Below are 71875 nucleotides of genomic sequence, written 5' to 3'. Positions count from 1 at the left end.
CATGGAGGTCCGGAGGATCTTGGCCCCCCGCCGGTGGGAGGGACTCCGATATCGTTTTTGTTAGGTTTGGCGTCTTAGTTGGGGTTGTGTGGCGGTGGTGATATCTCTCGGTAGTAATCATATCTCCTATGTCCGATCCTCGTTCCGATAATGCGTCCAGCATCGTTGAATTGCGTGTGAAGGTGTGTCTCCATTGAATCTTGGGATTCGGTCGGTGATGGTTTTTGGTGGATCTATTGAGATCCAATTTTTGTTGGTGCGGTTACAGGTTTGACCTTTTCGATCTACGACTCTCTTCATCTGCAATGGTTGCTGCTTTAGTGCGTTGGTGTTTTAAGGACTTTGCACGGTGACTTTCCGGCTGTCTATTATAAATCTCAGTCAAATGACACAATATATAAAAATGAAAAAAATAATTTTAGAAAAAAGTTGCATGAACCTTCACGTATGATCTTACGAATATAGCATCGACTAAAATTTCGTTAAATCTCAGTCAACTAAGATTTAAGAATCTCGTTTGAATAAATATAGGCCAAACCATACACGGTCCCAATTCTCAAGTACTGCCAGAAGCTCCCGATGGTGGTGTTGTCGCTGACGACCTTCAGGTTCTTGCTGAAGCTGTTGGAGTTGTCGTTTCTGCCGGCGGCACTGATGGCATTGACGGCTCGACTTATATCCGCGATATTTCTCAATCCATGGAACACCCTAGCTAACCACAGCTCCGATATACGTATATGGTTGTTCTCATTGGCGATATTTTCTCTTCAGATCCAGCTAGCCGCCTAGTATTGGGACTTTTATATCTGTGCAACGGTTCCAACTAGAACTGATACGTACATGGAATTGGATTCGACTGAACTTGGAATACATACGTGGGGATAGAGAGGCCATGCGGTCGTTCTGATTTGACGTACCATCCCATCACCTTCATTAACAGTCTTCGTCCAAAAATACTTGATGGGAAAATGAATGTATATGGACTTACATCCATTTCTTCGACAAGTATTTTTTGAATGAAGGAAGTAATAAAAAAGATCCGTCCAAGGAGTGATTGAGTGGGAGGCTTGACTTGCAAGTACTACCTCTGTTCTGCTTTATTGGTCCTTTAGTATTTTGCGTCGAATCTTGACTATAGATTTAACTAAAAGAAATGTTAATGCAGCGCGCCCACTGCTGATGTGCAAGTCCGCCTCGCCACCCCTAAGCTGGCCTTGCCGGAGATGAACGCGACAGAAGGCATGGGCCGACACGGTGGGGGACGCCAGTGGAGCCTCGTGTGGTGCCTCTTCTCCTCCTCTCTCAATTCTTCTCTCTCTCTCTCCTCCGTCTCCCTGAGCTCCGGGTCCGCCTCGCGGAGCACCACGCCCGCCGCACCCGGTGCAAGTCCGCCTCACCGAGAACCACAGCCACCGCCCCCTGTGCAGGTTTGCCTCGCCTTCCCCCAGCTCGCCTCGCCGCAGATGGACGTGCCAGAAGATGCCATGCGAGAATGTGTGTGTGTGTGGGGGGGGGGGGGGCTCTGGTGGAGCCTCGCGCAGCGGGTCTTCTCACTAATAGAAAAAGGGCCATTTGTCCCGGTTCGTAAGGCCCATCTGTCCCGGTTTAGGAACCGGGACTAAAGGGTCGTTACTAAAGCCCTTGGCCTTTAGTCCCGGTTCTTATACGAACCGGGACAGATGGGCCTCCACGTGGCCGCTACGGTGAGCCCAGGCAGGAGGGCTGAGGGAGTCCTGGATTAGGGGGTGTCCGGATGGCCGGACTATACCTTCAGCCGGACTCCTGGATTATGAAGATACGAGATTGAAGACTTCGTCCCGTGTCCGGAAGGGACTTTCCTTGGCGTGGAAGGCAAGCTTGGCGATACGGATATATAGATCTCCTACCATTGTAACTGACTTGGTGTAACCCTAACCTTTTCGGTGTCTATATAAACCAGAGGGTTTTAGTCCGTAGGACAACATACAGAACAACAATCATACCATAGGCTAGCTTCTAGGGTTTAGCCTCTCCGATCTCGTGGTAGATCTACTCTTGTACTACCCATATCATCAATATTAATCAAGCAGGACGTAGAGTTTTACCTCCATCAAGAGGGCCCGAACCTGGGTAAAACTTCGTGTCCCTTGTCTCCAGTTACCATCCGGCCTAGACGCACAGTTCGGGACCCCCTACCCGAGATCCGCCGGTTTTGACACCGACATTGGTGCTTTCATTCAGAGTTCCTCTGTGTCGTCACCATCAGGAAGGATGCCTCGCCCCGTCTTTAAAGACGGCACCGTTGCTAAGGGAGCTTTGGCTGTCGGTCAAACCCTCCGACTAGGTGGTTTTCTCATGACCGCCTGTTCGGCTTCTGCGCCGATGATGACCTCTCGATCCATCGAAAACAATCTTCATGTCAGCTCGGAACTCGCCGAGCAGTTAGATCCAATGGAGCTCTCCTTCATAAACGAGCTCTTGGATCGCATTGCTGCCCTGGGAGTCGCTACGGATTACGACCAGATTGGGCCTAAGCCCGATCTGAGAGAGATTAACTCTCCCCAAGTCACCCATCACGTTGCCGTGGTAGAGGGACAGTGCGGCGACCCTTCATCTATCTTAAGGACTAGCTACATCCGGATTCCCGATCCCTCCAAGCCGAATACCCGCGGAGGGGAGGATATCACTCAAGACCTGAACTCAGAGTCAGGCGACGGGTTGGATTCATTGGACAACATCCAGGAATCCAAATTTTCGAGTTCGGAAATTCCTCGGCCTCTGAGCCTCAGATGGGGTGAGGCTTCGGATTTAATTCCACCCACCCACCCAAACATAAGCGATCTATCCCAAATCAGGCAAGAGCCCGAAGAAACAGTACATCATTACTGGGCCAGAATCCTCCTGGTTAGGAACAGGATAAGGGACTGCCGCGAGGAAGACGCAATCTCAATTTTCTGCAATAATTGCACGGACAAGGGAATCCTCAACGCCATAAGTCGCCGTGATATTACACGCTTCGCTGACTTGGCGTCCATTGTACGAAAATATTGTGCAATGGAAAGCGCCTGGAAAACCAAAATAAAATTTTGGGACGATCCGGCCCTGAATACAAACCCAGTCCGAAATAAAAGGGTGCATCATCGCCATACACCCGGGTCAAACACCAAACAGCAAAAACCCTCTACAGGGCATGGAACCGTACTGGAAGGATGGCTTAATGGACCTTGTAAAATTCACAGTACAGAGGACGCCACACCAACTCACAGCCTTAGAGCATGTTGGATACTCCGGCAGGTGGCCAAAATTGGCGAAGATCTCCTAATTCCGGAGGCCACAGAAAGCCACCCCAGAGACACCAATACGGTATTAACAGTCTTCGAGACTTTCGCATCAAATAATATGCGAAAAAGGACACTCCGCAGCCTTGCCGAAGTCTACCGAGTAGCAACAATAAACCCATGGAGTGACACGGCTATTACCTTTAACGCCAGTGATGAACCTAAATTCCGAACAGCCCGAGCACCAGCCGCATTGGTCATCAGTCCAATAGTGGACGGCTTTCATCTTACCAAGGTACTCATGGACGGCGGCAGCGGATTGAACCTCATTTATGAGGAAACCCTTCAAAAAATGGAAATAGACTGGAACCGCATTGAGCGAAGCAGCACAACCTTTAGAGGAATAATCCCCAATCGAGAAGCGCGCTGTACAGGAAAAATCACATTAGATGTGGTGTTCGGCACGCCGGATAATTACAGGTCCGAAGAGGTCACGTTCCATGTGGCTCCGTTCAGCAGCGGTTATCACGCTCTGTTAGGGCGGGAAGCGTTTACAATCTTCCAAGCAAGACCTCATTACGGGTACATGAAGCTCAAGATGCCCGGGCCTAAAGGGATCATCACTCTCGCTAGTGATCCGGACATAGCACTCCGCGCCGAAAACAAGACAGCCGCACTGGCCCTCGAGGCACTATTCGAAGCCCTAGCGGCTGAGGAACTGACTGCGCTGCGCTCCACGGTGAATAGGGACGATGTGGTACTCGACAAAAGATCCAAGTCCACCTCCTTTAAACCGGCGGACGAAATAGTCAAATTCCAGGTCTATCCAATGGACCCCAATAAAACAGCTTCCATCAGGACACAGTTAAACCCTGATGTAGACGCCGCACTGCGAGAGTTCCTATGAGAGAACTGGGACATTTTCGCCTGGCACCCTTCAAACATGCCAGGAATCCCACGCAGGCTGGCCGAGCACAGCCTAAATATCCTAAAAGGATTCAAACCTGTCAAACAAGCTCTTCGGTGTTTTTTCGAACCTAAGAGACAGGCTATGGGAGAGGAGCTAGCAAAGCTATTGGAGGCCGGATTCATCAGAGATATAAAACATCCGGACTGGCTAGCAAACCTGGTGATGGTACCAAAGAAGGACAAATCCTGGCGCATGTGCGTTGATTTTAAAGACCTTAACAAGACTTGCCCAAAGGATCCCTTCCCCCTCCCCCGCATCGATCAAATTATCGACGCTACCGCAGGACACGATTCGTTGTGTTTCCTCGATGCATATTCCGGCTACCATCAAATCAAGATGGCAGAATCAGACCAAGCCGCAACGGCATTTATTACACCATACGGCCCATTCTGCTTCAACACAATGCCCTTCGGGCTCAAAAACGCCGGCGCAACATATCAGCGCATGATTCAGACATGTCTGGCAAACCAGATCGGCAAAACAGTGGAGGCATATGTAGATGATGTGGTCGTCAAAACAAGACATGTTGAATCTCTAGTAGACGACTTTAAGGCTCACATTTGATAACCTTCGAACATACGACATCAAGCTCAACCTGGAAAAATGCGTTTTCGGCGTCCCAGCCAGAAAACTCTTGGGCTTCATTGTATCCGGTAGAGGAATTGAAGCAAATCCAGCCAAGATCCGAGCTCTGTCACAATTGGATATCCCAAAGGACCTCAAACAAATACAAAAGTTAACCGGATGCGTGGCGGCTCTAAGCCGCTTTATCTCCCACTTGGGAGAAAAGGCCCTACCCCTTTACCGCCTCCTTCAGTGCACCGAACACTTCGAATGGACGGATGCAGCCAGGGCCGGACTCGGCGAAATAAAAGCCATATTGGCAACAAACCCAGTCCTAGCCGTGCCAAACATTGGCGAAGCAATGCTATTGTACATTGCAGCAACACATCAGGTTGTAAGCGCAGTGCTCGTCGTCGAACGAGAAACGGACGGACACAAATTCCCTCTTCAAAAACCGGTCTATTATGTGTCCACTGTCCTCACTCCGTGCAAATCACGGTACCCGCACTATCAAAAGATCGCTTACGCGGTATTCATGGCATCCCGGAAGCTACGACACTACTTTCAAGAGTGTTCAATAACAGTAGCCTCGAAAGTACCACTTAACGATATTATAAACAACCGTGACGCAACAGGCCGGATTGCAAAATGGACCATTGAGCTCCTCCTGTTCGACATAACTTATAAGCAACGGCGAGCCATCAAGTCGCAAGTTTTGGCCGACTTCGTCGCAGAATGAACAGAGGCCGAACTCCCTAAAGAGTACGGCACATATTCAAATTGGATCATGCATTTCGACGGCTCCAAGATGTTGGCCGGACTAGGGGCTGGCATCGTTTTGACGTCCCCCACAGGAGACACAGTTCAATACGTACTCCAGATTATGTACACAACTCCAACAATGCAGCCGAATATGAGGCCCTTTTACATGGTCTCCGGATGGCAGTATCCATGGGCATTCAACGCCTAGAGGTGCGCGGGGACTCGAACCTCGCAATATCCCAAATAAATGGAGACTTCGATGCCAAGGATCCAAAAATGGCAGCTTACCGCAACGTCGTCCTAAAAATGTTAGCTCGGTTCGAAGGGCTTGAATTTCACCATATAGCCCGGGAAAATAATCAGGCGGCAGATGTCCTGGCACGCATCGGCGCAAAACGCGATGTAGTCCCCCCCCCCCCCAACATCTTCTTGGAAAGGCTGTTCAAGCCATCCGTAGTATGGGAAGGGGAGCCGAACAATAACAGCCCGGACCCAACCGCACTGCCCGACACCGAACATTCTGACACAATCGGAGGCTCTGCCCATGAAATAACACCTTCAGCCCACGTAATAATGGCCGTCATCGCCCCGTGGACAGAACCATTCCTCGCCTACCTTACTAGGCAGGAACTCCCTGAGGACCAAAATGAGGCACGCTGCATAGTGCGGCGATCCAAAGCCTACAAAGTCCACGAGGGAGAGCTATAAGAAAAGCACTACCGGAGTCCTTCAAAGGTGCATCTCCGAAGAGGGAGGGCGGAACCTCCTGGCTGAAATTCATGCCGAACTCGGCGGTCATCACGCTGCAGCCCGGTCTCTTGTAAGCAAGGCCTTCCGTACAGGCTTTTATTGGCCGACGGCCCGGGCAGACGCCCAGGACTTAGTCTAGCGATGTGTCGGTTGCCAGCTCTTTGCAAACCAAAGCCATATGCCACCCACCGCCCTCCAAACTATCCCCATCACTGGGCCCCTCGCGGTCTGGGGGCTTGACATGGTTGGACCCCTTAAAGGCGGAACCCACAAGCAAAATACTTACTGGTCATGGTGGATAAGTTCACCAAATGGATAGAAGCCAAGCCTGTTAAGACGGCCGAATCCGGACCGGTGATAGACTTTATATCCGGGGTTGTACACCGTTACGGCGTCCCCACAGCATCATCACTGATAACGGCATGAACTTTACGGCCGACGAGGTAAAACTCTGGTGCAAAAATATGGGCATCAAGCTCGATTATGCTTCCATCTATCACCCACAAACTAACGGCCAGGTCGAACGTGCAAATGGTCTTATCATGAGCGGCATCAAACCCAGATTAGTGCGGTCCCTAAAGGAATCTAACATGCACTGGGTAGAGGAGCTTGACTCCGTACTCTGGGGGCTGCGGACCACGCCAAATCGCACCACCAGATACACACCATTCTTTATGGTGTACGGCGCAGAGGCAGTTTTGCCTTGCGACATAATTCATGACTCACCTCAAGTGCGCATGTACGAAGAAAGAGAAGCCGAGCTCGATCGGCAAGACAGTTTGGACACATTGGAGGAGGAGCGTGACGTGGCAAAAGCCCGTTCCGCATTCTATCAACAGCAGGCTCGAAGATACCAAAGCAGAGAAGTACGGGCCAAAAATTACAACGTTGGTGAATTAGTTTTGCGCCTGCCGGACAAGAAAAAGGACAAACTCAAGCCCAAGTGGGAAGGTCCCTTCATAATTGACCAAGTCCTGACTGGTGGAGCGTACCGCCTACGAGATGCATCGGATAACCGACTCGAGCCGAACCCATGGAACGCATCCCGTCTCCGAAGATTCTATGCCTAGCGCCGGACTCTGTGTTCATCTCCTTCCTCTGTCCATTTTTTATATATTGTCTGTCTTACATTTCTCTCCTTCTCCCCTTCCTTTCTCTTATAGCCTTTAAAGGCTCATCAAATGACGTGCTATTCGCACTCATTAAACATGGGGGCTTCTTTTACCAGAAGCTTATTTATACGGGCTTCATGCCCAACACATGTGTGACACTTCCGCATGTACCTTTTATTTCACCATTATATGCATCGATATGACTTAAGTTTTGGCCAAGCTGGGTTGCCTGGCTCCTGTGCTTACCCCTACGTTCCCGATTATTCAGCTAGGCGGTAAAGGGAGCACCTCTGCGATTGTTACTGCCGGATCAGCCGGATGTGTACCTCAGACTGGGTGAAGCCGAAAGCTAGCGTTCTTAAGGGAATATTCGGTCGGTGACCTAAAAGATGATCTTTTTACTTATTTATTTATGCGCCCCCAGATGCTTTTTCCTGCGTCTTTTTCATAGAATGGGCATGCACTTTAGGGCATGCCTCCTAGGGAAAGGAACCCCTAACGGAACTATTCTCCCTGGAAGATGTTTCTTACTAACCATGTAATATAACATAACTAGTCGGGCACTTGTCTGTTCATGCACTAATGACCCCTACGCCTGGTCTCCATGCATTCCCCGGTTCTTATATAACCGCTTGGGAATTCGGACACACTCCGGACCGTCAGGTCCCGAGGCTGAAGCGAAAAGGTCGGCCATGACAAACGATCTACAATCCGGCTAGAAGGCATTATAAATGTCAATTAAATTACATAGTCATTCTGACTGATTATATTCCTCTTCAATACCATCTAACAGGCTGTCTAATTTGCAGTCCTGCTGGGAATACTTTGCGGCCAATTCTACTTGGCCGTATACTAAGCTTACAGGGATCTCCTTCCCATCGGGCCCCACAGGACTGACCTCGGCCATGTGGTTGGGGTCGGCCTTTGTGTACCGCGTCTTCACCATGGCCCAGGCCTCCCTAGCGCCTTGACGGCAGGCCGATATCTTCCACAATCGGAAGCGCCGCCGTGCTCCCTTTAGCTTCTCCGCAAGCTCTCCAAGACCTTCGGGCACGGAGATGGATGGCCATAGGGCCTGGGCGATGCCTTGCATCGCCTTCCGAACTCGCTCGAGCAGTTGCGAGAGCTCGGGAAGAAGGTCACCCGTAGAACCGGGCATCTCCTCTGCAGGACGACCTGTTAGCACACCTACAGACATTACTCTGTTAGTCGACTTCCCTGCCGAACTTTTTTTCTCTCCAAAGGTTCGTTCAAGCACTTACTAAATATGTCGCGCCGAAGCCGCTGATTCTCCTTAACGGAGTCTGACAGCTGGGCATGAACATCTTTCAGCTCGACGCCCAGCTTGGTGTTGGCATCTTGGAGATCGTTCTTCTCCCGCCTCACCTTTGTCAGCACCTTCTCACCAGCCTTCAGCTGGCGTAGGAGGTGTTGCCTTTCCGGATTCAATCCGGTGCCATTTGCAATTTCATTTGTCAGATTCGCACCCATGCCGTGCTTCACAAAATACTTATCTTTCGAAGTATATATTACCAGAGGGGGTCTCCTTGGGCTCCCCTGCCGCGGCTAGTGCGGCCTCAAGTTGGGCTTTGCACTCTTCCAGCTCCTGGGACAGTAGGGAATTCTTTTCTGTCGGGTAGGGGCGCGGCGTGTGACGCCCCCGATTCAATCGTACACTAATCATACACGCAAACGTGTACGATCAAGATCAGGGACTCACGGGAAGATATCACAACACAACTCTACAAATAATAAGTCATACAAGCATCATATTACAAGCCAGGGGCCTCGAGGGCTCGAATACAAGAGCTCGATCATAGACGAGTCAGCGGAAGCAACAATATCTGAGTACGGACATAAGTTAAACAAGTTTGCCTTAAGAAGGCTAGCACAAAACTGGGATACATATCGAAAGAGGCGCAGGCCTCCTGCCTGGAATCCTCCTAAACTACTCCTGGTCGTCATCAGCAGGCTGCACGTAGTAGTAGGCACCTCCCGAGTAGTAGTAGTCGTCGTCGACGGTGGTGTCTGGCTCCTGAGCTCCAACGTCTAGTCGCAGCAATCGAGTATAGAAAGGGGGAAAAGGGGGAGCAAAGCAACCGTGAGTACTCATCCAAAGTACTCGCAAGCAAGGTGCTACACTACATATGTATGCATTGGTATCAAATGGAATAAGGGTATCATATGTGGACTGAACTGCAGAAAGCCGGAATAAGAGGGGGATAGCTAGTCCTTTCGAAGACTACGCTTCTGGTAACCTCCATCTTGCAGCAGGAGAAGAGAGTAGATGGCAAGTTCACCAAGTAGCATCGTGTAGCATAATCCTAACCGATGATCCTCCCCTCATCGCCCTATGAGAGAGCGATCACCGGTTGTATCTGGCACTTGGAAGGGTGTGTTTTATTAAGTATCTGGTTCTAGTTGTCATAAGGTTAAGGTACAACTCCGGGTCGTCCTTTTACCGAGGGACACGGCTATTCGAATAGTTCAACTTCCCTGCAGGGGTGCATCACATTTCCCAACACGCTCGATCCCCTTTGTCCGGACACACTTTTCTGGGTCATGCCTGGCCTCGAAAGATCAACACGTCGCAGCCCTACCTAGGCACAACAAAGAGGTCAGCACGCCGGTCTAAATCCTATGGCGCAGGGGTCTGGGCCCATCGCCCATTGCACACCTGCACGTTGCGTACGCGGCCGGAGAGCAAAGCTAGCAACCTCCATTACAAAGGAAATTGCGTTACGCGGTCCAACCCGGCGCGCGCCGCTCAGTCGCTGACGTCACGAAGGCTTCGGCTGATACCACGACGTCGAGTGGCCATAACTGTCCCCGCGTAGATGGTTAGTGCGTATAGGCCAGTGGCCAGACTCAGATCAAATACCAAGATCTCGTTAAGCGTGTTATTTTGAAATAACCGCGGACGCCGACCAGGGCCAGGCCCACCTCTCTCCTAGGTGGTCTCAACCTGCCCTGTCGCTCCACCACAAAGTAACCGTCGGGGGCCGTCGGGAACTCAGGCCCACCACTACCTGGATGGAGCCACCTGCCCCTTCAGCCCCCATGTCCAAACAGTATCACCGGTAATGTAACAGTGTAAAGTATATAGTATATGCCCGTGATCACCTCCCGAAGTGATCACGGCCCAATAGTATAGCATGGCAGACGGACAAGAGTGTAGGGCCACTGATGATAATCTAGCATCCTATACTAAGCATTTAGGATTGCAGGTAAGGTATCAACAGTTGTAGCAACAATGACAGGCTATGCATCAGAATAGGATTAACGGAAAGCAGTAACATGCTAGACTACTCTAATGCAAGCAGTATAGAGGAGAGTAGGCGATATCTGGTGATCAAGGGGGGGCTTGCCTGGTTGCTCTGGCAAGAGAAGAGTTCGTCGTCGATGTAGTCGATCACAGGGGTACCGGCATCGGTCTCAGGGTCTACCGGAAAGAAGTAACGGAGGGGGAACACAATAAATAACAGAGCAATCAAAGCATCTCAAAGCATAACATGACAAACGCGGTGCTAGATGTGCCCTAACGCGGTAGTAGGTGATATCGGCAAAGGAGGGAAACATCCGAGAAAGTATCCCTGATGTTTCATGTTTCCGGACAGATGAATCAGAGGGGAAATGTTACGTGTTCTCTATGCTAGGGATGTGTGGCGGACGAACGGGCTGCGTATCCGGATTCGTCTCATCGTTCTGAGCAACTTTCATTTACAAAGTATTTTCATCCGAGTTATGGATTAATTTATATTGTTTTTTTGAATTTATTTATATTTAGAAATTACATAGTAAAATAATTTTGTCTCCTAGTGCTATTCTAGCCTAGTGTATGAGAGTGGGGCCAGGGGGTTGGGTTGACCCGGTCAAAGGTTGACTAGTCAATATATGAACAGTGTATGGGGCCACATGTCGTTGACTTAGATAATTATTTTAAATTTTGTTTTTCTCTAAACCATTAGTGAGTCCACATGTCATTTACTATTGGATAAATTAGCTAGTACTACTAATTATAAACTAACTAAAAGGCTGGCCAGGGTGTGGCATAGCCGGCCACACACGGCTGTGGTGCCTGCACACTACGCACTCACGTACACACACTATGCTAGGAACTCTATTCTTTTTAACACAAGATAGCATTTTGTGATTTTTGTAGAATTTAATCCATGCATTATCTGAAGCAGGTCCAATGGAACAAAATAAGGCTTATTACGTCTACTTTCCGTTTATATAATTTTTACCCATTTTAGGACTTGTCTTATCATTGTTTAGTGGTTGTCTAGAGGGCTTGGCATTGTAGAAATACGAAAGCTAGCTACTGCTACAGTAACTGAACATTACTATAGCAGAGTAGCAGCAGAATGCAGCGGCTGCAGGAGACGGGGCAGGCGAGCGGAGCAGGCTCAGCGGCGGGAGCGCAGGCGTAGCAGCAGGTGCGGGGATCTGAAGCAGCAGCGGCAGTGGCGCATCAAGGCAGCCAAGCGCGCGCACACGCGGGCGACACAACGGCGCAGCGGACGGGGTGATGCCAGCCTGCAGGAGCTGCGCCATGCAGCGGCGAGCGGGAGGGGCGACGCGCCGCGGTGCGCGGTAGACTCGGGTGGACTGCAGGGCACACAGGAAGCAGGCTGCGCACGGCAGCACGCCGGAGGATGGCCGACGTACAACACGCACACAGGGAGGCACGGAAGGATGCTCATGAGCAGACTACAGGGGTGTGCGCAGGTGCGACCTCGTCCAATGGAGCCCACAGGCGAGGTAGACGGGTCCTAGGTGAGATCGGCTAGGCCCAGCTCGCAGCCATGGCGGACGGTGGCTACGGTTATCAGCGGGCGCGCTAAGGAGCCGAATCCGACGAGGGAAAAGGGAGGAAAATAAGCGGAGGCTCACAGCGACTCGGAGGCGTGCTCGGGGAGGTCGGGGATAGTCGGAGCAGTACGGATCGACGCCGGGAAGCGGTGGTCGTCGTCGGGGAAGAAGGTCGCGGCCGATGTCTTGGCGGCTCCTCGATCCAAATCAACTGGCGTAGACGACGTGGTCGACGTCGGGGATCCTCTTGCATGTATTCTTGCGGCGCGGGGTGGCTTCGGAGCGTGTTGAGGAAGGTGGCGCGGCGATGCAGCGCTCGGCTATACGCGAGGAAGAAGAAAGAGGCGTGACGAGGGGGGGAGGGGGTGCTAGGGTGAGGGTGAGGGGTGCTGTTGCTAAGTAGGATGAGAGAGGACCGTGGATGCGTGCCACGGTGCCATGGCATCCGTGGATGTGCTCCACGATGCCTCACTGCTACAGGTTGAAGAAAACCAATGTGGGCTGGGCCTTCGTGCATTGTAGCATTTAGGTCCAGTGGCACTGTAGCAGATGGGCTTTTACTTTCTCCGTTTTCATTTCTTTTGCCCATGTTTTGCATTTACTTGAGCTAGTAAATGAATTTACTTGAACCCAAAATTTAGTATATAAATACTAGACTATGTAATGACCTAGCGCAACAAGTTTCAAATATTTTCGAATAGTTTAAATATTTGTTTAACTTTAAATGGTTGATTTAAATGATGTTGGTTCTGTTTTGAATATTTTAGGGTCATTTAAATATCCCAAATGATGTTGTTTTACTCATTAAAATTAGTTAGTGAATATTTGGAAACCAATGAACATTTTTGTTGTTGTTTGAATAAATATTAATTTGACTCTATTTTAAATTGAATTTGAATTCGGTTTGGAACATAGTGAGGTTTAGAAAAATAATTGTGATGACATGGCATCATTAGTGAGTGGTTACTCTAGCTTAATTATGCGGGCGTCACACGGCGGGATGGGGTAGGAGACCGACATCGTTTTTTTTTCTAGGGTTTGGGTGTCCTCGAGAGTTTTGGTCGAGCAAGAGGGCCCGGGGGTGCTCCCGTGGTATAAGTTATCACGGTCGAGAGGGGGTATATATATCGACCGCCCCTCATGTCGAAGTTATCCGGGAGGGGGTTATATCGACAACGACGATATACATACATGGGAAAATAATGTTATCGGGGAGGGGGTATATCGACCCCCCCCCTCGTGTTGAAGTTATCGGGAGGGGATATATCGACACGACATATCCGATAAAAAATAAGAAGACGAAGAAGAAATAAAAAGAGGAGAAGATCGAAGAAAAAAAGAAAAAAAGAGGATAAGAAGAAAGGAATAGAGGAGAATAAAAAAATAGAAAATAGTTTTCTACTTTTTCTTCTTCTCCTCTATTCCTTTCTTCTTCTCCTCTTTTTTTCATTTTTCCCTCTTCTTATTTATTTCTCCTCTTCTTCCTCGCCTCTTCTTCTCCTTTTTCTTTTCCTTCTTCCTAAACTAAACATAAACTAAAATAATCCTAAAACTAAACGAAACTTCTCCTCCTCCCTTTTTTTTCTTATTCTTCTTTTTTCATCATAAAATTTTATGAACAAAATTACAACAGAAAATACAATAAAAATTCTATGAACAAAATTACAACAGAAAAAAATCATTAAAATTCTACAAAAAATGACATATTCTTTGCGTATGAACATACAAACATTTCATATTCTACAATAATATCACCAAAAAAATTCTATGAACAGAAAAAATCCTAACTTTTGCATATGAACATACATACATCATCATCGTCATCATCTACTACTACAATATGAACAAAAAAAACTATATATGTGAACAGGGCCTTCGTCGTCGGCGGCGGCGTCGAGGCGGGCGGCGGCGTTGGGGCGCGGGGGGGAGGAGGATAGGAGGGGGAACAGCGTGGTGAGGCTCACAGTGCAGGCGAGCGGCGGCCAGGTCGGGGCAGGGCGCTCGGCATGCGCGACGGCGAGGTTGGGGTAGCGCGCGGCGAGGTCGGGGCAGGGCTTGGCGATGGCGAGGTCAGGGCAGGGCGCGTCGAGGTCGGGGCAGGTGAGGGAGTCCTGGATTAGGGGGTGTTCGGATAGCCGGACTATACCTTCAGCCGGACTCCTGGACTATGAAGATACAAGATTGAAGACTTCGTCCCGTGTCCGGAAGGGACTTTCCTTGGCGCGGAAGGCAAACTTGGCGATACGGATATGCAGATCTCCTACCATTGTAACTGACTTTGTGTAACCCTAACCCTCTCCGATGTCTATATAAACCGGAGGGTTTAGTCCGTAGGACAACATACACAGCAACAATCATACCATAGGCTAGCTTCTAGGGTTTAGCCTCTCCGATCTCGTGGTAGATCTACTCTTGTACTACCCATATCATCAATATTAATCAAGCAGGACGTAGGGTTTTACCTCCATCAAGAGGGCCCGAACCTGGGTAAAACTTCGTGTCCCCTGCCTCCTGTTACCATCCGGCCTAGACGCACAGTTCGGGACCCCCTACCCGAGATCCGCCGGTTTTGACACCGACATTGGTGCTTTCATTGAGAGTTCCTCTGTGTCGTCGCCGTCAGGCTCGATGGCTCCTACGATCATCAATAGCGATGCAGTCCAGGGTGAGATCTTCCTCCCCTTACAGATCTTCGTCTTCGGCGGCTTCGCACTGCGGGCCAATTCACTTGGCCATCTGGAGCAAATCGAAAGCTACGCCCCTGGCCGTCAGGTCAGATTTGGAAGTTTAAACTACACGGCTGACATCCACGGGGACTTGATCTTCGACGGATTCGAGCCACTGCCGAGCGCGCCGCACTGTCACGACGAGCATGATCTAGCTCTGCCGCCAAACAGTACCCTGGAGGCCGCACCCGCATCGGCTTCGACCTTTAATTCGGAGCCAACTGTGCCGATCGAGGATGGGCGGTTGGACGCCGCCTCGGGGGCTGCGATCCCAATGGCGATCGAGCCGAACACCAGCCCCACACTCCGCGAGACTCGTGACCCCAAGAAGCCGGACTCCTCTCCAGACTCCGAACCCTCCGCGCCCCTGCCGATCGAATCCGATTGGGCGCTGATCATGGAGTTTACTGCCGCGGACATCTTTCAGCACTCGCCTTTCGGCGATATTCTGAAGACACTGAAGTCTCTCTCTTTATCAGGAGAGCCCTGGCCGGACTACGGTCAGCAAGGTTGGGGTACGGACGATGAAGAAATTCAAAGCCCACCCACCACCCACTTTGTAGCCACTGTCGACGATTTAACCGACATGCTCGACTTCGACTCCGAAGACATCGACGGTATGGACGCCGATGAAGGAGACGATGAAGAACCAGCGCCTATTAGGCCCTGGAAAGCCACCTCGTCATATGACATATACATGGTGGACACCCCAAAAGAAGGAGATGGTGATGGAACAGCGGAGGATGACCCCTCCAAGAAACAGGCTAAGCGCCAGCGTCAGCGGCGCCGATCAAAATCCCGCCAAAACAAATATGGTAATTCCAGCATGGGAGATAATAATACTCCGGAGAGTGCCGAAGAAAACCCCCTCCAGCAAGATTTAGCACAGGAGGATGGAGAAACCAGCCCTCATGAGAGAGCGGCAGACAGAGAGGTCGAGGATAATAATTATATGCCTCCCTCCGAAGACGAGGCAAGCCTTGACGACGACGAATTTGTCGTGCCAGAGGATCCCGTTGAGCAAGAGCGTTTTCAACGCAGGCTTATGGCCACAGCAAGAAGCCTCAAGAAAAAACAGCAACAGCTTAGAGCTGATCAAGATTTGCTAGTCGACAGATGGACTGAAGTCCTTGCGGCCGAAGAGCATAAACTCGAACGCCCCTCCAAGAGCTACCCAAAGCGCAGGTTGCTACCCCGACTAGAGGAGGAAGCACTTAAACCTGCATCACCTGCACTCGATACGGCCGATCGGCCACCTCGTGGCCGCGACAGAGAGGCCTCTCGGCCCTCCACTCAAGCCGCACCCCGTACCAAGGCACGGGAAAATGCGCCAGACCTGCGAGATATGTTGGAGGACAAGGCAAGGCAAACAAGATCGATCTACGGATCGCATGGGCGCCCCACGACTCGAGATGGTAACCGTCACGCCGGCCGCAAATTCGGCAGGGCCGAACACAGTAGACAAAGCTCATTAGAGCTACGTCCTGATATAGCCCAGTACAGAGGCGCCACACACCCACTATGCTTCACAGAAGAAATAATGGATCATCAAATCCCTGAGGGTTTCAAACCCGTAAATATCGAATCATATGATGGCACAACAGATCCTGCGGTATGGATCGAGGATTATCTCCTTCATATCCACATGGCCCACGGCGATGATTTCCACGCCATCAAATACCTCCCACTCAAGCTTAAACGACCAGCTCGGCATTGGCTTAACAACTTGCCAACAGGATCAATCAGTTGTTGGGAGGACCTGGAAGCCGCATTCCTCGACAATTTCCAGGCACTTATGTGCGACCCCCAGACACCGATGACCTAAGTCATGTAATTCAGCAGCCAGAGGAATCGGCCAGACAATTCTAGACACGGTTCCTAACAAAGAAAAATCAAATAGTCGACTGTCCGGACGCTGAGGCCCTAGTAGCCTTCAAGCACAATATCCGTGACGAGTGGCCTGCCCGGCACCTTGGACAGGAAAAGCCGAAATCTATGGCAGCACTCACGACACTCATGACCCGCTTTTGCGCGGGAGAAGACAGCTGGCTTGCTCGTAGCAACAACATGACCAAGAACCCTGGTAATTCGGATACCAGGGACAGTAGTGGCAGGTCGCGTCGCAACAAGCAGAAGCGCCGCATTAACGGCGACAACGCTGAGGATACGGCAGTTAATGCCGGATTCAGAGGCTATAAATCTGGTCAGCGGAAAAAGCCATTCAAAAGAAATCCTAGGGGGCGTCCAGTTTGGACCGAATACTCGACCACTTGTGCCAGATACATGGCACCCCCGAAAAGCCAGCCAATCACACCAACAGGGATTGTTGGGTGTTCAAGCAGGCAGGCAAGTTAAAAGCCGAAAATACAGACAAGGGGCTGCATAGAGATGATGACAAAGAGCCCCGGCCGCCGAACAACAGTGGATAGAAGGGTTTTCCCCCACAAGTGCGGACGGTGAACATGATATACACAACCCACATCCCCAAGAGGGAGCGGAAGCGCGCGTTAAGGGACGTATACGCGATAGAGCCAGTCGCCCCAAAGTTCAACCCATGGTCCTCCTGCCCGATCACCTTTGATCGAAGGGACCATCCCACTAGCACCCGTCATGGCGGATTCGCCGCATTGGTTCTAGACCCAATTATTGATGGATTTCATCTCACTAGAGTCCTTATGGACGGCGGCAGTAGCCTGAACCTGCTTTACCAGGATACAGTGCGGAAAATGGGCATAGATCCCTCGAGGATTAGGCCCACCAAAACGACCTTTAAAGGCGTAATACCAGGTGTAGAGGCCAACTGTACAGGCTCAGTCACACTTGAAGTGGTCTTCGGATCTCCGGATAATTTCCGAAGCGAGGAGTTAATCTTCGACATAGTCCCATTCCGCAGTGACTATCACGCACTGCTCGGACGAACCGCATTCGCCAAGTTCAATGCAGTACCGCACTACGCATACCTTAAGCTCAAGATGCCAGGCCCTCGAGGAGTAATTACGGTCAATGGAAACACCGAACGCTCCCTCCGAACGGAGGAGCACACGGCGGCCCTTGCAGCGGAAGTACAAAGCAGCCTCTCCAGGTAGTTCTCCAGTCCGGCCATTAAACGTCCGGACACCATCAAGCGCGCCCAGAGTAACCTACAACAAGGCCGCCTGGCACGTTCCAAGCAGGCGTAGCAATGCGGCCCCAACCCCAGCCCTCGCAAAAATGTGGCACCAGTACTTCGCGTACATAACTACGCTCTAGAAATACCATGGGTACAGGGGGAGGGGCACCATCACGGCACGCCCAAAACACGGCTTAAACCACACCAGGGGCTGCCGATTTTTTAATTTTCTCTTACTTTCAGGACTCCACTCTTCGGAAGGCCTGTTCGGCAGTTCAATTGCCGCACAAACGATGCAAGAACCAGGGAAGCAGACGAGCCATGCCGCATTACGGAACTCCCAGGTGGTCTCTATCACGAGCAGTATCCTGTTTCGCATACCATTCCGCAGCCTGCCCCTGGAACGGACATGTTAAAATAGTCCAACCTTTTGCTTATCACATTATTTGTATCGTTCTGCTTTGATCGCAGCCCTTTTTAATAAACAATGCATAGCTTCTGTCTATTTTTGCATTACTCTTTTTTTACAAATATATGTTCCTTAACGACATGTTGCACCTGTGCACTTCGGTACGGCCAAGATACGCCAGGGGCTTTAGTACCCCTCAACATGGTGTGAGAAGTCCGAACACTTTAACAAGTGCGGCACCCCGAACTTATAGCATTATATGCATCGGCTCCGAATCATGTCTTGGGTCAATAGTTGGGTTTGCCCGGCTCCTATGTTTTGGTGCCTTACGTTCCGCTATATCGGCTAAGGTAGCACTAGGAGAACCACTGCGATTGTGCCCCAGTTGAGCTGGGTCGAGCACCTCAGTGGAGAAAGCTAAAACTGACTGTCATGATGAAGCGAGAGCTGGTCGCTGTTCGAGAGGTTTTTCGAGTCCCTAAAGACTTATGTCGCTTAGAGCGAGGAGTCGGCTCTGTCCGGCCAAGGCGTGGATAGCGCCCCGAACTCGGTCTTCCGAATACCAGGGGCTTCGCCAAAATTTAAAATTATAGAATTCTATGGCTAAGTGAGAGTGTTCACGCATTATAGTATGATTGCCTTGTTTGTTGGGCTGAGCGCCTCCCTCGAAGGACCCAAACATGGGAAAAAGAGCGCTCAGGTTTATCCCCAAACACCCCAGCACTAGCGGCACGGGGGCAGAAGCCGACGACTTGCCATCTCTCAGAATTGATAAACAGCCGCACAGAAGGTAATATTTTAAATTCCAACAGCATTGCTTAGCGCATATGAACAAGTTTTCAGCGCACAGGACAAAACGAGCAAGTTTCACTCAAAAATTACATCCCTAGAACATTCATCCGCCACAAGGCAGGCACCCTTCAGAACATCCTTATAATAATTCTCGGGCTTGTGATGCTTTTTCCCCGGCGGTGGCCCGTCCTTCACAAGCTTCTCAGCATCCAGCTTGCGCCAGTGCACCTTAGCTCGGGCAAGGGCCCTACGGGCACCTTCAATGCAGACAGAGCGCTTGATGACTTCGAGCCTTGGACAGGCCTCCACCAGCCGCCGCACCAGCCCGAAATAGCTCCCAGGCAGAGCCTCTCCATGCCACAGCTGAACTATGAGGCCCTTCATGGCCTGTTCGGGCGCCTTGTGGAGCTCGACCAGTTGCTTCAGCTGGTCGCTCAGGGGCACGGGGTGTCCAGCCTCAGCATACTGAGACCAGAACACCTTCTCTCTCGAGCTGCCCTCCTCGGCTCGATAGAATGCGGCGGCATCGGACACACTCCGGGGAAGATCTGCGAACGCTCCTGGAGAGCTCCGGATTCGGGTAAGTAACAAGTAACTCGCGTTTATGTGTTTGCTTTGCATAAAGAATGCCTTACCCGCCGCTATCTTCTTCACCTCATCCAACTCCTGGAGGGTCTTCTGGGATTCAGCCTTGGCAGATTTGGCATTTTCAATAGCCGCCGCGAGCTCGGACGCTCGCGTCTTTGAGTCAAGCTCCAAACTCTCATGTTTTTTCATGAGAACCTGGAGCTCTTGATGCACCTTGCCAACCTGGGCCTCGTACTTCTCCCGCTCGGTGCGCTCCGTGGCCGCCCTCTTCTCGGCCTCGACCAGGGCTTGCTTAAGGGTCGCCACCTCAGACGTGGCCCCTACAATAGCCACTATAATCCTGTCATTTTTTGCAATTGCACCTTTTTATATATATTTAAACAAGGTATTTCTTACCTTCATTGTCCTCGAGCTGCTTCTTGGCACGCCCGAGCTCTTGCTCAGACCGCTCGAGGTTCTGCTTTAGCGTGTCCACTTTCGCAGTCAGTGCGGCGGACGCAAGCAAAGAAGCCTGCATATGCATATTGACTCCTTTTTGTTAGACTCCTGCGAATTTTATTTGATCCTCTATTCGGCTTTTCTTCCCGAACGCCAAACAGAGCATCAGGGGCTACTGCCTATGCGGTAATATTATTTACACATTCTTTACTTACCTCAAAGCCTGTTAAAAGGCTAGTACAAGCTTCAGTCAGTCCGCTCTTGGCGGACTGAACCTTCTGGACCACCGCACTCATAATGGTGCGGTGCTCCTCGTCGATGGAGGCGCCTTGGAGCGCCTCCAACAGATTATCCGGCGCCTCCGGTTGGACGGGGGTCACCGGCACGGTGGGCTTGCTCCTCTTGGAAGGAGGTCCCCCACCGGACTCTGGAACCTTTGAAGGTTCCGAAGCGGTGTTCGGCCTAGAGCCGGACTTGGAGCCCTGGGGGGTTTATCCCCTTCACTCCTGGAGTCCGGGAGGTCGCCTTGCGGCGCCTCCAGGACCACCTCCTCCCGGCTTGGAACCTGTTGAGACAACACTTCGGCGTCGTCCGTAGGACGGGGGGAGGAAGCCGTCGGAAGCGAATTCACATCCGACGAGTCCAGTGAACCGCTCGACGATGCGTCGAGCCGGTCTTTGGGTGGGCTGCATAATCATATTCGACATAAGGAAAAGCTGTGCAATAAAGAAATACTATGAATTACTCTGGTATCCGGATACTTACGATTTCGCCAGGGGCTTGGCCCTAAGCGGCCACTCTTCTCCGCCGTCGTCGGCGTCGGTGGAGTAGTCCGGGGGAAGGGTTCTCCCCTTCTTGGACCCTCCGGCCTCCCCAGAGAGGGTGGCCTTCCTTTTCTTCTCTCCTCCCGCTAGAGGGGGAGAGGTCTCTTCTTCTTCCTCCTCGTCTTCACGGGAGGAATGCGCCTCGGAGCCGTCAGGTGATGAACCCGACACCTCCTGGCACCGGGCACTCTTTCGAGTCCCCGTGGCCTTCTTCTCCAGCACCACATAGGGTGCCGGAACCAGCAGCTTCGCTAAGCGGGCATCAGCTGGGTCTTCGGGCAAGGGAGCCGGACAGTCGATCTGTCCAGACTTCGCCTTCCAACTCTATCAAAGGTAAGGGAGCTTAGATCCCACATTGAGTTAAACTATGGAAAACTAATACCTTGTAAAAAGGTACAAACAACTTACCGTGCTAGCGTGACGCTGCGCGCTGAATCCGCGATCCTCGGTGGCGGATGCGGGAGCCTCGGCGCCCTTGAAAAGCACCTTCCAGGCATCTTCGTATGTAGTGTCGAAGAGCCTGCTCAGAGTTCGGTGCTGCGCCGGGTTGAACTCCCACAGATTGAAGGCCCGTTGTTGACACGGGGGGATCAGGCGGATGAGCATAACCTGGACTACGTTGACGAGCTTGAGCTGCTTGTCCACCAGGGTTTTGATGCATGTTTGCAGTCCAGTCACCTCTTCTTTGTTGCCCCACGACAGGCCCTTCTCTTTCCAGGACGTGAGCCGCGTTAGGGGTCCGAACCGGAACTCGGGGGCTGCGACCCACTCAGGGTCGCACGGCTCGGTGATGTAAAACCACCCCGATTGCCACCCCTTCAGGGTCTCCACAAAGGAGCCCTCGAGCCATAAGACGTTGGGCATCTTGCCCACCATGGCGCCTCCACACTCCGCCTGGTTGCCGCGCACCACCTTCGGCTTGACATTGAAAGTCTTGAGCCATAGGCCGAAATGGGGGCAGATGCAGAGGAAAGCCTCGCACACGACGATAAACGCGGAGATGTTGAGGATGAAGTTCGGGGCCAGATCATGGAAATCCAGGCCGTAGTAGAACATGAGTCCCCGGACGAATGGGTGGATCGGAAAGCCCAGTCCGCGGAGGAAGTGGGGAAGGAACACTACCCTCGGGCCTTGGGGTGGGGAGGAGCTGCCCCTTTTTGGGAATCTGGTACGCGATGTCGTTAGACAAGTATCCGGCATTCCTTAGTTTTTTGATGTGTCCCTCCGTGACATAGGAGACCATCCACTTGCCTCCCGCTTCGGACATGGCTGGAGAAGGTTGAGGTGGGGAGTGCGGACTTGGGTGCTGGAGATCGAGTGCGCGAGAATGGATAAGCAAGGGAGGAAGAAGGCGTAGGTGAAAAGGTGGATCATTATCCCCTTATATGGGTGGACGCAACTACGTGTCCCCACCAGCCTGGTAAAACTCGCCTATCTCCAAGCGCCGTAATCAATGGCGCGGTTGGGTTACCCACGCCCGTATTGATGAGAATCCCGGAATAAGGGGACACGATCTCTGCTTTAACAAGACGTGCCAAGGAAACCGCCTCGCGTGACGTGCTGAGGTGGGATAATGAAACGACTCGGATAAAGGCTTGGCCGTGGTGTGTCACACTACGGAATACGTCAGCAGATTAGATTTGTGTAAATATTATTCTCTCTATGGCAATATGTGGAAACTTATTTTGCAGAGCCGGACACTGTCTTTGTGTTCAAAATCTTCTATGAAGTACTTGGAGGAGGAACCCGCCTTGCAATGCCGAAGACAATCTGCGTGCCGGACTCATCGTCATTGAAGCCTGGTTCAGGGGCTACTAAGGGAGTCCTGGATTAGGGGCTCTTCGGATAGCCGGACTATACCTTCAGCCGGACTCCTGGACTATGAAGATACAAGATTGAAGACTTTGTCCCGTGTCCGGAAGGGACTTTCCTTGGCGTGGAAGGCAAGCTTGGCGATACGGATATGCAGATCTCCTACCATTGTAACCGACTTTGTGTAACCCTAACCCTCTCCGGTGTCTATATAAACCGGAGGGTTTTAGTCCGTAGGACAACATACACAACAACAATCATACCATAGGCTAGCTTCTAGGGTTTAGCCTCTCCGATCTCGTGGTAGATCTACTCTTGTACTACCCATATCATCAATATTAATCAAGCAAGACGTAGGGTTTTACCTCCATCAAGAGGGCCCGAACCTGGGTAAAACTTCGTGTCCCCTGCCTCCTGTTACCATCCGGCCTAGACGCACAGTTCGGGACCCCCTACCCGAGATCCGCCGGTTTTGACACCGACAGCAGGGTGCGGCGAGGCCGGGGCAGGGGCGACGGCGACGACGGAGATGGCGGTCGGGGCGGCAGCCTGGCGGCGTCGATGTCGTCGGCGTAGTCGGGGCGGCAACTGCGAGATGAGAAGTGGAAATTTTCACAAGTCTTGCTTATATACACGAAGCATTGGTCCCGGTTCGTGCCACCAACCGGGACCAATGCCCCCTTTAGTCCCGGCTGGTGCCACCAACCGGGACCAAAGGCCTCTGTTTCAGGGCTGCTGAAAAGAGACCTTTGGTCCCGGTTGGTGGCACCAACCGGGACTAAACGGGTGGCATTGATTCCGGTTGGTGCCACGAACCGGAACCAAAGGCCCCCTTTCGTCCCAGTTCGAGCCACGAACTGGGACCAATGGTCTTGTGCTGGAACTGTCGCGGTGCGGTGGGATGTTTAGTCCCACCTGGCTAGCTGAGAGGTTTCAACAGTGGTTTATAAGCGCTGCTGCGCTGACCACTTCGAGCTCCTCTAATGCAGGCTTACGGGCCTAAAGTCACTTTATCTGCATGTTGGCCTACTGGGCCTAATGCGGGCCTGAATCCTGGCCCATGGGTGGGTTTCTAGTCATATTCAGGCCGCGGTGGCCCAGTAGGTGGCATTTTTTATTCTTTTTCTAGTTATTTTGTTGTCTTTGTTGCTTTATTTATTTTATTTTGTCTCTACTTACAACAAAATACTTATTGTTTTTCAGTGATTCTTTTTGATTTTAGGTAATAAAAATAATAAACTTTCTGTTAGTGCCATTAGTTTTCCAATTTGAATAGTTTAAATTTGAATTCTTTGAAATTTGTGTGAATCACTAGTTTGTGGTTAACTTTACTATAAAAATAAAATACTTACTGTTTTTCAGTGATTCTCTTTTATTTTAGGTAACACAAATAATAAACTTTCTGTTAGTGCCATTAGTTTTTCAATTTGAATAGTTTAAATTTGAATTCTTTGAAATTTGTGTGAATCACTAGTTTGTGATTAACTGTACTATAAAAATAAAATACTTACTGTTTTTCAGTGATTCTTTTTGATTTTAAGTAATAAAAATAATAAACTTTCTGGTGCCATTAGTTTTCGAATTTGAATATTTTAAGTTTGAATTCTTTGAAATTTGTGTGAATCACTAGTTTGTGATTAACTTTACTATAAAAATAAAATACTTACTGTTTTTTAGTGATTCTTTTTTATTTTAGGTAATAAAAATAATAAACTTTCTGTTAATGCCATTAGTTTTCCAATTTGAATAGTTTAAATTTGAATTCTTTGAAATTTGTGTGAATCACTAGTTTGTGATCAACTTTACTATAAAAATAGATTTTGGAGTGATTCTTTTTCCTGCTATTTAATATTACTGTGTTTTATCATTATATTCAAAAACAGTTTTTGTTATTTTAGTTTCTAAAAAAATTATGATAATTCTTTTTGCTATTAAAGTTTCTAACAAGAAAAGTTATTTATGAAAATTCTTTTTGCTTATAATGTTTTGAACAGAAATAAATTTAATAATTTTAGTTGCATGAATTTTATACAATTTTAGTTTCAATAATACTAGAGGTTTATGAAAGCTTTTTAGATGATTCCTTTCGCTATTAGAGTTTCATTAAAGTTTTCTAGTTCATTGTTTTTTCTATTAGAGTTTCATTAAAGTTTTATAGTTCATTCTTTTAGTTTATTATTTGTTCTATCAGAGTTTCATAAAAGTTTTCTAGTTCATTATTTTTGCTATTAGTTCATTCTTTTTGCACTAAATGACCCTGAAATTGAAAAGCACTACAAATAAACTCTGAAATGGTTGAAAGTTGGCATGGTATCATCATTTCACCCACATAGCCTATGCTAAAAAGTAGAGATGGTTACGGCAAAAACTAGATGCACTTCGTGTACAAAATGGACAATCTCTTTCGAAGTATCAGGGTTTCAGACGAAAACTCATCTGTTACAAATGGATTTCATTTTTTTGAACTTATTTGAACTCCAGACTTTTTGTGTGTTCAAAATGCATCATTCAAAGCCACATCATCAATTTTCAACCCTTTCTGACTTCATTTGTTATTTTTTCATGCAACCATTCTGCTTGTTTGCCTCGGCCACTTTGAGAAACATAATTATGTGTGTCTGTCACCGTACATCCATTGCCGGTTCATCTGCTTGTATTATATATATTTATGTGTGTCAAAAACCATTATAGATTCACATGGATAGGTAAGTGAACAAATTAATAGAAGTTCATCATCACATTAAAACCAAAGTACATACATAGTTCAAATTGAACAACATATAGCTCTCTAGAGCATCTACTTAAACCATACATTGAAACTATGTAAAACCTTTCAATGCAACAACAAATGCAATCATAATCACAACCAAGGTAACAATTAATCCAACGGCATAATGATACCAAACCTCGATATGAACGGCATATTTTTTTAATCTTTCTCATCTTCAACCGCATTACATCCATCTTGATCTTGTGATCATCGACGACATCCGCAACATGCAACTCCAATATCATCTTCTTCTCCTCAATTTTTTTTATTTTTTCCTTCAAGTAATTGTTTTCTTCTTCAACTAAATTTAACCTCTCGACAATAGGGTCGGTTGGAATTTCCGGTTCAACTACCTCCTACATAAATAAAATCTATGTCACATTGGTCGGCATAATTGTCATAAACAATAAATGAACCAAATAGTTATAAAAAGATAATATATACCGCATCCGAATCATAGCCAGGATGAGAGCCGACAGGGGTGGATACCAAAACCATCGTACTATATAATAACAAGCAATAATAAAAGTAAGAAAATTAGACAAGTATCTATCTAAAGTAAGAATATATTTTTTTCAGAAAGAAGATAAGAACAAGAGGCTCGCCACGGTGGTGCCGGCGACGAGATCGGCGCAGGCGATCGACGGCGGTGAAGACGGGGACGGGACGTGACGGACCGCTAAACCTATGCAAATCTCGGGGAAAATGGAGTTTGGAGGTCGAGCTTCGAGAGGAGAAAGCTTAACTAGTGTGGCTCGAACATTTCATCGAACACCTCATGTGCATAGGAGGTGATCTAGAGCACCCAAATGCCCTCCCCTCGCCGGCCAGAAAAAACAGAGCACTGTGAAGTGCTCTCTGCGGCGATGGGATATATATATGCAGCCCATTTGTCTCGGTTTGTGGCTGGAACCGGGACTAAAGCTCCACCTTCTATCCCGATTCGAGCCACGAACCGGGACCAATGTATGTGTGCCAGGAGCGAGGCTCATTGGTCCCGTTTCATGGCTAGAACCGAGACAAATGGGTCCAGACGAACCGGGACCAATGTCCACGAGGCCCCGGCCGGCCCCCCGGGCTCACGAACCGGGATGTATACCCCCATGGGTCCCGGTTCGTGACTGAACCGGGACTAATGGGCTGGCCAGGCCCGAACCAAAGCCTTGTTTTCTACTAGTGTCTCTTCCCTCCATTCTCTCTCTCTCTCCCTCAACTTTGGGTCTCTATTTTCTCTGTACAGCTCCGCCAGAGCTCGCCGGGATGTGGAATTGATCTGCACTGCTCGGTGAGTGGGGACGAGGGGGTAGGGAGAGTCATCTATCTCTCTTTGTTCGCTCATATTGGACCGACGCCCGAACGAGTCCGAAACTAACATGGCAAGCTCCTGCGCCAAGATACGTGTGCACAAATTTGCGCCAAGATACGTGTGCACAAATTTGACGGCATCCATCGCGTTCAGGCTGGGTTCAGCCCTTATCCTTTCCGTAAATCTGTGGTCAAATTTTGGCATAAAATACGAAGAGGACCAATGATCTAGGAGGGAGGGAGTACAGCCACAACTCAATATCAACATGGGCGGCTAAAGAATACAGAACAAATATTATAGTGGGAACAAACAAACTCAAGTTGGTCTTCTATAACTAGTCTTTGGAAATGCCCATTGACTTGCCAAACAACATGTGCTGCCAAAGAGTAGAGAACGAATATTATGTAGCCGTTGTCCCTCAGAACGAGAATTTTTGCCTACCCAAATCGCCGCGTTGGCCATTGGTCAATAGTTATTGCTTTGTGTGATTGTGGGGTGGGCGAGTTTTGTGATACGAAAGGCTGTGCAGGTCGTTCATGTGTCCCTGTATATGAAGAATCTTGAATGGACTTTCATTGTAAGGTAAACTGAACTTACATTTGCGTGAGAAGTTAAAAATGAGGAAAATGTCGTATTGAGGTCTCAAACTCACAGTAAAGTAAACTGAACTTACATTTGCGTGAGAAGTTAAAAATGAGGAAAATGTCGTATTGAGGTCTAAAACTCGCAGGCAGGCGTACACGGTTTGTTGCCTATAAACGTAGGTGATATATCACACAGAGTTTTAAAAAAAGAACATATTTGCCAAGTTTGCTCATATCGCACACGATCAGAGTATCTACAGCCAGGCGTCTCAAACCCACTTCATACGTCCGGGCGGGCTACCTGGTCACCGATCAGTTACAAAATTTCGATCCAGGCAAGCACCTTAAACGAGCCTCAAATGCCGAGCTGATTACTACCCCTCATATTCAACTAAAATATAGGGCGGATGTGCCCGGGCACGCCCGTTAAGTGGGACCCGACAGCCCGATCCTGTCGCAGATTGCATCAAATCCACCAAACCCTTCCTTCTCCTCCCGCCGCCCTCCAAGCTTTCCCGCGTCCGAGCCCTCGTCGTCCTCCACCCTTACTCCCACTAGTAGAAAAAGGGTCAAATGTGAAGCACATTAGTGCCGGTTTGTAACAGAACTGGCACTAATGTGATCAATAGTACCGGTTCGTGGCGGCGATCAATAGTACCGGTTCATGCCGAACCTTTAGTACCGGTTCATGCCACGAACCAGTACTAAAGAGTCTGTGGCAGCCTGCAGTCAGGCTATGGCCCCACCATCACCATTTAGTGCCGGTTCGTACCACGAACCGGTACTAATGAGGTTATGGCAAGCTGTTTTTAGTCCCACCTCGCTCCCCTAACAAGGCTTTTACCACCTTAAATATGTTACTTCTCAAACTATCACAACCACTTGGTCTTCATTGAACTCTATGTGTAGAATTTATGGCCGCAATATGAGTCTTCACCGGTTTACAAATCGTTGAGGACTCATATTGACAATTCAGATTGTACACAAAAAGATCATTGATGATCAAAGTATTTTTGATGTATAAGATCATACTGACAATTCAGACTGTAAAAAAATATAAGATCATGATTTAAATGATCTTCTATTTTTTGCGTTCAGTATGCACCATTCAAAGCGACGCCATCAACTTTCAATCATTTCTGTCTTCATTTGCTATTTTTCATGCATTTAATGATTTGTTTTGAGAGCTAAATGACCTTGAAATTGAAAAGCACTACAAATGAACTCTGAAAAAGTTGAAACTTGGCATGGTATCATCATTTCACCCACATAGCATGTGCAAAAAAGTAGAGAGGGTTACGGCAAAAACTGGATGCACTTCGTTTACAAACTGGACAATCTCTTTCGAAGTATTCGGGTTTCTGACAAAATTAAACTCATCTGTTACAAAGGCATTTCATTTTTTTAAACTTATTACAACTCCAGACTTTTTGTGCATTCAGTATGCACCATTCAAAGCGACGCCATCAACTTTCAACCATTTCTGCCTTCATTTGCTATTTTTCATGCATTTAATGATTTGTTTTGAGCTAAATGACACTGAAATTGAAAATCACTACAAAATGAGATACATTAGTCCCGGTTTGAATTTGAGACGGCACTAATGTGTCCATTAGTGCCGGTTCCAACTGCTAGGCGGGAGGAGCTCTTTAGTACCGGTTCGTGGCGAACCTTTAGCACCGGTTCGTGCCACGAACTGGTACTAATGAGGTTGTGTCAGATCAGGCTGGGGCCCCACGAGCATCGTGGCGAACCTTTAGCACCGGTTCGTGCCACGAATTGGTACTAATGAGGTTGTGTCAGATCAGGCTGGGGCCCTACGAGCACCTTTAGTACCGGTTCATGGCATGAACCAATACTACAGTTTCTTAGTAAGCTGTTTTTTAGTCCCACCTCACGAAGAGGGAGGCACTAGGAGAGGTTTATAAGCCATGAGTGCAGAGACGATGAAGAAGAGGCTCAATGCTCACATTGCTTAGCTTCAAGCCTTGAGGAATATGGTAGACTGCACGGAGCTATGTGCAGTGCCGTTTACACTATTCCAAAAGGCTTGAAGCTAATTAACGAGCATTGCACCTCTTTTTTATTTTTAATAACTTATTACAACTCCGGACTTCTTCTGTTACGGCAAAAACTGGATGCATTTTGTGTACAAACTGGACAATCTCATTCAAAGTATCAGGACCGGTTTCTGACGAAAACTCATTTGTTACACCGGCACTTCATTTTTTAAAACTTATTATAACTCCATACTTTGAACCATCAAGTTTCAACCATCAACTTGGCATGGTCTATAAAAATAAATGAATAGAAGAAAAGAAAAAAAAGCAGAAAAGAAAAAATAGCAGAAAAGAAAAAAACTATAGCAAAAAAGAAAAAAAACTATATAAAAACTACTCAGAAATAAATAGAAGAAAATAAATATAGCAGAAAAGAAAAAAACTACTCAGAAATAAATACAAAAAAATAAAGCAGAAAAGAAAAAAACTATATAAAAAAATTGGGGCGCTGCCCTGTGGGCCTGCTAGACCACGGGCGTGCAATTTCAGGCCCACAAGGCCCAGCAGACTCACAGGGTAGCGCGCCGTAGTTAGGCTCAGAAGCCTGCTTTATAGAGGAGTTCGAAAGGGCAGCCGCGGCTGGGTTTATAAACCAGTGTGGCTGCCCTTCGCCCGGCGAGGTGGGACTAAACTTTGTGGTGGCAGCGCACCACCTTTAGTACCGGTTGGTGGCTCCAACCGGTACTAAAGGCCTCTCCTATATATACAACACTTACGAAAAAATTCAGTTAGCTCCTTTGTTCGTCTTCATCGCCTCCCCGTCGCCGTCGCCGTCGTCGCGCCCCTTCCCAGTCGCCGTCGTCGCGCCCCGGCCGTCCCCGGTGTCGCGCGCGCCCCGGCCATCCCTGGCGTCGCGCGCGCCACGGCCGTCCCTGGCGTCGCGCGCGCCCCGACCGTCCCCGCCCCTGTCGTCGCGCGCGCCCGACCGTCCCCGTCCCCGTCGTCGCGCGCGGCGCCCCGGCCGTCCCTACCCCCGTTGCACCGTCCCTGTCGTCGCCCCCGTCGCGTCGTCGCCGTCTCGCGTCGCCGCCCGTACGCCGCTGCCCCCACTCATACGTACACACACACACATACACACACACACAATTTTTTTACTTATTTTCTGTTCTCTGTTTTTTAGATTAATGCATGTCAAATTGTTAATTAGATGAATTACCTAGATAAGAATGTTAGATTAATGTGAAATGTTAGATATGAATTAGGTAGAAAAGTTAAATATTAATGTCAATTGTTAGATGAATTAGCTATAGATATTAATTAGGTATATAAGATTTGAACTAGTTGAATTAATATAACTAGTTTATTTTTAGTAAATGCTTAGTTGAATTAATAGAACTTGTTGAATTAATAGAACTAGTTGAATTAGTTGAAATAATAGAACTAGTAATGTTTCACCTATATATAGAACTTAACTAGCTAGATGTTAATGTTAATGATTTTTTCTGTTATTTGTTAATGATTTTTCTGTTTTTTTTATTTTTTATACATATTTTTAGTTTATATAAATGTTAGATTAATGTCAAATGTTAGATGAATTAGATAGAAATATATGTTAGATATTAATGTCAAATGTTAGATGAATATTAGAATTAGCTAGATATTAATTAATGTTAGATAGTAAGTGTTTAATGTTTCACCTATATGAACATAGGAAATGTCGTCTGACGATGAAAAAGATTTCATTATGTGCGAACACTGTGAAGACCAACGCGGCCTGTGCGACAGAAATTTCCTTGTTGATAATAGGCGCTTCAGCATCAAGCTGGATGAGACATTCGAAGTGTATACAGTAAGTCACAACGGCAAGTATTTTTTCGTAATAAAGCATGACTTATGCTTCATTTGCTTGAACTTATAATTTTAATTTTTCACTATTCTACTAGAGCATCCTCTGACATGCTCGAATTTTTGTCTTGGATAAGATAGGTTTCAGTGCAATGAATGATATGGAGGTAAAGAGAATTTACTTGAAGACCGAGCATGGGTATACTTTCAACGTCAAATTATACAATGCAGACACATACACCATTTTAAATGCAAAACTTGGCAAGCACTATGCAAGGCTTATGCATTTGAGCCTAATATGGTTATCACCTTTGATATTCGTCTGGAAGATGATATTGAAGGTAATAGAGACATCTGGGTCGATGTGCAGACGCCTCCAGTTCTACCATTATGTGAGTTTTTTCTCAACCATGTTTATGTCTTTGATATTGTTTATTCAAAAATAGTTGACAACTAATTTCTATTGTCAGCTTATTTCGATTCAAGCAAACATGTCCGGCGCTTGGTAGACAGGGCCTATTACTGTCCCGGGGCTGAACTAAACTGCGAGGAGATAAGTCATTATGTTTCATGGCTTGAGGATCTTCATACTGTCAAGACAAATTTCTTCCTGCACTTAGAAATGTTAGTACTCAAAACGTGCGACCAATAGTGATCGTATTGAACTACGGTCACATCTATAATGGAAAGATGGTAAGATTTTTACTATTTGTCCTTGGTGCATCTTTTGCATACATTATTTTTGAAGCTAAACTTTCATTGCTAAGTATATTAATTATTATATGATGTTCTTCAACAGGGACTCCCTATGACAGTTGTGCCTCAGTGGATCGAGACAAAAGGTCGCATGTCAATGGTTAGCTTACGACCAAGATATCCTACATTGCACATGAGTGCATTCAGGATTTCTGAAAGCGATGAATGCTTAATAGTGAAATATTGGAGCAAAATTGTTAACGATCCCAGAGAAGTACTAGGGGGCAGCAAGGAGAAGCGCATCCCACGATTAGGAGACAGATTCATCTGCATGCTCCAGTATGATGAATCAGGAGATCTATACATGTTCTATGCTATTTTACCTGAGAGGGAGCAGCAGGAGTGATTTAGCTAGTTCATACTCTTAGTACTTGTCCTCTCATGTCCGTATTCTCGTCCTGAACTTAATTAATATCAAAGAGAGATTTGCTTGTGAACGCTTATAATATCATGACCATGTTGAACTCGATGATATCTTTGCTTCTGTTATAAGTGAATGTTTCTTCTTTAAGGTAGTGTTGGTGGTGATTAGATAGCGGTAATGACTATGATGATTAAATAGTGGTAATGACGACTATGATGATTTTTAGCTAGCTAGTATATACTGTTGTTGGTGATGATATGATGCAAGATTTTATATATTAATATGTGATGATGGTGATGATGATGATGATGAGTTATTATATATATCATTTATGAAAGAAACCGCAAATTAGTTTGAACTGGATGGATCCTAGCTAAGTGATCAAGTATATATATATGCCATATCCATATTACTTGATCACTTATGTGATCAAGTAATATATATGGATATATGGCATATACTTGATCACTCAGCTAGCTAATCCACATATGCATCCAGTCGAAACTAATCTGCGGTACTTTCACCTAATGATTTAACAACTCATTATAACGTAAAACAATTCTAAATTAAATTGATAACGCAAATTTAAAGGAAAAATAAAAAATAAAACCAAAACCCACAAACATTTAGTATTGGTTGGTGTTACCAACCGGTACTAATGATCTACCGCACCCGTGGCCTGGCTCGTGCCACGTGGTGGCACTTTAGCGCCGGTTCGTGCCGAACCGGTACTAAAGGGGGGGGGGGGCCTTTAGTGCCCACCCTTTAGTGCCAGTTATGGAACCGGCACTAAAGGTCTTTATGAACCGGGACTAAAGCCCGGTTCTGCACTAGTGTCCCCATCCTCACCATGGTCCCGATCCACCGTCGGAGATGTCATCCAGCCCATCCCCGACCGCCGCGATGGAGGTGCAGTCTACCTCGCCCATCGGCGTCCCTGCGTCGGCTCCGTCTTGCAAGGCGGAGAACGCCGCCCAGAAGTTGTGGCGACGCCTGCAGCGAGAGAGGGAGGCGGTGGCGCAGGAAGGTACGAGGCGGCGAGGGCGCTAAGGTAAATTGTTTCTTCTTTTAAAAAATCCAGTGCAACCTTTCATATCATACATTGCCTTTAAAAATTCATTTTTTGTTTTAAAAAAGCTACTTCCTATCTCACAATGAGGGTCGATCTAATTTAATTGTCCTTTTCATTTATGTATTTTGTTGAGGTTTCATCTCTTTGAGCGGAGCCCATATCTGACATCTTTTGACTGCTAATATATCTGACAACAGTTTTTAACTTCATCTGAATCTGCAACTCAAAAGTTAAAATGCAAACTGATATATTATAATCCCATATTTGGTGTGCCGCCAAAGTAACCATGTCCAACATATAGCCTCCCCTGATTAATTCCTACATCAGAGCATTGGCTGATTTGATTCCCTGTTTTTATGCCCTTTCAGACATATTCATTTAAGCTTCCATGTTTGCAGGCTTGATTGTTTCCTTCCCTTCGTTTCATTTATTCAATGCATGGTTAAGAAAAACTTGATTTTTGATTTTCCAAACCATCGATGCATGATTTAGGAAGATACTGAAACTCTGCCAAAAAAGAGTGATGGTTCCCCTCCCATGTTTCTAAGAGGTAAATCAAGCTGCATGGATTAATTTGTTAGTAATATCAGCATAATTTAGCGATGAGGTGATTCTTAGCTTGAAAATATTACTTTCTGAATCCACTTATGGTTCAAACCGTATAATGAAAATAAGATATTTTTTCCTTCGGAAGTGCTCTATGGACTTAAAGCATTTTCTCATAATATTATATGGAATAAATTTTGGTTTCACTCCATAATTAGAGGGTGATTTTTCAGAGATCATATTTTATTTCGTAACATAAAATAAATTTGAGTGCATGAGGAATCCCATTTTTAACCGTGTATTTGTTAGAAATGCATCTTTTTTTGCGGGTAGAAATACATCTATTTGGAATAGATAAATGTGTGGATGGATTGTGAACCGCTAGAAATTATGGTAGAACCACAATTCATTCACTCTAAGAAAGTGAATTGTTCTGGTGCTCTTGTTGGATTTGTTTGGAAGTGTGGATGGATTGGTGATGTAGAAACCTGTCTTGGCACAATATCATGAAACTTACTAATCCCTCTGTCCCATAATATAAAATGCTATTACAACCGATATAATCGCATATTGGATGTAATAACATTCGAACGGAGGAAGTACTTATGATGTTCTTCTTATAATCTTATCTGTTTGTTAATGTTTTCTTTTGCAGATTTACATCTCCCATTTTTCTAGGATGTGCCATGCTTCCACATGTGGAGATCTTTTCATTTTGGTCCACTTATATTATTTTCTCCTAGCTTAAGGATCTAGGCTATCCATGAGTTATTGGACATGATACAGTCTCACTATGAGAAGCTTCTTGATCCATGATGCTTGTTACTGTGAGATTGATTGTTTGCTCCATTTATTAATTCCTTGTGATTTATAATCTCAGTAAAGTTGTACAGGGTCGTTAAATGCCGTATTTCCTAATGACACTATAAAAAGATATTGATTCTTTTCATTTGTATCTATCATTAAGTGGCTTGTAATGTGTCTATATTTATATTAGTTAACACACCCATTGCATGCATAATTTTATAATCTTGATAATTAATTGATGACAATATAGACGTGCGTTTGCACGATGCAACATTACTAGTAGTATTAAAAAACAAATCGGACACGACCATACCTGGCCAACTTTTTTTTTGACGGGTAACTAGGGACTTTATTAAGGAGTTAAAGTAAACAGAATACAAATAATGTCTGGCACTGTCCCTAGCCAAATATGACGACCTACTGGAAGCGAACATGCAGCTTTCGCAAGAGCGTGTGCTTCGAAATTATTTTCTCTGTGTTCAAACTTGAACTTGACGAAGTTGAACTCCTTTCTTCTAGCCGATATTTCTTGCAAAATTGGTGCATAATGGGTCGCTGCATCCGTGTCAATCTTGCTCACCACTTCCATGCAGTCGGAGGCTATAATCATACGTGAAAGATTTAGGTCCTGAGCCAGCGCCAAAGCCTCATTGCATGCCTGTGCTTCTAGACCGGTGGATTCAACCAGTCCATCAAAAATAACCGCAGATGCACCCAAGAATTGGCCTTCCTTGTTCCGGCATATTGCAGCTGCTGCACCAAATTTGCCCTGCCGTGAGATCCCGCCATCCACATTAATTTTTGCTTCATCTCCGTCTGGTGCCATCCACTTTGACGCTCGGGGTCGCACACTACCCACGTTTTTGGCCTGCATACTCTTGCTGTCCAGGGCAATTTCCAGGTCTTGGAGAAACCTGTTTATGAAACAGAAGGTTGACAAAGGGCTCTGAAACTCATTATCGTGAATCGCTCTCCTGCGTGCCCACCAAATTGCCCACATGGTTACTAGGACTATCGCAAGGTCTGCTTCGTTCAGAGTTTCAAAAAGCCAAAAGAGCCAAAGCCGTGCATCATTTGATCTGTTGGACAGAATGTGTTCCAGTACTTCCTCATCTCCTAGTGCCCAGACGCACCGTGCCATATGACAGTCAAAGAGTGAGTGGCGCCAAGTATCTGATTCCGCATTGCACAAACTGCAGGCCTCAGATGTGGTCATCTTCCGACGGTGACGAGTTTGTCCCGTAGATAACGAGGTGTGGGCAAGCCGCCACACAAAACCACGCACTTTTGACGGGACTCTCGACTTCCACAATCTGATCCAATCTCTTTTACTTGCATCTTTATCAGATCTGTTTGCTCTTTGCTCTATCCAATCTTCCCTTTGAGACTTGATGCTACTAATCATTCTATACACCGATCTGACGGAGAAAAGACCTCTCTTGTCATAGTGCCAAGCATAAAAATCCTGGTGTAAACGAGTGCTCAAAGGGATATTTAGAATAGCATCTACATCTGGCCCGATGAATTGCTCGCTTAAAACGTCCTTATTCCACGTTCTGGTGGTTCCATCAATAAGCTCAGATACTTGTTGCGGCGGGTTAGCAGTTATGGGACAGATCGGCTTGAGTTTATAGTCACGCGGAATCCAGTTATCCCGCCAAATCTCAATGTCCTCACCTGTACCCACCCTCTTGATGACCCCCAATGCAAGAATGTCCCTTCCTTCGATGATTGATCGCCATACCTGAGAGGGGTGGCTCCCCAAGGTTGCATCCAGAATGTTACATTGTGGATAATATCGAGCCTTCAGAACTCGCGCACTGAGAGAATCAGGGTCCATTAGAAGTCTCCAAGCTTGCCGAGCAAGCAAAGCGAGGTTAAAAAGTTCTATGTCCCTGAACCCCATCCCTCCCATAAACTTCGGCTTGCACATGGTGCTCCAAGACACCCAGGCAGTCTTCCGTTTGCCTTGTTTGCTGCCCCACCAAAACTTCTGGAGTAGCCCATTTAAATGTTCACAGAGGCCTCTTGGTAGTTTAAAGCATGCCATTGAGTAAGTCGGAATAGATTGAGCAACTGATTTGATGAGCACTTACTTCCCTCCCGAAGATAAGCACTTCTCCATCCATCCTTGTACATGTTTCCAAATTCTGTCCTTTAAATAGCGGAAGCAGCCTTCCTTTGAGCTCCCGACATCCGCAGGCAAGCCAAGGTATTTTTCAGACAAAGATTCATTGTGTACCTCCAGCACGTTCTTGATTTCATTCCTTGTTGACTCCGGCACTCCCTTGCTGAAGTAAATAGACGACTTGTCTATATTTATTCGTTGTCCAGATGCATCACAATATTTCCTCAATAGTTCACGAACCTTGGTTGCACTGTCGCTGCTAGCTTCAAAGAAAAGCAAACTATCATCCGCAAAAAGGAGATGATTAACTGACGGTGCTGAGGCCGCGACAGAAACCCCTCGAGTGCCACCGTCTTGTGATTTCAACAAACAAGAAAGGCCTTCTGCAGCCAGAAGGAATAAGTATGGGGAGATTGGCCCGTTAGCACGCATGCCCGGCCCAATGCATGGTTAATCAAGCTGTGACTGGCCCATAGCCCACCTAGGGCCGTGCAGGCTTGGCACGGCCCTTTTTATTTTTTATTTTATTTTGACATGCCAATGGGCCAGCCCAATAGGCTGAATAATAGGTGGGCCGACGTGCCGGCCCGTGAGGCAGGTTGTGTCGTGCCTGAGCCTGGGATGCCAGCACGCGTACAGCCCCCGCACGTCCTGTATACTAGCCATGCCTGGTAGGGTTGTGACATGCTTAGCCCGTTTAACTCTAGGCTGGTCGTGCCAGGCCAGGCCGGCCCATTTGGCCAGGTTTGGACCAGACCGCCGGTCTGACCGGAAAAACCGAGAACGGCACCTTGCATGTTTTTTAAGGTGTACTGGTCTTTTAGTAAAAAACAAGAAAAATATTTTTAAAAAGGTGCATAAACAAGGAATCGAACATCTAACCTTGATGTAAGGCACACTAAAGGTGCATTTGAATTTTGTGATTTTATTAATGGTTTACATTCAATATTATGAGTATTAATTTGATTTGAGGTCAAAATTTTGAAAAAAAAACCCTTAAATATTATGGTTTTTTGTCGCAAATGAACCGATTAACCGTTGGTCTGACCAGTAAAAATTTGAACCAGCAGTCTCACTGATTCGATAGCCGGTTCCTTTTTTAAACTATCGGTGTGTGTGTGATAGAGAGGAGGGGCCGGCTTGTAGACCGCCTCTGATGGGCCTTTTGGACCAAGCCCAAATGGGCCAGGTGAGCCAAGACAGTCCACAGTTTGTTTGGTTTTATTAAAACATAAATTAAATAAATGGATAAAGTTCAAATACTTAAAAGATTTCAAAAATCATATAAAAATGATTATCATTTTTAAAACAATTATATGGATTTATAAAAATAGTACCATTAATTTTGGTCAACTTAAATTTAAAGTTCAATTAATTAAAAATTAGATAGTAAGTAATAGAATCACTTAACAATTCAATAAAAATGGTTCCATAATTTTTGAATAACGTAGTTTTGATGAATTAGGAAACAAAAGTTGATAATAATCAGTATTAAATAAAATTCATTAATCAAATTCACTTATAAACCATTAGAAGGATTTTGGGGGGAGAAATGCCATGTCATCATATGCATATAGTAACATATTACTGATTTCTTGGAACATTAGCCCTTATCGGACTATATATTGTTTCCAGAACCAGAGGCACCAGCTTATCTGAAAGTCTCGAGTTGCACTACTTATGTGTCACCACCTTAACAAAAATTTGCCAACATGTGTGTGCCTTGATTGCCTCTTCTTCGAGGGGTTAATCCGAAGGGGAGGACAAGGTAGTGTTATGAATGTGTAGGAAGGTGAATATACGATTAGCTTGCGATCCCTTTCATATATGCTTTCTCATCTTAAACCCAAAGTACTCACCCTTGCCACAACAACAACATGTGCAGGTCACAACTATACCTGAGATGTTGAGACATGACATTCCTACTTGGAGTACCCCGACAACAATGAGTAATGAGTAGACTAGCGAGACCCGTCCGGCAGCCTGAAACCAATCGGATGGGACCGTTGCTTTATGTTTCCACCTCTTAGGCATCATTGAGTTTTGTCTGTACTCAGACTATTTGAGACTTCTGATGTGATGATGTTTGATCAAGTGGTCTCTCAGTGTAATAATTTGGATCTTGGCACTTGTATGCCCTATTCATATATATCTATGTTGCCTCTTTGGTAGTGGAAATGTTGTGATATTCTTCTATAGTCCACAACATATGACGGTGTGTGTATTATATGAAGTCATATGTTTCGGCGGTACTATATGCTCTTCTATTGTAGAAATGGATCGGATGGTCTATATTTAGAATAGTACTGCATATGGAGCCTTATAACTCGGAGAATTCTCTCCTAACTAGTGGATGTTTGGTAATGGCAATGCAGTGATTGTATGGACATAAGGAGGGGTTTTGTGTCTCTTTGTGTGGTGGAGTGAAGAATTATCGGTGTTGGCAAGTTTCTCTTTGACCTTAAGGCGCCAAGCGCACCATCGCACCATGTCGGAAAAAATGAGTAAAAGAAACCACAAGCACCCCTTTTTCTTTTCTTTTTGAAGCTAGACATTATTCTGCAGATTTTCGGAGCATATGCATGCATGGGTTGAAACCTTATCACTTCACTTATTGTACATGTTGGCAAGTTGGAAAATATTCGAGACATATATGTTGTGGTCATGGCACTAGCTGCTCTTACATCTAACATGCAAATTGCAGCAGTGAGCCTGGCTTGATTGATTGTTCAAATTTTAGATTTTTATCAGAAGATGCAGATCCTACTGTATTTTTCTCCGGTATTTTCAGACTTTCGGAATAACAAATGAGAAATCTCGATTCCTACTCACGTGTTACACTGAATATACAACGGTAGAAATTGGTGTAAATCTTCTGCAGAATAGTGGCTAGTTACCAAAAATAAAAGAAAAAACTAAACCCCGCTGTTGGCTTTGTTCTTTGCAGCAAGAGAACCTGGAAGGACCAGACAAACTCTACAGAATTCATTTCCGGCCATGATATCCAGAAATGACAATTGTTGCAAAAGAAAAGAAAAGAAAAGAAAAAGGGTATTGGTGATAATTAACATCCATTCTATCATTGGAAATATTAAAGGTTACATGGGAAATAGAAAGGCATTAATTGATTAAAATCAATTCCTTCTGTGGGAAGAAAGCATTGAAGAATAATAATGGCTGGAGCTAGGTATTTCAAATACTAGTGCATGTGCATCAATTCATTGCTATCGTATCACAATGGGATTTACAATTATGTCAAACTAAACAAACCTTGCCGTAGTGAGACAGGGACAGAATTTAAATACAAAATTGCAGGTAGGCGGGGGTGCCAGAATAGACATTGATACAAAATTGGGGAGGGCAAGCGCCCTACAGAAAAAAAAATTGCTAAGAATAAATCTTCACACAATAGAAGATGCTGCAAGGAGCTTGCGACAAGCTAGCGTGATCACTTGGCATACATGCAAAGGTACCTTCGCGCATCGGTCAATTGCGTGACAGGTAAAAACGAGGTCGGTTGCAGAACTTCCTACCGTTCTTTTTGACATATAGTGCAATGCCAACACACAGACCGGCCCACACAAGTGCTACCACCAAGTGGCGAAGATCATTCCGGGCTGCAAATTATGGTTCCACAAAGGCAACAGAATCAAGTTACATGTCAATAAAGCACAACTTCTGGCTGAATACACTAAGGATGACAAAGACTGAATTAAACTTCTCCATATAGGTCTGCTTTGGTTTGTGGGATTTTCGTAATCATTGTCAATTCCAGAAAATATATCAAATTCAGAAGCCAGAAAACTTTACCTTGTCGTAGAGACATAAGCATGAACATAGCAGCGCAAAAAATCAATGCAAAAGCAACACGGAAGGACTGCAAAGGAGAAAACGTGCAAGTAAGATAACATTCGGTGCAAATGTTAGAACCAAGTACTGCAAACTTGCAATGTCATACACAAAGAAGTATTGGCCAGTGAAACAGCTAATACCCACCTGCATAACTCCGGGTTTGCTTGGAAGCGCAGCGTCCCGACTAACTGATGATACGTAATGTCCTTGAAGAAGGTCCATGGCATCCTAGAAACAACACAACCGAAACAAACCTCTATCTGAGAAGGGCTGGAAGATGCAGGTCACAGATCAATCCACCTGCCTGATTTGTAATACATATTTTTCAATGCTTTTGTATAATATAAATTATTTTTTACAAGTATAAAAATATGATTATTTCTCACATTTTAACTCAACTATGGATATAGTTACTTGATTTACCATTAGCTAGCCTCTATATATACACCTTTATTATATATGTAATAATGGTACAATACTTTGTAATTTTAGCTGATGACAGACTTATACATTATTCTTTGTCAGATCTAAAACCTGCCCTCACTTGCCCAACCATCGATGGTGAACTCCAACCCAACCCCGCCACACGTTGTGAACTTATTTTTCTATTCACTTAAGTTGCATGCATGCTAAGACAGCAAAAATACCTGCTTAGTACCATCTGCAAAGTTGTTGAAGTAGTATCTAGCAAGTGCATTCCACAGATCATTAAAAATTCCCTGAGTAGTCCGTTTCCCATACCTAATAGACAAAACCAAATCTATAAATATGGACAACTTAAGAACAAGAAATAATGAAAACAGACAACATTCTTTTCCTTGGAAGATCAAACATGAAAAAGAGAGATATATGAACGTAAAGCTGAAAGGCCACAAAAGAGTGAAAAAAAAAGATAATACAATGTCTAGATGCATCAGTATTACTTTCCAAATTAAGTGATCTTTTCAGTTTTACAGATCATTTTTCTCCAGATTGAACTGATGTCGGTTATGTTTAACAGTAGACATTCTGGAGGTGAAACAGGAGAAGAGATTTACTGCACCAAATGTTACAGCATCTTAAAACCTTGAATCGAATAAAAATAGCAGCTCGGTTGTGACTCAAGGTGGCCAGAATTACTAGTGTGCTTAAAATAGTAAACCCATTTGGGGAAATGAAAAGGGAGGAAATAAAGATGCTGACAGTTGTTACAAACACTTCAAAAAACAAGTGAATGCTGCATTCGCTTTATAGAGATTACCGGACAAAGTCTCCCTTCAGAGCAGGAGTGCCAGAGTACTGAGTGCTTATTGCATCTCCATGATTTGCCCACACTGCAAATGGTTACAGCAACATTGGTCAAAGACAAATACAGGGGAAATATAAGTAGGAACCATGGTTAGAGAATATCAAACATAATACTCACAAACTTTGTAATCTGCATCGAAAGCTGGGTAATTGCTGATTGTATCGTTACCACCAAAAACTCCTAGTTGTTGGAGCTGGCTTTCAAGAGTTTTTCTTCCAACCATGCTCTGTTTAAGCATTGTCGATGTTTTCAATGTTCATTATGCAGATCAAGATATAAGATCAGAGAAAATGCAATCTTTAATGATATGTTTAAGCAATGCTGGTGTGATGTAATTTGTTTATTTAATGAAAGAAGTTGGATCGCTTTCTCAAAAAAAATCAGGTCAAGATGGAAGGTAAGAGAAAATGCAATATCTAAAAATGTCAATCCAATAATGGTTTGTCAGAGAAAGATGGGCTAACACACAAATACTTTGAGACTGATGTGGCCCATAAGATTTGCAATTGGATGCAAGTAAGGCACGTAATCTGGCTGCAACAGTACGATATTTTGTTCTAGCACAGACCATCATCAAACGAAACATATGGCTCAACCTAAACAAGCTAATCGATGTAGCTCATGCTAGTTTAAAATTTGCATATATGAAAAAACACATATGTGTTTGTGGTTAGCTTAGATGAGCCCATTGATACATAATTAGACACCCTCTATAAAAAATACCTAGAACAAGTTCAGTGTTAACTTCTGTATCTTCTAAAAATGCATCTAGGAGGTAACACTGAAAAAAAAAGGAGAATGAATAGGCCTTCCGCATCTAAATAGAATATCACACTATATAGATTCCAAATGAAGCAGAAACAACAAATGATAGCACAACAAGAGATTTTGTTAAAGAAGAAAAAAAACATGACCGCCTTGTACTAGAGTTTGTACCTGAGTTACATTAGTACGATCTAAGCAATCGACACAATTTGTTCTGACAGTGCCAGTCTGCCCCACCATTTTCTTGCCTTGATCATCCAAAAGGAAGTACCTATACCACAACATTAGTAATACCATGGAGATGGAAGCAATTATAAGAAAAATAAAGAACATAGTACGCTCATCATCATTAGTATTGCTTTCGTGTCAAATACATTGATCAAATATAACACTTTAGTAGCAAGGCAAAGAAATCCAGGTTAAACAACTGTAAAAACTAGAAACAGATAACAGGAGCAGGTGTAGTCGAAGAAAATTAACATCAAGCAGTAAAACATGTAAAACTTCATTTCTTATCTCTGAGGGACATACTTATGCTTCTTAAGATAATCCTCAATTTGATCATACAACTGTGAAAGGCGCTCAAAATGAATATGACCACATATTTTATGGAAGTCAAAATGTATGAATCTGCAGTAAGTAGACAATGTAGCACAATTAGGAACAGACAACCACAATAGGAGAAATCTAAATTGTGGAAAATGTGACCTTATATCTTCACTGAGAATAGGCTCAATCGACTTTGCATATCTTTCATACAGGCGGCCTTCACCACCAGTCTGAATATAGGAATAAGAAAAGAGAGTAAATGCACATGGAAAACAGAGTAAGCTACTATCAGGCCAACAAACACCCATACACTGAAATATAAATATGAAAGGCAAATCTGTCAACAAAGTTTTCGCCAAAAAATAGCTAGATCATTCATAGGGCACAAGCTGAACGGAGTTACTAGTTCCATTGGAAGGAGTGAAATATGCACAACCAAAGATACAATGGTGGCGTGCCAAACAAATATGCGAGATTATTCCTAAATGAGGAATTCTGAATCTGCTATTGTAAAAGAGACACCCTTATGCTGGACCACCACCCAAAAAATTCTAGCACTTCGTGAGTCCAAGAGTTCATTACTTACTGTATTGACAAGATCAATACCCACGACAGCTCCATATTTCTTTTGTAAATCATGAAAGTGTCGCTCAAGCACACGAGCCTGCAGAACAGAGACGCAACACAAATTAGGATGAAAAAAAGGTTATGCCAAGGCTGCATTATAGTGCAAAAATCAACAATGTTTATTAGAATAGTATCAATGCCCTGAAGGGAAGGAAAATAGAATAAAGATAGAATTGACAGAACTCACCGCCTCCTCCACTCTAACAATGTCAAAACTAGGTTTATATGTCAAATCAACTATCTGCTCCCACAAAAAAGGCATAGAACCTCGAACCTGCAATATATAGTAGTTTCATTGAGTTGTCCAAAAACATAAAAATAACACAGTAGTACCATCTGAACATGGTTGAGATCATTGTACCACTTAAGGACTTTTAGCACACAGACTAAAAGAAAGGAAACCAAAAGACCAAAAGAGAAGAGAAATCAAAAACATTTAATCAACTATTAGTCTAGCCAGTGATTTTCATATTGTTTATTTAGAAACCTACTTGTACATAGGATGCTGTATATCCTTTTGTTTGCATTATCTGCTCTGATTCAACAAAATTTGCTGCATAGCCCTCTGGATCAGCACCCCGTCTCCAACACCGTGTACCTTCAGTTAACAACATCCGCTTAATTTTTTAATTAACCAAAAGGTATTCAATTTCTAAAAACGGAAGGCCAAGTAAATTGGTTAAATACTGAAATTAGTTTAACTCAAAAATAGTGAAGAACTCATTATCAAACTTATTTTGATGCTTCAGAACTCTCACCTATCCTTCTTGTGCACCTGCGTGCAATCATGGTTACTACTACTTTATCTGATCCAACTTCTGCATGTATATTCTGAAAACCTGACATTTAGTTAAGTTACAGCAACTCAAATTGATATAACAAATCCTAATCGAATAGGTAATTTAAGTCTAAACTAGCAATACTCCATCTGTTTTCAAAATAGATGACGTCCTAAAAAGCGTACAGTCTAACCACCAATTAACAAATAAAATGGGAAATTTTGACCAATGCCACTATTCTCAAACCCCATTCAGCTTATGACATCGTTTTTGTTTGCAAATTACACGAATGCCACTATTCTGTTGGAGGCTATTTTATGTTTGCCACAACATCAGTTTTTTTCCCTGATTAACACAGCCAGCCCCCTTTGACTGGCCCTGCCTTTCAATTCTGTTGGACATATGGTAAATAGTAGCATAAGGCACATAAGTATACATGTGGTCAAGGTTTTAAAACTTTGACCACTAATATATATGCGGAAGTACATGGATTGAGCATGCAATCTTGTATTTGTCTTGCGAAATACTTTTATGCCATATGCCATTTTACTAATTTTGTAGGTATTATAAGTACAAAGTCATAGTCAAACTCGTTTGTTGGAGATTGTGAGCATGGTATGATATTTTGGGTAGTGCGAAGGAGTATATCAATGAGCAAAGGATACTTCCTTGAATGACCGGTAATAAGTATTGGTCCAGCTGTCAAGGAAAAAAAGGAAATCAAAATTCTTTACAAATATTGGATCTGATATTCTTAAAACTGGAAATTACAAAAACAAAAAAAAAGTAATCTTACTTTGTTCTCAATGAGAGGCTCCAACAAGTAACCATTCCACATAAATCTACGTTCTGCCTGCAAAGAATGTAGTAAATTGGTCTGTGCAGAAGAGTTTGTATTCACATGTTGAAAGGAACATTTAGCAAAGGAAACCATTCGGAAAAATCGGCTATGTAGTACTACGAGCACACACTTTAGACATATACCATCAAAAGAAACATCATATACCAAAGCCTAAGTGTAAAGCCAGCCATAGTTACATGCCACAATTACAGTTCATGTTGTTTTGTGCAAATTTGTATTACAGCTTACATTTATGGTCATTAGTTTGTTCAGTCATTCAAACTTTTCTGTAGACATTAAAACAATGAATATTCTATACAGCTTAAGTGTAACTTACTGACCAAAGATGCAACAAGGAGAACGTAGAAACTCCTACCTAGCATCACATGTACTACCTCCATCTCAAAATATAAGACGTTTTTGTAGGCTAGTTTAACCTACAAAAATGTCTTACATTTTGAGACTGAGATAGTAGTAGATTACTCTCTACAATGGGAAAAGGATTGGACGTCCCATGTGTAAACAAGCTCCAGCATTACATGAGTAAAAGGCAACAAACCTGTCTCCAAAGTGGAAGTGCTTTGAACGTGTCCCCAAGATCATATACCCTCTGTAAACTGCAACAGAAGGGATAAAGGTAAGTGTCATTCAGACTTGCAATGACAAGAGAACTGAATTAAAATAAGACCATAGGATTAATTCTGGTATAGTTTAACTGGGAGAAAAATTGCCATCCATTTTGCTAGGCCAATTAATGTTTTCTTTGAAACTCCATGTACCATTAAACGACAAAATGCATGTAACAAAAAGGAATCATATACGATACCCACGTAAGTGTCAAGTTGGCCTCATAGGAGAAGTACAGGCCTATACTCCTCTCTGCAGCATCCAAGAGGTCTGAAAATTCGCTCTCCATCTTTTTCTGGTAACATCATTCTACAATCATTACATGCCATACACATATGGAAACAGCATAACTGGGAACAAATTGACAATTATCGGAGTCGGACCTGCTCGGCCGAAGATGCGGTAGTGCAGGGGAGAACTTTTAGTCCTGTAACTTTGAAAACAGCATGTCCCATGTAGGATCCGACGCAATCACGGTCAGTGATGACCAGACAACATGATCCAACTGCAAGCTTGAGCACTCCTACCACACCAAACACTATCCTAACTTTTGGGTTTGCCGAGGGGCCACGCGGTGGCAACTCTTGCACTAGGTTCATACATCCATTGGTCCGGCTTACTGAGAGGAACAGGTCAGCAAGGCCATCGACCGGTTCAAATACATAACGGTCTGCAAACTCCCAAACCCTCAGCCTCGTGTGCAGTTTCGGTGATGGAGATGCATCCTTTGGCGGATCCATTGCAGGGTACCCTGAAGTATTATTAAGCATGGTGAATCTTTTGAACAGTAGAGATGTCACAGACTAATGCAGCACAGCAGCAGATATGTTCAGCTTAAGAAATGCGATGAGGACAATTATGCTAGAACGACAGTGATGCGAAAAGTGCAGAAAAAAGGAACTTCCTTTTCCACTCAAAGCTTGTCCCGTTCCAGGTCCACCATACGATTACTCCTGGTTCAGGTTCAGAGTATGCCACCAAAAAGCTATCCTAGTTTCGCATTTGCTGTTTTGACCAGATTATTAAGCGAACGCTGTGAAGGCCTACAGAGACGTAGCTACTCCCTATGTAACTTAATATAAGACGTTTTTTGACAGTGTCCTGGACTCTAAAAAAGCCTTATGAAAAGTTACAGAGGAAGTACTTATCTACTCCCTCTGTAAAGAAATATAAGAGCGTTTAAAACACTAACGTAGTGATCTAAGTGCTCTTATATTTCTTTACAGAGGAAGTACTGTACAAGATAGCTTCCGCAATAACACTGGATTTTGTGTTTTTCAAGAGCAGAAATTATATCCTCTGCTTCATTACTGCCTCCGTAGTCTGCTAGTAGTAGTACTGTTACATGTTGGAAAGAAGAAGAAAAAAATCACATTGTGCAATAAACGCGGTGGGGACACATTTGTGAGAAGGTAAAAGCCAGCAGCATTTGTGTCAAACTGTCTTCCTCTAGCCATTGGGGGCGAGCCAAACAAAATGCAGCTCCTCCTCCCAGTAGGGCGAACCCAGAAAAGAAAAGGCAGCGGAGCATCCGGGAGGAAGACGACGAGAAGAAACCGTGCTGGATTACACGGTCTTCCAAGCGGCGGACGCGGGTCGGGAATTCCGTCGAACAAGTAAGGGGCATGAAAGACGGCCATGTCCCTGGGGTCACCGATGCCGGCCGGCACAATGTAGGAGTGTATCAATTCAGGAACACCGCAGATGCAGCGAATCGTCGGTCGGAGCGGCCAATCGTCGATGCCGAACGTAGGCGCACGCAGCCTACCGACAAGGAAGGGAACCCGGCTACGTTGCCCGACGCGAGAGAGACCTGGCATTGGGTCGTTACCTGCGAGAGCCGAGCGAGGCGACGGGGACGATCCGATCCGAGGCGCCGGCGCGCGCGGGGTGGCGGGGGCGGTGGTGGGTGTCTCGGGCGAGCGCTGGGGAGGGGAGGGGAGGGAGGAGAGGAGTCCGTGCGTCCTCGTCGCGGGGGAGGGGCGGTGGGGTGGGAGGGGAGTGCTTGGCGGGGTGGTGGTGGGGGAGGAGTGGAGAGCCCGCCCGCCCGCACGTCGCGGCATGCCATGGCCATGGTGATCCGTCCATCCACCATCGACGCGCCGCCTGAATCGGCAGCCGGAGGTCCGCGGGAGTCAAGCACCGGGCCTTCGGTCTTTCCGGTTTGCCTGGTCCGGTTTTTTCCGGTCTTTCAAAAAAATCGGTCTTCCCTAGTTGACGACCGGGATTATTTTTGTTTCCTCGGTTATCTGTTCGTCGGTCTTCGGTCTTTTCGGTTTGCCTAGTCCGGTTTTTTTCAGTCTTTTTTAGAAAAAGATGGTCTTTCGTAGTCGACGACCGAAATTATGTTTTTTCGTCGGCCTTCAGTCTTTGCAGTACGGTGTTTGCCCTGTTTGGTCCTGACTAAATGGACAAGATTTCATGCTACAACCTCATATTCATGCACATTACAATTCGGGAAAAAAACAACCCACACACGAAATGAAAGCCTTCCAGACACTGGCGGAGCTATGTGATAACAAACCAATGCTATGGCCCACCCAAGCCTAATGAAAACTAGCAAGGAGTGACAGTAAAATTGACCTACGAACACAAAAAATGTTGGGACTTCTTTAAAATGGCCCGTCCGGCTCTTAAATTGTAGCTTCGCCGCTGCTCCCAGAGCTTAGGCACTCTCAGACGTCGGATGCGCTTCTTCATACGTTTTGCACCGTCTGATTTTCATTTTTGGATGAGATCATCCGTTAACCAAAACACTGTATCAAGGGCACTTTTATGGCCTTTCAATGTTAGCGATGTGGCCATAAGGGGGCCTGATGCATGCCTTCCGCGGTGAAATTATCATGCCACCGTCTGATATTTCCCTATGCCGCCGAGGTAAAAACTAAGATTTTTATGGATGGCCATGTGCATGTCAGCTGTATGTTTGCTCGGTGGTGGATGATGTGAGGGAGAACCCATGAGGTTTCCCCCAATCAGTTTCTTTCTCTCTTCCTAGCCTGCTCTCTTCCTTGTCTCCCCCGCGCCGCAGCCCAGCGGGATCTAGAGCCAGCTCTCACATCATATCCTCAAGCTTCCCCTTCCGCTAGGCTCCAGTAGCCGGACTCTCTCCTCTCTACACCATCCGGTCTACCGCCCAAACAAAGAGAAGCAAAAACCCTCGCGTCCCGATCCTCGCCTAGCCCGGGGCAAGACGCCCAACGGAACTTGATCAGAGAAGCGGAGGAGGAGAAGAGATGTTCTCGACGTCGCCGGAGGCATCCAGCGAGAGGGAGATAGCCCTAACTCGAGGGAATCCCTGTTTCTCGGGGGTTGAGCTATGTTGTGGAGAAGAATTAGGAAAAAAAATCTTTGCATGTTTTTTAGGGGTATAATATAAAAAAAAATCTTTGCATGTGGTGTGCAACGTATATTCACTGCAGTAGGCCCACGCGACAGAAGGCCCAGGCTCGAGCGCCCAGAACCAATCCGCCATGCCTCATCAGAAAAAATAAACGCACCAATCCCCTCAGCGCAGAGCACGCCGCCGCCTTGATCTACCTCTCCCGGCCATCTCCGGCGACGCCGACGGGATCCTGTCGGCTCACACTACCCATTTCCCCAACTCACCTGGTCCACCGTCGCCGCCGCCAAATCCCCCACACTCTCCCGTCCTCTTCTCCCGGGATGCAAGCAGCTGCGAGAAGGGGCGTGGCGGCGGCGGCCGCCGCGTCGGCGTCGGCGTCCTTCCACTCCACCGCCGCGGCGCTCTCCAAATCCACGGTGCGCCCACCCTGACTAACCCCATCCATCTCTTCCTCCCACTTTCCTTTTGTCTGATGACGAATCAATTCGATCCACGCATCCCGTTCAGTTCTTGCCTCCTGATTCGAAATCCCATTAGGATTGCTAGATAGGATTGCCTCCTGTAAAAGAGGAATATTTACTGCGCAGGATCATCCTCACAGTCAGCTTAGGGTGTATAGTTTGTAGCAATGGAAGCTCTATTGCGCTGTGCATTTTTTTCAGATCCACTTACACATTTCAGGTCTAGCTCAGTTTCTTAATTTCCGTAATCCCCCGGGCACTACATAGTACGTACTTGCCAAGTACAGTAGCATCTGGCGCGTATTCAGTTATTTGTGATGCGAGCTTGACGACGGTCCTGTAATTATTCTTGTGCAGCCTCGTATCCGGTTCAACGTCCGGGAAAAGCGCACCGACGCGAAGAATGCCCTCAAGAACGTTCTACTTAACGGCGGTCCCTCCCAGGTATCTGTAACCATTTTCCTTTGAAAAAAAGAAAATTACTTCCTGAATTATGAGCTCGTATGCGAATGACAGCGCCATACTGATTTATCTACCTGGGGAAAAAAATATAACATCCAATCTTATATACCAAACTATGAGGGTCTCTTTAACTGTGATGACTGGTGACATGTTAGTTCATTGTTTCACCGAGCGAACGGGAAAATCAGACGCGCGACAATGCCTAGAAAACTCAAAGTCACCGCTTCTTTTGTTTAATTTCTTTGAAAGCGTTGCCTTCCTTGTAAAAACAATAGTAATGGATTAGACTTCGAAACTGGTCTGAAAATTGTCAACAGGAAAGAAGTAATAAGCAAACGAGGCAGCAGAAAGCTGGTGGCAAATCGAAAGTCCGCTCCGGTCCTGGAAGTAATCCGTATAGCAAAGGCAGAGGTAGGATTACTCTCGAGCCCTTTACCTTCCAATTGCTTGTTTTTACTCAAGGACAGTTTGTATCTTCTGATTCCCGAGAGCATGTGGAAATGTGCAAGTATGAGCCTGCCACTAAACTTCTTGAAGTGTCCATTGGTTGTGTTTGTTCTGGTTTAAAATTGTGCGGCAGAGTGGACTGTCTTCTCAGAATGTATTTCTGCAATGTGTTTGACTTGCTAAGGCTCATCCTGTTATAAGCTTCAGTTTGTAGTACGTTTGCAGATCCTTCTCCAAATTTACTTTGATGTACATCAACTATTTATTATTCCTAGCATGTTCAGTCTGTTACTATCTTATGTTTTTTGAGGAACCATAGCTTATCTTTAATGACCATTTTCAGTATATTTGGAGGACGATAGCATAAACACCATTTGCTTTAGACCGTTTTCAGTATATTTGGTGGATGATAACAAGTGCACCATGGCGTTTTGTATAGGTGGGATAGACTGGAGGAACTTTGATAATGATGATTCCAGTGATAGCCCTTACGGGAGCTTTGGCGGCAAGACATCTTTTACGTGGTACTGGCCCGGGGAGGAGGATGATGATGACCTTCCTAATGGGTTCCAATGGAGGGAGGAGCCTCGACCGAACAAATCAAGGGAAAAAGTTTGGAACGAGAGTGATGTGGATGAGGAAGAGGCCCCTCGTCGTGACGATCTAAAAAGCCATAGAATATCCCTTGGCTTGCCAGTTTTGGGTCCCTTAAAGCTTGATCATATCAAGTCCGCGTAAGTCTTTGAGCATCTACATAGCATTTGCAAGAATTCTGGTAATCGGGCTCCTGATTGTCTTTTCTTTCTCGGTGTTATGTTTGCAGTTTTCGCGCGTCGGCTCTCAAGTGGCACCCGGACAAGCACCAAGGGTCTTCACAGGTCAGTATTGGTTGTCTTTGCAACCTCTGGCACACTGGGTGTGAATGCTGAGCTAGAACCTGTGTAGGGGTGTTGATTCTCAACAAAAGAGTGAATTTTTCAGGCTGAAGCAGAGGATAAGTTCAGGCGCTGCGTCGAAGCGTACAACGCCTTGTCTGGTGCTTTCAAACGGAGTAGCTAAGTAGCCGCCGGTCTGGTTCTTGACAAGCATGCAGGAATAAAGGGGAATTTTCCTTTCCGGGATCTAGGCAGCGTCGATGAAACTAGGGTTTCAAAACCAACGGAACAAGTATTTGGTGCTCAGATTCATCAGGGGTTTGAAGATGAGCCCCTAGCAGAAGAATAGGAAATGAGATAAACGCACACATAGTGGAAGGTTTGTTGCTTTGAACTAGGGAGCATTCATGTAATATATACAAAATTTGAACCAGAACTCAAATCATTTCAAAGCATCAGCTAATGCATGATGTTCCTAATAAAGGCAATGTTTTTCGTCCATAACATGTAATTCTTTGATGAAGTACATTTGTAATGCACATGTCCTGCTTTTGGCTTACTATTCAAATACTCCATCCATCCCTAAATATAAGTCTTTTTAGAGATTCCAATATGAACTACATACGGAGCAAATGAATGTACACTCTAGAATATGTCTATATACATCTTTATGTAGTCTATATTGAAATCTCTAAAAAAGACTTATATTTAGGTACAGAGGGAGTAATATTTGCTTTTCACTTTGTCTGTAGCATCAGGCAGCTGAACCTGAACATCAAAGTAATTGAAGCACTTTCAGATTAAAGGCCTTATGAACCAGTGATGAACGGTTGATAATCACATGGAAAATGGTCCATGGATGACCACTGTATAACACTTTGAGATCTTTAAAAAAATCCATAATTTACCATGATTCTTCCCTTAAGAGCAATAATAATAAGATAAAAAAATACATAGCAAAAACCATGAGCTATTACAGACAACTCCAACAACAAATCAAGCCAACCCAAGTTTGACAACTGATCTCACAAACACACTGTGACAATACACAAACATAGATATAGTGTACTTGCACTTGCACCATGGAGCCGCCACGTATATAGGTGGCATATCCCAAGAGTACTCACGTCACGTCTGGAAAAAAACATAGCTTGCAAATACGCAATACATTTCTAGAAGAATGAACCAAACATAACCCGAGACTAGATGATAACGGCGGCGGAGCGCTCCCGGAGATCAGAAGCACTTCCTGTGGACGATAGCCGGGCCAGACTCGTCGTACTCATCCTTGGATATCCACATCTGGTACAAACATAGCCAAATAGAACATATTTCAGATGTTGGTTCCGGTTCAGATGGGTTATAGAAGGTAGGGCTGAACAAGAAACGTACCTGTTGGAAAGTGCTGAGTGAGGCTAGGATGGACCCTCCGATCCAGACACTGTACTTCCTCTCAGGTGGGGCGACAACCTTGATCTTCATGCTGCTCGGAGCAAGGGCGGTGATCTCCTTGCTCATACGGTCAGCGATACCTGGGAACATAGTTGTGCCACCACTGAGCACAATGTTGCCGTACAGGTCCTTCCTGATATCCACGTCACACTTCATGATGGAGTTGTAGGTCGTCTCATGGATTCCAGAAGACTCCATGCCGATCATGGATGGCTGGAAGAGGACCTCAGGGCACCTGAACCTCTCTGCGCCAATCGTGATGACCTGACCATCAGGAAGCTCGTAGCTCTTCTCAACTGAGGAGCTGTTCTTGGCAGTCTCCAGCTCCTGTTCATAATCAAGGGCAACATACGCAAGCTTCTCCTTGATGTCCCTTACAATTTCCCGCTCGGCTGAGGTTGTGAAGGAGTAACCTCTCTCGGTGAGGATCTTCATGAGGGAGTCCGTGAGATCCCGACCAGCGAGATCCAAACGAAGAATGGCATGAGGAAGCGCGTATCCTTCGTAAATGGGCACGGTGTGGCTGACACCATCACCAGAGTCGAGAACGATACCTGCAAACAGAGAAAATTTTCAGCCACAACAAAGTAATCCTCTACATTATACTTCTCGATATACTACTTGCAATTGTTTTCCCTAATGCAATAGAGCAGTAAGAAATAAGAAGCAATCAATACTGCAGTATATCAAAATTATGCAAGCCACAGTAAGCATAATCATGGCTGAACAATTGAAGGTTCAAAACAATTCAATTAATCAGAAGGGTGCAGCATAATGTAACAGAATCATAAAGGCAAATTACTGTGCAAAGCATCACTGAACTATAAAAGTTGGAAACAGTCCATACCAGTAGTACGACCACTTGCATAGAGGGAAAGCACGGCCTGAATTGCGACGTACATGGCAGGAACATTGAAAGTCTCAAACATAATCTGGGTCATCTTCTCTCTGTTGGCTTTTGGGTTCAAAGGAGCCTCAGTGAGCAACACAGGGTGCTCCTCAGGTGCCACACGGAGCTCATTGTAGAAAGTGTGATGCCAGATTTTCTCCATGTCATCCCAGTTGCTTACGATACCATGCTCAATCGGGTACTTGAGTGTGAGGATACCTCTCTTGGACTGCGCCTCATCACCAACATAAGCATCCTTCTGCCCCATCCCTACCATGACACCAGTGTGCCGTGGGCGACCAACTATGCTAGGGAAAACAGCCCTTGGTGCATCATCTCCAGCGAAACCAGCCTAGACGATAATAAACCACAAGAAAATGACATGTGTTAACAGATGCAGGAGATGACATATCACATATGTAACAGTTTAGGGGAGAGTTTCTGACCTTGACCATTCCGGTTCCATTGTCGCAAACAAGGGGCTGGATGTCCTCACCATCAGCCATTTCCTACAGAATATCTGCAAGAAGCACAAGAATGCTATATAATTAATGACAAGCAATATTGTCACCCTAATACAGAGAAACACATGGCTTGCTGGAACTTTTATTTTTGATGGAACAGCTACAGGTGTGCTAAGTGTTACGAAAGAAAGACAGAAAGTTTATAAAGCTGACACTGAAAATAAAATAGACAAGAGCTTGGAAAGACACTTTTTTAATGCATTTTACACATTATTACTACTCCAGCACCAAAGAGGGCTAAGCTACAGTTTGCAGGCAATGCTAGTTTTTAATAATAAGAAAACATGTGATGGTTGGTGGTGTGACTTGAACCACGGCGTAAAACTAGGATTTCACACAAAGGCTACCTAACGATCAATCAGCACTGAGACCATGGCGTAAGCACCACATGAGGTCAGGCCAAGTTGACGAATTTGAAATGAAAATACTTGAAAGCATACTTTGGCTGCACTTTCCTCTCTGCTGGTTTTTCTCACAGCCTCACAGGGGATCCTCAATGGACCGACAAGAAATTACTGAGAAAGGTGCTGGATAACCCTCGGATACATGCAGATTTATCAAAAATGGCATGGCCCTGAGGAGTACCCAAATCACAGGATGGTATCCGACGAGCGACCACGGGAGCAACGGGACAAACAGGGGAATGGACGAGCAACCGCGTACGGGAACCGGGAGCAGTCGCGGAGCAGCAACGAACGAACGCACCCGCCGCGGATCTACGCTGGGGCGCGGGAACTGGTCGAGCTCCAGTCAAGAAGCGGCAGCCCGCCAACCCGGAGGCGGATCGCAGCGTCCACCAACGCGCGCACGCACGGAGACAAGAACCGGACGCAAGAAGACAGTGAAGTCCCCGAGTTTCCGCCGGATCTCCGCCCGGGACGCCCAGATCCGGCGCCGCGGGGCCGGATCTCGGGCCGGCCGGAGGCGCGCGCAAAGCAAGATCTAGCAAGGCTGCTACCAAGAGAGAGATACCGGCAGAGAGGGGGAGCGAGAGCGAGAGCGGTTGGTTACCGTGGAGAGCGAGCGAGCGAGGTCGGAGGAGGCCGAGGCGGGCGACGGGAGGAGGGGAGATGCGATCGGAGGAGGAGGGGGGAGGTGGTGGGGGAGGCGGTGGCTATAACTGCTGCCGCTCTGGACTGTCCTCCCTCCCTCCCTCTGCCGGTCTGGAAGTCTGGATCTCGCTCGCGCGCACACACACTGCTGTCGGCCTGCCTGCTGACGCGACGAGACAGCCAGCGGAGCCACAGGAAGAAAGCGTCTCCTCCTTTTCTTTTCCTTTCTTTCCTTCTTCTTTGAAATCTCAACGCGCACTCTCCTCCCGTCTCACCCCAATGCAATGGAACTGGATTGGGCCTGTGTTTGGGACAGAAACAGAATAGCCCACCAGGTACATGCTGCTAGGAAGATTATTGTCTCTGCAAAAACAAAACAAAAAACAATATGAAGAGTACATTTTGCAGAGCCGGACACGATCCTTCTGTTCAAAAATCTTCTGTGCAGTATTCGGAGGAGGAACCCGCCTTGCAACGCCAAAGATAATCTGCGCGCCGGACTCATCGTTATTGAAGCCAGGTTCAGGGGCTACTGAGGGAGTCCTGGATTAGGGGGTCCTCGGACAGCCGGACTGTTGGACTATATGAAAATACAAGAATGAAGACTCCGTCCCGTGTCCGGGTGGGACTCTTCTTTGCGTGGAAGGAAAGCTTGGCAGTTCGGATATGTAGATCTCCTCCCTTGTAACCAACTCTGTGTAACCCTAGCCCCTTCCGGTGTCTATATAAACCGGAGAGTTTAGTCCGTAGGACAACAACAATCATAATCATAGGCTAGCTTCTAGGGTTTAGCCTCTACGATCTCGTGGTAAATCAACTCTTGTAATACTCATATCATCAAGATCAATCAAGCAGGACGTAGGGGATTACCTCCATCGAGAGGGCCCGAACCTGGGTAAACATTGTGTCCCCCGCCTCTTGTTACCATTCGCCTTAAACACACAGTTCGAGACCCCCTACCCGAGATCCACCGGTTTTGACACCGACAATGGCGGCGGTGGTCTGTCGGGGCGACCAGGGGAACTACATGAGGAGCTCGGCTTTGCTTAGCTATGGCATCCATGACCCGGCAACGTTAAAGGCAATCGCTTGCAGAGTTGCAGGAAGGCCTTATCGCTGGTGGAAGACGTACACTTGCAGAATTTTGGGGTGGCTTCAGATTCCAAGCAAGTGGAGCGAGACATTCTTAATGGCAATCAAGTGAAATACGATACTATGAGCGAGCATCTATGTTTAATTGTAATTTTATTTTTGAAGGTCAAGAGTTGAACAAAGGCACTCATATTCTAGCCAATTTTTCGCATTCATTAGGTCAGGGACGCCATATGTGGCCAGGTCAACCCTGTGACCCGAGATGTATCCACACTATGTGGTTTATGATCAATAAAACTTGGCTTTACCCCTGAAAAGAACTAGTTAAGGGGTATCTCTGCAAAGGTCATTCCCACCTTTTCTGACACTCACAAGTGTCACATTGCATGTGCGTCACTTGTCGTAACCTGGAATTTTTTTCCATTTTTGTATATTGGTTTATTTAAAATATTTTATCTCTTGAACTGTGCGTCCAAATGCTGAACCGTTTATCATCGTTGGATTTCTCATGTCGAGATCTTCAAAACTAGATCCATGTTAATATGTTTCGAAGAACTTTTTTCACGGAAAAAATCGGAAGAAAAAACCCTAAGTCGGAAGCACATTTTTTTCCTCTTTCCCAGAGGCATATATGTGCTTCTCGCGAAAGCAAAATTGTGCCTCTATGAGAAGCAAATATGTGCTTCTCCTTGAAGAAAAGAAACATGTTTTTTTTCCTTTTCCGAAAGGCACAACTATACTCCTAGTGAAAGCAAATCTATGCTTCCACGAGACACAAATATGTGCTTTTTCATGGAAGCGGAAAAAAACCCAAGAATTTTTAAACTTTCTGCTTCTCGTGAAAGCAAATCTTTGCCTCCACAAGAAGCAAATATGTGCTTCTTATGAAAAAAAAACATGTTTTTATTTTCCGAGAGGCACAACTGTGCTTTTGTGCATCCATGGGAAGCAAATGTGTGCTTCTCGTGAAAGAAAAAATTACATATTTTCTCTTTCGAGAGACACAACTATGCTTCTCGCGAAAGCAAATCTGCACCTCCACAAAGAGCAAATATGTACTTCCGATGAAAGCAAAGAAAATCGTGCAAAAAAATAACTCTTTTTTCTCCAGAACATAGGGAAAACAGGGCCGAAGCCTAAAAAAACCACCCAAAACCCAAAAACATATAAAAAAACACAAAGAAACAAAATCCCGAGGGAGCATCCGGCACGCAACATGTGACGGTGGCTGGACGCACCACTTGGCGCGCTCTCAGTCCACCAAAGTGACCTTTGCGGGCTCCCGTAGGTTAGTCTTGCCTAAAGGCGAGCGTGACACTTGGCTGGCCCGGCGCGCGAGGTCATAGGCTGTTGCCTTGTTTTTCTGTTTTTCTTGTTTTGCTTTCCATTTTTTTACTTTTATTTTTATTTCCAAATATTTTCAATATATATATTGCAGAAAACACTTTACATAAACATTGGAAAAAAATTAATCAATCATTTGAAAAAATTTATATGTTTATAGAAAAAAAATTCATGTATACAAAGTGTATGAAAAAAGTTGATCATGTATTTTAGAAAATGTTTTTCAAGTATTTGAAAAAGGCCAATCAAGCATTTGAAAAAATGTTAAATCTACATGGAAAAATGTTTCTCGTGTAGATGAAAAATATGTACAAAACATATAATATGTATATGGAAAAAATGTTGATCATGTATTAAAGTTTTTCTAAACCTGTACAAAAAATGTTCCTGATGTATACGAATAATGTACAACATACATCTATACCAATATAAAAAGAACCAAATGGGCAGATCCAATTAATCTTAGCCATCAAACCATGTCAATCCAATAACCTAGATTGCTCCAATGGTAAGCTCTCAACATGTTGAGTGTGCAATTGATAGCATATCAAATATGAATGCCTATATTAATTAACACATAATTGATATCCTACCTAATATCAACGTGTAATTAATTTTCTCCCTAATATCAACGTGCATTGCACATGCTCATTTACTAGTTGAATAAAAGTACACATCAAAAACATATATCTAAATAAAGTTAATTATGTATTTAAAAATGTTAAACATGTATATAAAAATGTTTCTGATTCATAGGAAAAATGTATATTTGTGTGTGAAAAAATGTTTACTTCTGTTAAAAAATGATCACGGTGTATTTGAATTTTTTGACCATGTATTCAAAAAAATGTTCAAAATTAGAAGAAAAAAATGTACATCGTGTATTTGGAAAACAGTGAAAACCAAGAAAGGAACAAGAAAAAATGATGAAAAACAAGAAATAAGCAATGAAAACCAACGATAGGAAAGAAAAGAAGAAAAAACAGTGAAACCCTAGAAAGAAACAAAAAGAAAGGTGAAGAAGCAATGAACCGATAAAGAAGCCAAGAAAACCAACATATATAAAAAAGAAGAAAAAAGATAAACCAAAGAAAGCAATGAAAAAACAACAAAAAATCAAGGCATAATGAAGAAGAAAAAGAAATCTGGTGAAGAAATAGAAACAAAATAAAAAACGTAAGAACATACAAAGGAGAAAAAGAAGAAGAAAGCAAAGAAAAACCAACAAATAAAACTAGTGAGGAAACAAAGAAAAACCAAAAAATAAGAAAAAAAACAGAGAAAGCCTAATGAAGGTAACCCAACAAACTTGAACGAAAACCAACGAACAAAAAAAAAACTACTAGGCCGGTCCAGTAGCTACACCGCAAGGAAACAACTTCAGCCCTACGAAAGAGGCACTCGCTATAAGTGAGATATAGGTTTTGCGATAGAGATAGGTTGCCCCTCAAATTAAAAGGATGGAGATATGCTTTCGATGTGGATCCAGCCCATCCCAACAATGGTCTGCACATGGGATAGACCTCACTCTTTTTTTCTATCAAGTGACAATTTCTCAGGGGAGAAAACAGAAGTGGGAACAAAGAGAAAACCCTAACCCGCATTGAGCGAGGGTCCCGTTCGTCGTCTTAGCCATGTTGTTCCAACTTGGTTTCCTTGCACTATGCAACTTTAGCCAAGTTCTCCGGCTCCGGAGCATGGTCTAAGTTTTACTGATCAACCTCTTGACGGTTGGAGACGACGTCACATGGGATATGAGATTCCACTAACTAATACTACCCCACACAGGCGCGTGCGCGTTACGTTGTGTGGCCGGTGTGGCCAATGCGGTGGGCATAAAAAAGCTTGTGGTGTTCTGCCCCATGAATCGCCGACCCTAGTTTCGGTGGAATGTCATCTAGTGCTTCAGCTTGTCAAGGCGATGGCGATGGTAATCGTGATATCAATGTTGGTTTGCTTGAAGGATATATGCCCTAGAGGCAATAATAAAGTTATTATTTATTTCCTTATTTCATGATAAATGTTTATTGTTCATGCTAGAATTGTATTAACCGAAAACATAATACATGTGTGAATACATAGACAAACAGAGTGTCACTAGTATGCCTCTACTTGACTAGCTCGTTAATCAAAGATGGTTATGTTTCCTAACCATGGACAAAGAGTTGTTATTTGATTAACGGGATCACATCATTAGATGAATGATCTGATTGACATGACCCATTCCATTAGCTTAGCACCCGATCGTTTAGTATGTTGCTATTGCTTTCTTCATGACTTATACATGTTCCTATGACTATGAGATTATGCAACTCCCGTTTGCCGGAGGAACACTTTGTGTGTTACCAAACGTCACAACGTAACTGGGTGATTATAAAGGAGCTCTACAGGTGTCTCCAAAGGTACATGTTGGGTTGGCGTATTTCGAGATTAGGATTTGTCACTCCGATTGTCGGAGAGGTATCTCTGGGCCCTCTCGGTAATGCACATCACTTAAGCCTTGCAAGCATTGCAGCTAATGAGTTAGTTGCGAGATGATGTATTACGGGACGAGTAAAGAGACTTGCCGGTAACGAGATTGAACTAGGTATTGGATACCGACGATCGAATCTCGGGCAAGTAGCATACCGATGACAAAGGGAACAACGTATGTTGTTATGCGGTCTGACCGATAAAGATCTTCGTAGAATATGTAGGAGCCAATATGAGCATCCAGGTTCCTCTATTGGTTATTGACCGGAGACGTGTCTCGGTCATGTCTATATTGTTCTCGAACCCGTAGGGTCCGCACGCTTAAGGTTTCGATGACAGTTATATTATGAGTTTATGAGTTTTGATGTACCGAAGGAGTTCGGAGTCCCAGATGTGATCATGGACATGACGAGGAGTCTCGAAATGGTCGAGACATAAAGATTGATATATTGGACGGCTATATTCGGACACCGGAAGTGTTCCGGATGATTTCGGAGAAAACCGGAGAGCCGGAGGGTTACCAGAACCCCCCCCCCCCGGGAGAAGTAATGGGCCATATGGGCCTTAGTGGTGAGAGAGAGGGGCAGCCAAAGGTGGGCCGCGCGCCTCCTCCCCCCTGGTCCGAATTGGACTAGGAGAGGGGGGCGACGCCCCCCTTTCCTTCTCCCTCCCCACTTCTTTCCCCCTCTTAGTAGGAGTCCTACTCCTACTAGGAGGACTCCTCCTTGGCGCGCCATAGGGGCCGGCCGGCCTCCTCCTCTCTTGAACCTTTATATACGGAGGCAGGGGCACCCCGGAAACAACACAAGTTGATCCACGTGATCATATTCTTAGCCGTGTGCGGCGCCCCCTGCCACCATAGTCCTCGATAATATTGTAGCGGTGCTTAGGCGAAGCCCTGCGACAGTAGTACATCAAGATCGTCACCACGCCGTCGTGCTGACGGAACTCTTCCCCGACACTTTGCTGGATCGGAGTCCGGGGATCGTCACCGAGCTGAACGTGTGCTAAAACTCGGAGGTGCCGTAGTTTCGGTGCTTGATCGGTCGGGCCGTGAAGACGTACGACTACATCAACCGCGTTGTCATAACGCTTCCGCTGTCGATCTACAAGGGTACGTAGATCACACTCTCCCCTCTCGTTGCTATGCATCACCATGATCTTGCGTGTGCGTAGGAATTTTTTTGAAATTACTACATTCCCCAACAGTGGCATCCGAGCCTAGGTTTTATGCGTTGATGTAATATGCACGAGTAGAACACAAGTGAGTTGTGGGCGATATAAGTCATACTGCTTACCAGCATGTCACACTTTGGTTCGGCGGTATTGTTGGATGAAGCGGCCCGGACCGACATTACGCGTACGCTTACGCGAGACCGGTTCTCCCGACGTGCTTTGCACATAGGTGGCTTGCGGGTGACAGTTTCTCCAATTTTAGTTGAACCGAGTGTGACTACGCCCGGTCCTTGCGAAGGTTAAAACAGCACCAACTTGACAAACTATCGTTGTGGTTTTTGATGCGTAGGTAAGAACGGTTTTGCTAAGCCCGTAGCAGCCACGTAAAACTTGCAACAACAAAGTAGAGGACGTCTAACTTGTTTTTGCAGGGCATGTTGTGATGTGATATGGTCAAGACGTGATGAGATATAAGTTGTTGTATGAGATGATCATGTTTTGTTGAAGTTATCAGTAACTGGCAAAATCCTTATGGTTGTCTCTCTATTGCATAAGATGCAAGCGTCCAATAATTGCTTTACTTTATCGCTATGCGATAGCAATAGTTGCAAGAGCAATTGTTGGCGAAACGACCACGTGACGACACATTGATATAGATCAAGATGATGGAGATCATGGTGTCATGCCGGTGACGATATAGATCATGACAGTACTTTGGAGATGGAGATCAAAGAAGCAAGATGATGATGGCCATATCATGTCACATATTTTGATTGCATATGATGTTTATCTTTTATACATCTTATTTTTGCTTAGTTTGATGGTAGCATTTTAAGATGATCTCTCACTAATTATCAAGAAGTGTTCTCCCTGAGTATGCACCGTTGCGAAAGTTCTTCGTGCTGAGACACCACGTGATGATCGGGTGTGATAGGCTATACGTTCAAATACAACAAGTGCAAAACAGTTGCACACGCGGAATACTCAGGTTATACTTGACGAGCCAAGCATATACAGATATGGCCTCGGAACACGGAGACCGAAAGGTCGAGCGTGAATCATATAGTAGATATGATCAACATAGTGATGTTCACCAATGAAACTGCTCCATCTCACGTGATGATCGGACATGGTTTAGTTGATTTGGATCACGTGATCACTTAGAGGATTAGAGGGATGTCTATCTAAGTGGGAGTTCTTAAGTAATATGATTAATTGAACTTAAATTTATCATGAACTTAGTCCTGGTAGTATTTTGCAAATTATGTTGTAGATCAATAGCTCGCGTTGTTGCTTCCCTGTGTTTATTTTGATATGTTCCTAGAGAAAATTGTGTTGAAAGATGTTAGTAGCAATGATGCGGATTGGATCTGTGATCTGAGGTTTATCCTCATTGCTGCACAGAGGAATTATGTCCTTGATGCACCGCTAGGTGATAGACCTATTGCAGGAGCAGATGCTGACGTTATGAACGTTTGGCTAGCTAAATATAATGACTACTTGATAGTTTAGTGCACCATGCTTAACGGCTTAGAATCGGGACTTCAAAGATGTTTTGAACATCATGGACCATATGAGATGTTCCAGGAGTTGAAGTTAATATTTCAAGCAAATACCCGAGTTGAGAGATATGAAGTCTCCAACAAGTTCTATAGCTAAAAGATGGAGGAGAATCGCTCAACTAGTGAGCATGTGCTCAGATTTTCTGGGTACTACAATCGCTTGAATCAAGTGGGAGTTAATCTTCCAGATAAGATAGTGATTGACAGAATTCTCTAGTCACCATCACCAAGTTAGTAGAACTTCGTGATGAACTATAGTATGCAAGGGATGACGAAAACGAATCCCGAGCTTTTCATGATGATGAAATCGATAAAGGTAGAAATCAAGAAAGAGCATCAAGTGTTGATGGTTGACAAGATCACTAGTTTCAAGAAAAGGGCAAAGGGAAAAAGGGGAACTTCAAGAAAAACAGCAAGCAAGTTGTTGCTCATGTGAAGAAGCCCAAGTCTGGTCCTAAGCCTGAGACTAAGTGCTTCTACTGCAAAGGGACTGGTCACTGGAAGCGGAACTACCCCAAGTGATTGGCGGATAAGAAGGATGGCAAAGTGAACATAAGTATATTTGATAGCCATGTTATTGATGTGTACTTTACTAGTGTTTATAGCAACCCCTCAGTATTTGATGCTAGTTCAGTTGCTAAGAGTAGTAACTCGAAAAGGGAGTTGCAGAATGAACAGAGACTAGTTAAGGGTGAAGTGACGATGTGTGTTGGAAGTGGTTCCAAGATTGATATGATCATCATCGCACACTCCCTATACTTTCGGGGTTAGTGTTGAACCTAAATAAGTGTTATTTGGTGTTTGCGTTGAGCATGAATATGATTTGATCATGTTTATTGTAATACGGTTATTCATTTAAGTAAAAGAATAAATTGTTGTTCTGTTTACATGAATAAAACCTTATATGGTTACACACCCAATGAAAATAGTTCATTGGATCTCGATCGTAGTGATACACATATTCATAATATTGAAACCAAAAGATGCAAAGTTAATAATGATAGTGCATCTTATTTGTAGCATTGCCGTTTAGGTCATATTGGTGTAAAGCGCATGAAGAAACTCCATGCTGATGGGATTTTGGAATCACTTGATTATGAATCGCTTGGTGCTTGCGAACCATGCTGTTGAAGCTCGCGGCGGATATCGTTATTTTCTGATCTTCACATATGATTTGAGCAGATATGGGTATATCTGCTTGATGAAACATAAGTCTGAAACATTTGAAAAGTTCAAAGAATTTCAGAGTGAAGTGGAAAATCATCGTAACAAGAAAAATAAGGTTTCTACGATCTGATCGCGGAGACAAATATTTGAGTTACGAGTTTGGTCTTCAATTAAAACTATGTGGAATAGTTTCACAAATTCATGCCACCTGGAACACCACAGCATAATAGTGTGTTCGAACGTCATAACCGTACTTTATTGGATATAGTGCAATCTATGATGTTTCTTACCGATTTACCACTATAGTTTTGGGGTTATGCATTAGAGACAGCTGCATTCACGAAAAAAAGGGCACCATCTAAATCCGTTGAGACGACACTATATGAACTATGGTTTGACAAGAAACCTAAGCTGTCGTTTCTTAAAGTTTGAGGTTGCAATGCTTATGTGAAAAAGTTTCAACCAATAAGCTCAAACCCAAATCGGAGAAGTGCGTCTTCATAGGATACCCAAAAGAAAAATGTTGGGTACACCTTCTATCACAGATCCGAAGGCAATTTCGTTGCTGAGAATGGATCCTTTCCAGAGAAGGAGTTTCTCTCGAAAGAAGTGAGTGGGAGGAAAGTAGAAAACTTGATAAGGTAATTGTACCTTCTCCCTTATTGGAAAGTAGTTCATCACAAAAAAATCTGTTCTTGTGACTACTACACCAATTAGTGAGGAAGTTAATGATGATGATCATGTAACTTCAGATCAAGTTACTATCGAATCTCGTAGGAAAACCAGAGTGAGATCCGCACCAGAGTGGTACGGTAATCCTATTCTGGAAGTCATGTTACTAGACCATGACGAACTTGCGAACTATGAGGAAGCGATGATGAGCCCAGATTCCGCGAAATGGTTTGAGGCCATGAAATCTGAGATATGATCCATGTATGAGAACAAAGTATGGACTTTGATGGATTTGCCCGATGATCGGCAAGCCATAGAAAATAAATGGATCTTCAAGAGGAAGACGGACGCTGATAGTAGTGTTACTATCTACAAAGCTAGACTTGTCGAAAAACGTTTTTGACAAAGTTCAAGGTGTTGACTACGATGAAATTTTCTCACTCGTAGCGATGCTTAAGTCTGTCCAAATCATGTTAGCAATTGCCGCAATTTTATGAAATCTGGCAAATGGATAAACAAAACTACATTCCTTAATGGATTTAAAGAAGAGTTGTATATGATACAACCAGAAGGTTTTGTCAATCCTAAAGGTGCTAACAAAATATGCAAGCTCCAGCAATCCATCTATGGACTGGTGCAAGCATCTCGGAGTTGGAATATACACTTTGATAAGCTGATCAAAGCATATAGTTTTATACAGACTTGCGGTGAAGCCTGTATTTACAAGAAAGTGAGTGGGAGCACTACAGCATTTCTGATAAGTATATGTGTATGACATATTGTTGATCGGAAATAATGTAGAATTATTCTGTAAAGCATAAAGGAGTGTTTGAAAGGAGTTTTTCAAAGAAAGACTTCGGTGAAGCTGCTTACATATTGAGCTTCAAGATCTATAGAGATAGATCAAGACGCTTGATAAGTTTTTTTTCAATGAGTACATACCTTGACAAGATTTTGAAGTAGTTCAAAATGGAGCAGTCAAAGAAAGAGTTCTTGCCTGTATTACAAGGTGTGAAGTTGAGTAAGACTCAAAGCCCGACCACGGCAGAAGATAGAAAGAGAATGAAAGTCATTCCCTATGCCTTGGCCATAGGTTCTATAAAGTATGTCATGCTGTGTACCAGATCTATTGTATACCCTGCACTGATTTGGCAAGGGAGTACAATAGTGATCTAGGAGTAGATCACTGGACAGCGGTCAGAATTATCCTTACTGAAATAAGGATATGTTTCTCGATTACGGACGTGACAAAAAGGTTCGTCGTAAAGGGTTACGTCGATGCAAGTTTTTGACACTGATCCAGATGATTCTAAGTCTCAATCTGGATACATATTGAAAGTGGGAGCAATTAGCTAGAGTAGCTCCGTGCAGAGCATTGTAGACATAGAATTTTGCAAAATACATACGGATCTGAATTTGGCAGGCCCGTTGACTAAATTTCTCTCACAAGCAAAACATGATCACTCTTTGGGTGTTAATCACATAGCGATGTGAACTAGATTATTGAATCTAGTAAACCCTTTGGGTGTTAGTCACATGGAGATGTGAACCAATCACATAAAGATGTGAACTATTGGTGTTAATCACATAGCGATGTGAACTAGATTATTGACTCTAGTGCAAGTGGGAGACTGAAGGAAATATGCCCTAGAGGCAATAATAAAGTTATTATTTATTTCCTCATTTCATGATAAATGTCTATTGTTCATGCTAGAATTGTATTAACCGGAAACATAATACATGTGTGAATACATAGACAAACAGAGTGTCACTAGTATGCCTCTACTTGACTAGCTCGTTAATCAAAGATGGTTATGTTTCCTAACCATGGACAAAGAGTTGTTATTTGATTAACGGGATCACATCATTAGATGAATGATCTGATTGACATGACCCATTCCATTAGCTTAGCACCCGATCGTTTAGTATGTTGCTATTGCTTTCTTCATGACTTATACATGTTCCTATGACTATGAGATTATGCAACTCCCGTTTGTCGGAGGAACACTTTGTGTGCTACCAAACGTCACAACGTAACTGGGTGATTATAAAGGAGCTCTACAGGTGTCTCCAAAGGTACATGTTGGGTTGGCGTATTTCGAGATTAGGATTTGTCACTCCGATTGTCGGAGAGGTATCTTTGGGCCCTCTCGGTAATGCACATCACTTAAGCCTTGCAAGCATTGCAGCTAATGAGTTAGTTGCGAGATGATGTATTACGAAACGAGTAAAGAGACTTGCCGGTAACGAGATTGAACTAGGTATTGGATACCGACGATCGAATCTCGGGCAAGTAACATACCGATGACAAAGGGAACAACGTATGTTGTTATGCGGTCTGACCGATAAAGATCTTCGTAGAATATGTAGGAGCCAATATGAGCATCCAGGTTCCGCTATTGGTTATTGACCGGAGACGTGTCTCGGTCATGTCTACATTGTTCTCGAACCCATAGGGTCCGCATGCTTAAGGTTTCGATGACAGTTATATTATGAGTTTATGAGTTTTGATGTACCGAAGGAGTTCGGAGTCCCAGATGTGATCACGGACATGACGAGGAGTCTCGAAATGGTCGAGACATAAAGATTAATATATTGGACGGCTATATTCGGACACCGGAAGTGTTCCGGATGATTTCGGAGAAAACCGGAGAGCCGGAGGGTTACCGGAACCCCCCCCCCCGAGAGAAGTAATTGGCCATATGGGCCTTAGTGGTGGGAGAGAGGGGCAGCCAAAGATGGGCCGCGCCTCCTCCCCCCTGGTCCGAATTGGACTAGGAGAGGGGGGGCGGCGCCCCCCTTTCCTTCTCCCTCCCCACTTCTTCCCCCCTACTCCTACTAGGAGGAGGACTCCTCCTTGGCGCGCCATAGGGGCCGGCCGGCCTCCTCCTCTCTTGAACCTTTATATACGGAGGCAGGGGCACCCCGGAAACAACACAAGTTGATCCACGTGATCATATTCTTATCGGTGTGCGGCGCCCCCTGCCACCATAGTCCTCGATAATATTGTAGCGGTGCTTAGGCGAAGCCCTGCGACAGTAGTACATCAAGATCGTCACCACGCCGTCGTGCTGATGGAACTCTTCCCCGACACTTTGCTGGATCGGAGTCCGGGGATCGTCATCGAGCTGAACGTGTGCTAAAACTCGGAGGTGCCGTAGTTTCGGTGCTTGATCGGTCGGGCCGTGAAGACGTACGACTACATCAACCGCGTTGTCATAACGCTTCCGCTGTCGATCTACAAGGGTACGTAGATCACACTCTCCCCTCTCGTTGCTATGCATCACCATGATCTTGCGTGTGTGTAGGAATTTTTTTTTGAAATTACTACGTTCCCCAACATTGCTCAACGGCTTCTCTTGTTTCTTTTTGTGTGCTCATTGTCGTCTTCTTTGATAGAATGGTCATGAGGTGGTGATTTGGTAGCTTGCCTTGTATGTGTCCCCAGCCAAGTGCATTCATCGGTCTTAATTATCTATTGAGGTGGGAGTGGACAGCTCATGCGGGTTTTCTTGACCTACGGCGAGCTTACAACTTGTGCAAGTTCGATCTTTTGGAGTTTTTCACTATTGTCTTCAAAACAGACAAGGTGCAAAAGATGGAGACGGAGACAAGCAATTTTGAAGGATTTTGATTGGTTTTGTTGAAGATTTTGTTTGCTTCTCTGTGTTTCAATTTCTTCGCTCAAACTCAATTTGTTTGATTAATGAAAAGTTTTTTTTGCCTCGGAAGCTTCTTAATCTCAAGATAATTAACACAATTTTTATTTCTTACTTTGTTGTTTGTCTACCTGCCTGCTAACGCAACTAGAAGAAGAAAGTGTTTCCTCCCTCCCTGTTTCTTTCCCAAATCATTATTCTTTGAGATATCAACGTGCATTCCCTCCCTCTAGTGGATTGGGCCGGAGAAAGAACAACCCATGTATATGTTCTAGTGTGGATACAAAACGACACGTCGATGGACTGCACCTACATGTTGGTCTTGGATAGATAGTCTTTTGTGCGCATCCAACATGGCCCAATGATGGGTTGCTTACAGGACAGGCTTCTCTCTCTCTCTCTCTGTGTGTGTATCTCTGAAGTGAGAACTACAACAATAACAACAAAATCAAGTGAAATAACGAGAAAAACTCTACCGCTAGCGAGGTAGGTTCTCATTCGTCGAGTTTTCCATGTCGTTCCATGCCGATTTCCTCGCATACGGCGAACCTTAACCCACTTCTTGGCGTGTTGGGTGCGGTTCGAGTGTATAGACCGTCCTCTTGCCTGCGGAGGCGATGTTGTATAATGGAATAAGAGCCTCACCACACCATCCTGCCCTGCCGTGGCCGTCGATAGGAGAGCCCATGGCACTCTCATCCTGTAGATTGTCGGTTTTACATATGACAGATTGATGCTTTAATGTGTTGTGCCGGTGGTGGCAAAACTACTGGTGCAAAGATAGTTATTGTAGCCATGCTTGCCAAACACAATTGTATGACTCTCCACTTAATCTTCCATGAAAAAGATTGTTGTGTTGTGCAATGCCCTCAACCCCCAGAGGAGAGGGCAAAGGGTATGCAGTACAAGATATTCATCCTTATAAACTTCTTGTGGTATGCTTATAAATTGTCAAGGTGTTGGCCAATGTGTGGTGATGGCACTCGCGTCTGATGGTTGTGGATGGTGCATGGTTGCTCTTCAGGACGGTGGGTGGTATGCTTTCGGCTTTGTACTATATGTGTGCTCGTTTATTGAGCCTAAACCTATGCTTTCTTATAAAGCAGGGTCTTCAATGTCCTTTCCGCTAAAAAATGAAACAGAAAACATACTAGTCATCTCAGTTTGCTCGCCCGGTTACTCTTAGTCAGTGAGGGTGCCTCAAGATACATGAAACGAGTAGGAGATAATGACGACAACATGTATATTGATGTAAAATGTATAGATATTCATTGTGACATCACTATCGGTGATAGAAACACATGTGGCACTAGGGGGTCACATGTGACGAATTAGGGGACACACGGCCTTGGTGAGGCCGACTAATATGTCCCATATTTTGGGTATTATTATCATGGTGATTGTGTCATTGTTGAGATGTGTTGCAACCACACAAGACATTTGTGATTATGAAAATAGTGAGAAAAATAACGAAAATCTGCTAATTGCGTACGTGGTAAGTAATTTTCACGACTCACAAACAATTTGAGTTGGAAACTTTATTTTTGGCGACTTTCTTTTTCTACTAGTTGGATGGTATGCGACAACTAAGATTATCTTGATCTTTTCCAACCTAAAAATCAAGCCCCATACCCCAACACCACATGCATGATTGATACTACACAACAAAGGCATGAAGCCACGCACGCACCAAATCTGGCATCACCATCACACCGCCATCCATCTGCATCGCACCTTCGGTTGAGCGACATGTCTACCCCTGTCCTCTTGCTGCTTGGAGGCTTCAAGGACGTACATGATGTGATGATCTGCCTACTTGCCAAGAATGATACATGGCCATCACATGCATGGGAGGCTACACATACATAGGCTCTTGGACCATGACGCAGCATCGAGTTTTTCAGCTCTTCTCTTGGCATTTCATGGCGGTGGAATCACATGCTCGCGTTGCGTGCATGGAAGCATGGGCCTCATGGGATTATTGCCCCCCTTGATTAGCTACACAAAGTAAGAGATAACCTGGCAGCTAATCTCTCTATCTTGTCGTCAATTGTGGATCACATGCGGCCTAACCAAGGAGATGCCAATTGCATGAATTGTCGTCAAGGAACACAAGGTAGTACTGAATGTGATCCACTTGTTCATCCGTCGAATTGATCGATCATAAGTATAGTAGTTAATCCGGGTGAAGAAAACTAGCGAATTTATATGGCCAAGAAAAGACACATTTCCTTCATACTTTTTAAATGGAAACACACAATCTTAGGATGCGCACGGCAGCTAAAATTTGACCGCTAATGTGTCCAAATGCTATTACTAACAAGGCTAGATTTGTCCAGTAAAAAAGTTCTTAGTGAATTAGGTAACATTTTATACTAAAGCACAATTAGAAAGTAATGGTCATTCAGAGAGAATTCCAAAATAAAAAAAATAAAAAAATGATCCTCCCCTGTTTGGGTTTATTGGGCCACTTCCCAAACCACACAAATTCATAATAATGAACAGAAATATACACGTTCCTCTATCTTAATCATGTTGGCTATTTACTACATTTCTCTTGCTTTCCAAATCAACATTAATTCCTTCGTATGCGTGCGGGCCTTTTTTCCCTTGCTTCCAGAATCTTTCTGCATTAAATAAAAAATAATTATTAATCCTCTGCTTTCTCGCTTTTGTCTTGGTACCAGTGTTTCCAAGACAGACCTTGTAAACCCGGATGGAGGGAGGATTTATTTGAGAGTCAATTGGAGGGAGAAGTATCATATCAGACAAATTCAAATTCAAGACGG

General features: G+C 45.0%; 3 protein-coding genes across 3 annotated transcripts; 1 reads left to right on the top strand and 2 right to left on the bottom strand.

Annotated features, from left to right (window-relative positions):
- Positions 1 to 40266: 40266 nt before the first annotated feature.
- Positions 40267 to 48562, bottom strand: LOC125542830 (phosphoinositide phosphatase SAC7). Its single transcript, XM_048706041.2, has 19 exons — positions 48266 to 48562; positions 46818 to 47185; positions 46638 to 46729; positions 46367 to 46424; positions 45763 to 45819; positions 45632 to 45665; positions 44946 to 45026; positions 44679 to 44785; positions 44375 to 44461; positions 44147 to 44224; positions 43720 to 43790; positions 43543 to 43641; positions 43183 to 43282; positions 42364 to 42472; positions 42199 to 42271; positions 41606 to 41699; positions 41103 to 41186; positions 40917 to 40983; positions 40267 to 40723 (listed from the first exon to the last, which is right to left on the bottom strand). The coding sequence occupies exons 1-19, from the start codon at positions 48495 to 48497 to the stop codon at positions 40593 to 40595; spliced, it is 2022 nt and encodes a 673-aa protein (XP_048561998.1). The 5' UTR covers positions 48498 to 48562; the 3' UTR covers positions 40267 to 40592.
- Positions 48563 to 49872: 1310 nt separating this feature from the next.
- LOC125542821 (uncharacterized) lies at positions 49873 to 52529 on the top strand. Its single transcript, XM_048706029.2, has 6 exons — positions 49873 to 50196; positions 50599 to 50685; positions 51021 to 51114; positions 51590 to 51884; positions 51974 to 52028; positions 52132 to 52529. The coding sequence occupies exons 1-6, from the start codon at positions 50101 to 50103 to the stop codon at positions 52207 to 52209; spliced, it is 705 nt and encodes a 234-aa protein (XP_048561986.1). The 5' UTR covers positions 49873 to 50100; the 3' UTR covers positions 52210 to 52529.
- Positions 52530 to 52962: 433 nt separating this feature from the next.
- LOC125542819 (actin-97) lies at positions 52963 to 56121 on the bottom strand. Its single transcript, XM_048706022.2, has 5 exons — positions 55902 to 56121; positions 54813 to 54886; positions 54325 to 54718; positions 53418 to 54031; positions 52963 to 53327 (listed from the first exon to the last, which is right to left on the bottom strand). Exons 2-5 carry the CDS (start codon positions 54870 to 54872, stop codon positions 53262 to 53264), a joined length of 1134 nt encoding a protein of 377 aa, XP_048561979.1. The 5' UTR covers positions 54873 to 54886; positions 55902 to 56121; the 3' UTR covers positions 52963 to 53261.
- Positions 56122 to 71875: the final 15754 nt, after the last annotated feature.

Source organism: Triticum urartu, chromosome 1A (assembly GCF_056163025.1).
Source record: "Triticum urartu cultivar PI428250 chromosome 1A, HENAU_Tu73, whole genome shotgun sequence".
NCBI lineage: Eukaryota > Viridiplantae > Streptophyta > Magnoliopsida > Poales > Poaceae > Triticum > Triticum urartu.
The sequence above is the reverse complement of the archived record's forward strand: the minus strand, read 5'-3'. Positions and strand labels throughout refer to the sequence as shown.

What these genes read in the sequence shown, in the direction of transcription:
- LOC125542830 (XM_048706041.2), bottom strand. Translation starts at nt 48,497, where the DNA reads ATGCCGCGACGTGCGGGCGGGCGGGCTCTCCACTCCTCCCCCACCACC. An exon ending in CACTTCCACTTTGGAGACAG is followed by an intron (nt 45,820 to 46,366) that starts GTTTGTTGCCTT and finishes CATTCTTTGCAG; the next exon opens with GCAGAACGTAGATTTATGTG. An exon ending in CTGAAGGGAGACTTTGTCCG is followed by an intron (nt 41,700 to 42,198) that starts GTAATCTCTATA and finishes TTTGTCTATTAG; the next exon opens with GTATGGGAAACGGACTACTC.
- LOC125542821 (XM_048706029.2), top strand. Translation starts at nt 50,101, where the DNA reads ATGCAAGCAGCTGCGAGAAGGGGCGTGGCGGCGGCGGCCGCCGCGTCG. An exon ending in CTTGATCATATCAAGTCCGC is followed by an intron (nt 51,885 to 51,973) that starts GTAAGTCTTTGA and finishes TTATGTTTGCAG; the next exon opens with TTTTCGCGCGTCGGCTCTCA. An exon ending in AGCACCAAGGGTCTTCACAG is followed by an intron (nt 52,029 to 52,131) that starts GTCAGTATTGGT and finishes TGAATTTTTCAG; the next exon opens with GCTGAAGCAGAGGATAAGTT.
- LOC125542819 (XM_048706022.2), bottom strand. Translation starts at nt 54,872, where the DNA reads ATGGCTGATGGTGAGGACATCCAGCCCCTTGTTTGCGACAATGGAACC. An exon ending in ATGGAACCGGAATGGTCAAG is followed by an intron (nt 54,719 to 54,812) that starts GTCAGAAACTCT and finishes ATTATCGTCTAG; the next exon opens with GCTGGTTTCGCTGGAGATGA. An exon ending in TGCAAGTGGTCGTACTACTG is followed by an intron (nt 54,032 to 54,324) that starts GTATGGACTGTT and finishes CTCTGTTTGCAG; the next exon opens with GTATCGTTCTCGACTCTGGT.